The 72,089-nt window shown below is 43.2% G+C and overlaps 1 protein-coding gene across 1 annotated transcript; it reads left to right on the plus strand.

Annotated features, from left to right (window-relative positions):
- The first annotated feature begins 10,558 nt into the window (after nucleotides 1-10,558).
- On the plus strand, nucleotides 10,559-32,096 carry Prlhr (prolactin releasing hormone receptor). Its single transcript, XM_004838841.3, has 2 exons — nucleotides 10,559-24,602; nucleotides 24,861-32,096. Exon 2 carries the CDS (start codon nucleotides 24,867-24,869, stop codon nucleotides 25,977-25,979), a length of 1,113 nt encoding a protein of 370 aa, XP_004838898.2. The 5' UTR covers nucleotides 10,559-24,602; nucleotides 24,861-24,866; the 3' UTR covers nucleotides 25,980-32,096.
- The last annotated feature ends 39,993 nt before the right edge of the window (nucleotides 32,097-72,089 follow it).

Below are 72,089 nucleotides of genomic sequence, written 5' to 3' on the forward strand. Positions count from 1 at the left end.
AAGATATACAGGCTGTGGGAAAATTTCTGGGTGGAAGACAAGATTATTTTACCTGGCATATACATAATTTTGGGGGAATACAATGGCTTTATACAGTAAAATTTTATTTCTTGCTCTTGTCTCAGGCCATGAGAGTCAGTAGTGGTTATCGGAAGGTGGAGGGCTGCGCTTAACTCTATACTATTGTCTTAGAGCCCCAGGGTTTTTTTCCAAGATGTAGGCCTTTTCTCTTCTATAGTCTTGTCCCCTTTATATTATTTCAGCAGGCAGGAAAAGAAAGATCAGGAGTAAGTATTTTAGGACCAGACCTAGAGGTGAGGTTCAACAATTCTGCTCACATTCCATTCCCTAGCACCTGGTACACATCCCACTCCTGCATAAAGGGCTGGGAAATGTAGTCCAGCCTGTGTCCCCGAGAACATGGAAATGGAGTTTGTGAACACAGAACAGTCTCTGCTGCAGCACGTTTTGGATCTTAATTTGATTCTTCATTTCTGATAATCTTGATTAATTTGAGGAATTATAGGACAATAACACTAAGATAGTATACATATTTCCATGTCCTTCAGAGAAACAAGAGCTCAGCACTAAAGATGCCTGGGATGAGATATAAATGCTGACAGAAGTGAAGAACAAATTTAAAGAATAGAAAACAAAATCCAATATGGAGCCCAAGTGGGGGAAATTAGAGGAAGGTTTTATGCAAAACTTGAAGTGCCAATATTCTTTGAAAGTCTTTCCTTTTCATTTTTATCTCTTGATGTGGGGTTTCTCTGTACTTTAGGGCTCTTGGATGTTTCCCTGGGGAGAAATTTGGGTTGCTCCTTGTGGATAAGTGATACTCTAGTGGTGCCCATGGGCAGGGGACTTCTACACCTACACACTTTGAAATCAACACCAGAAAGCTAACTCAGGAATTAAAAACAGGCAAGGAAATGGGAATTTACACACAAGTTCTGTTTGTTTAGCTAGGGGATTAACGGACAGCCCTTCTGAGGATGGTGGAATTCTCTTTTTTTAAATTGGAACAGCTATAGACAGTCCCTTGTAAAATCAAGAGGGTCATTGAATAACATGTCTGGTGCTCACTGTGAGCTCGATGGCGGGGAGCACTGGTGACAGCCGCAGGATGTCATCAGGTCACTCTGGACCTTATCAACAGTCTGGGACTGTAAGGGAGAGCTGGGCCAGAAGCAGGGGCGAGGCTCAATCACACTGTGGTAAGGAAAGTGAGATCGTGTCCTGACTTCCTGTGGAGACGGAAAGCCCATCTTGCTTCTCAGATGGGAGTTAAAGCAGTGGCACCTCAGGGCAGAGAAGGCACACCTGGCGAGATGCTGCATGGTCCAGAAGCCTGTTTGCAACTGGCCTTGTTGAAGTGCATGTGGCTCACATGTGCCTCCACCTTTGGGGATACAGGAGGACCCTGTGGAAGGTCATTAGGTAGGGGTTCCTGGCACCTTCCCCACGGAGAGTTCTGTGCATAGTGCCACTTGGCAGGTAGTATTCCCATGACAGGTTGTTTCTGTTCCTGCTCTGAGGAACATGTGCTTTTAAGCACATTCTTTTTACATCCCGGAAGCCTGTGAGATGCAGCGGAGAAAAGGAACCTGCCTGCTTGTCTGGAGCGCAGTCTGCCGTTCCAGTGCACAGCACAGCACTTAAAAAACCATTGTGACAAACGTCAGGGGTTATGAGCTATGCGAAACAAAGGGACAAAGAAGCAAGTCAAAGCCCTTTTCCCTGCAATGGTGGAAAGCGCAAATAGCAAAAGGAGGGTGTCGCTCTGTAGAAGAGGCTTGGGGTTGGCTATAAAGCATAATGGGGAAATTGCATGAGCAGAGATATAATTTTCTTACTGGTATTATATTTTAGTGCAGAGCAATGTGAGGGAAATGCAGAAATGATAGATGGGAGAAATCATCACATCTGACTCCTTTCTTGATAGATACAAAGTTTAGAATGCCTCTTATCTAAAGTGCTGGAGAGTTGAGCAGAATGATTTATGACAGAGGTGATGTAAGTCTCAGGTTTAGGAGAAGGGAAAATGTATTGAATTTTACCAGCAGATGCAGGCGCTAAATGAGAAAATTCAGGAGAAAAGAGCTGGGATACTTTGTGGGGCAGGAGAGAGAGGACATGGAGGGAGGAGAAGCACAGAGAGGAGGCAGCAGTGGTTGGCATTCTTCTGGTGGCTGAGGACATGGTGGGAATGAGACCAAGTCTGGACCTAATGGGCCCTGGCAAGGCTGCTGCTCTGCCCTGTCCCATTTTCCCACCCAGGCCCTGAGATGAGGATAAACCCAGGCCGGGGAAGTGAGCTGTCACTAGACCCAGGGCCCCTGAGGTGCTGGTGACTCTACATAGGGGAACTGCCCGGGCACAGGAATTCGGGATGGCTTGTGTTGCAGACAGGGATTAGGTTATGAGCCATGTGGATGTCCAGAAAGAGAGAGCCCTTCCTGGGGCCACCGACCTGGGTGGTCCCGTTGGCTCTGACAGAAGCCTTGGAATGCACACTAGGAGTCTGGCTGTACCCCAGACAGTGTGCTGGGAGGAGCCCAGCATTGCAGGAAGTGGGCTGGGCAGAGGTGCCTGGGCCCTGCTCTGGGTGCCCTGGGCAGCATGCAGAACAGTCCAGGCTGCTGCATCCCTTCCCCTTCACCATGTCCCCACTCTCATGCAGAGGTGGGGACTGGGACGAGAAGTGCAGGGAGGTAGGGGAGCTCTTCTGTCATTTCTCCCACCTGTGTGGCCTCTCCGCCATGCTGAGCTTCCTGCTCTCCTGGTGCTTCCATCTTGGGCTTCTAAGATCTTCCAAGTCTTAGCATTTTCTTTATGTCAATCTCATTCATCTTCTGAGACTCCCTCCAAACTTGCCTTGACCCATGCCCTCAGGCTGGAACTGGTCACTTCTTTTGAGCAGACCAGGGATGCGGCTGGGCTTCAGGAAGAGCAGGATGTAGGCATGTCCTGCTTTGCTACCACATGTCCTTTGTTACCCCCTACCAGTCAACTCCATTCTTTCCCTGCAGGTGGGGACTTAGCCCCAGGTGGAAAACAGGCCTGCCAACTCATCCCTGTCTTACTTCCCAGGGCTTCTATCCTAAGGACAGCTTACTGTCTTCCCCAGTTTCAATTTGTAAAGTATTAGGGAAGAATTCTGATTGGCCTTGCTTGGGTCAGCTGACCATCTCTAACTCAATCAACCATGGTCAAAAGGCAAAAGTCATTGCTCCTAATAAAACTGTCTAAATGACAGTTAGCTTCCTTATTAATCACCCTTCACAGTGAGTTCATATTGGACTACAACTTCTCATACCTTTATACCTATTCCACATGACTTACCACCAAGTCAATTCATCGAAAATCAAATTTGCTGAGTGTTCAATTGTCAACTCACCACCTTTCTGTATAAAGTAAAGTAAAAGAACACTGGATGGTTTTCGTTTACTGCTCTCTTTGTCTTCACACAGTTATTTTAAAGAATGTTTAATTTGCTTTCACCCTGGTTTCTGGCTGCCAAAGCCAGAAGCTGAACAATGAAAACAATAATGAGAAGCAGAGAAGAACCCCAGGGGATAGAAGGGGAGACTGAGAACCATGCACATATTCCTAAAAACGCATCCATGAGACTACAGCCTTAGGCTGGTATGATATATTCATTGGACATAATTGGTTCATTCAAAATACATTCGAAAGAACATATATTCATAAAGAATGTTCCTGAATATAAAGCATTCTCTGGGCTATATTCTTCTTATGAATAAATAAGAATATATTTGTAAGAATCTTCATAGTGAATTTAATCTTGTTAATGCATTTTTCTTAGGCCCAAGTCTTTTCCTCCTCTGCCCCTAAGTTACAAACTGCTTTAGGATCATTTCTTATCCTAAACAGCCTCAGTGCCATCGATGTTTCCTCCTACATGCATTTTCTAGGTCTTTCCTCAGCCTGTGCATCTTGTCATTTATGGATTAATCGGCTTGTATCTTTCTCCCAGACTGGGTCCAGGTTAAGCTGGGTCCTGTGTAAATGGGTAGGATAATGAGACAGTCATCTTAAACTCATACCCTGCACTTCTATTAATCCTTATTATAATTATCATTATTCGTGTTGTCTAATTATGTTAATTTTCTTTCCTTCCTCCCCCCCTTCTTTCATTTCTTTCTCCTTCCCCTCCTTCTCCTCCCACCCCCCTCTTTCTTTTTATACTGGAAACTGAACTCAGGGCCTTCACACTGAACTATAGCTTCAGACCTTTTTATTTTTAAAAATTAAGAACAAAATAAAATATAGGTAATGGGAAGTAGGGAGATAGATCTTTCTCAAATGGGAAGGACATCACGAGATGAAGGGGGAAGAGGGAAAGGGGATAAAAGGAATTGGGATGTGCTATGTCCATGTTCCAACTCCACACAAGGAATGTACTAGAAACATGTACTAATAAAAATTATTAAAAAATTGAGACAGGGTCTCATTAAGTCATTGAGTCACCCGGGCCTCAGCCTCCCAGAATGTTGGGAATGCAGCTGGGTGCCACCAGTACTGGCTAGTTTTAATAACTGTGCCACACAGTGGGTCCTTGCTGCGCTTGTAGCCAGACAAAACCCCTCATGCCTTGTCCACATAGATGGGCACTAGCCTGGGAAAAGATTCTCTACCTCAGGCCTGGGACCCTTCAAAATAAAAAGGAGGCTCCATCTAAGTGCAGTAGTACCTTGATTCATGAACTTAATTCTTTCCATGATTCTGGTTGCAAACTGAATTGGATGAGAACTGAATCCAATTCAATGGTTAGGTTCAATGTTAACCTTATGAGGAAACTTGATTTGGTTTTCATCCAATTTGATTTGTGACCAGAATTGTGGAAAGAATTAAGCTTGTGATCTGAGATACCATGTGCTCTAAACCTTCGTGTTTGAGCTGGAAGTGGATTGGTCTGTTTTCTGTTTCTATAGGAAAATACTCCAGGCTGGATAAGGTATAAAGAAAACAGCTTTATTTGGCTCACGTTTTGGAGGCTGAATGTCCAGATAGGTGGCATGGGCTCCAGTGAGGGCTTTTATGGCAGACGGCAACATTGTGGGAGGGTGTGGGAAAGGGAGTGACCTGGTGGCAAGACCGCAAGACACAGAGCTGGGAGGGGCCAGAGCTCTTTTATCAAAGCCCTTTCAGGAACAATCTGGTGCCACAATCCCTTCTAAGGGTTTAAGATGACCCAGTTGCCTTTCACAAGACTCCACCTGTTAAGAATTCCACCCATCTCGCTACATCACTGCACTGAGGCCCAGGCGTCCAACACAGATACTCTTAGGGGCCACACTCAAACCATATCAGGAATCCTCAGGAACAGACACACATACATACACACACACACACACACACACACACACACACACATGAAAGTGAGGACCAAGATCTGCCATAAGTTGAAAATGGCATTTTGTACTCTTGATGTTTTAAAATTATCTCAGAAAGATGATAATTTTCATAGTTTGGTAATAATCCTAATACTGGTAACATGTGCTAGATATCAATTTTATGTAAATCCCAGCAATCTCATATCTCGACAGCTTGGATCTGTGCATGGTACACTGCACTTGGTTAAATTGTGTCGTGGCTGGATCAGAGTTCTTGTTGGCACATTCTGAGGCTTAGCTTTTCATTGGGCCTAGGAAAGGAAAGCACATTACATTTCTGGACAGTGTTTTTGTTCCGGAATCACCAAAAGAAATGTACGGAGACACAGAGGTTGGGTAAAAAAACAAAGCCTTTACTCGTTAGTGAGGGGGACCGCCAGAAACTCATCTGATCAATGTCCGCCCATACTTTGTTTTAACATTTCCTTTTATATCTTCTTTTAGCCATTACCTCATTTCTGGTGGTCTTAGTAAAATTTCTGTTTCTCTTTTACAACTAGTTCCTGTTAATGGTTATAGTCACAGACGTATAACAAACAGATGGAGCCTAAAACACATACATTGTAAACTACCCAAACATTTCTACTTTGCTTTTCTCCAGGCTAAATGTTATCTACAGTTAGGTTACGTGTCAAAGGTTCAGTTAGCCATCACCTTAAACAATAAGAGTTATGGGAAGGTAAATCTTAAAAGAACGGATTACTTATTCTACTTCAGCTATCTACTAACCTATAGTTTAAATTTTCTCTACCATTGTCACCTGAACTTGAAAGCTTTCCCACCAGAACATAGGACTGTTGTGCACTTTCATCAAGCTTTCAACCTCCTTAACACATTGGACTCCTGCTGCTCAAGGCACATGTCAGAATTAGCCTTTAAATGCTGATTTAATCTCTGGCATAATCCGATTGCTCTTTACCCCTGAGGCTTTGAATACTTGATTCTGTGCTAAAAAGTGACAAAGCTTCCAGAAATAAAGAATACATCTATTTCATATTTAGAAAGAAAAGAATCCTGTTGATAGTGGAGGGAACTGAGCCTTGGTTGAGTTAGAGGTTGGAGGCTGGTCATTTGGGCAGTCAACTGACACAGGAACTGAGTGCCTGAGGAGGCTCCAGTGTGCCCAGCTTTGTGGTTCTGGCCATGGGCTGGGCTCCTATGGGAAGATAGAAAAATTCTAAAACCTGAACTCCAAGTCTCTGCCTCCTAAAATTCAGATTCTTTATCTATAAAATGTGAATAATAACAGCTAATAGTTACTGAGCATGTACTCTATTCTGGGTGCTATTTTAAGTCTTTTGCTCATTCAATCTTATCCGCTAGATATAAGAATTTTTATATCCATTTTAGAGATAGAAAAACTGAGGCCATCAGAAGGTTAAGTAATAGCTCAAAACTTCTGGTAAGTGGTGGAGCCTCAATTGAACATCTGGCTCCATAATCCATACTCCTAACCCCAGCTGTGCCTCCTGAGAGCAGCCTGGCCCATTCCATCCTAGGAATGGGTCAAATGAGTGGCTCTATTTGGCCACAGAAAGTGCAGCTTCACCAGCCCAGAAACTTCCTCCAACTGGCCAGGGTCCTGGGGTCTGGGGCCCTCCTGTAGGGGCGTGGAGAAGAGGCAGATGGATTCCAGCACACAGGCAGGGCCTGCGTTCCAGCCAGAGGATCTTCAGGAACTTATCCAGCCTCCCCAAGCCTCAGCTTCTCTGTCAGTATAATGGGCATAATGGGCTCACCTACTTCCTGGGCAGCTATGAGGTGGTGTCCCCTCCTCCCTCTAGTGCCTCCTTGCACTTTTCTCTGAACATTGCAAACTTGTTCCCAAGCTGTGTCTCCTCCATCACGTCATCTTTCTCCAGGCTTGCTAGGTGTCTTCCATCAGACTGTAACTTTCAGAGAAGTTGCTTTTTTCCCAGTACTAGGGACTGAACCAGCACTAGGGCCTTGGCACCGAGCTACATCTCTAGCCCTTTTTGATTTTTTATTTTGAGACAGGAAGTTTGCCCAGGCTGGGCTCAAACTTGCAGTCTTCCTGCTTCAGCTTCTTGTAATGCTCAGATTACATGCACATGCCACCCTATCTGGCAGAGAAGTTGCTTTAGAATGGAATGGGAATGAGAATATATTCCCCACCTTTCCACTTCCCCTCTTCCTGCCTCTGAGTTTGGTCTTGAAATCAGGCCCTGGGGGTAGAAGTTTGGGATGGTGATTCTGAGCCACTGAGAATAGGAGGAGCTGCTCTGGACACCAGACTTCTCTTGTCACAGGGAGATGATTAACCGTGGCAGGCCAGGGTCATGCAGTGGGTTATGTTCATGGAATCTGTTCAGAGGATGTGATGCATTGATGCTACGAGACCACATTTCAAGACTCCAAGATGTGGGGAGGGATCCAGCTGAACACAGTGGGCAAAAAGCCTGCCAGTCACAAGCACACTCACTGCTTTAGGCCCCATTCCCTCCTTTAACATCTCAGGGAAATCAGCACCAGCAGGCTCTTGCTCCAAGTCAGACTCCTTGGCAGTGGTTCACTTCCGCTCCAAGACTATTTTGAGTTGAAAGAGGGAATCAAAGAGAAGTTGTATGAATCATTTCTTTCTCCAATAGAATTAGTCCTCTGCCTTCCAGGAATCAAAGGAAAAAAAAAAGCAAAGGTTGAATAATTTATGCAGCAGACATGATACTATCTCCCTCTTCTTCCAGAGAAAACTTTTCTTCCTGTCTCATCCCAAGTGGCTGGAAGGAACATCATGTGTTATAGGGATGTGCTTGTTCACAGCTGATTTCAACTAATTCTGGAAGTCCCAAGTCTCCTTTATCCGGATCTGATTTCACCACCATGCACAGAATGCTGTGTGGAACAGGAGAAGGATAAATCACCACCCTTGGTTCATCTCACAGTGGCCATTAAGCTGAATAAATAAAGCCCAAGAGGAGAATAAAGCACTAAGATGCAGATGCACGGTGGACCCCAGGATGGGAGAGACAACAGGCTTTGGAAGAGCTAGGAAGAGGGAGAAATTGGTGAGGGTTTAAAATAGGGAGATGTGGTCCATTTTTTCTTAGTGTTATAAAATAAACCAGATTTTAAAAGACAGAAATGATTGAGGGTATCCTCAGCTTGCTGAGGGGTGAGCAGGGCCAGGACAAAGGCACTGAGCTGGGAACAAAGCTGACCTCGGTGCGGAGCTCTCCTCTTGTGTTACTGCTGTGCACAACCAATGTGAGTTTCTAGTGTTTTTTTGTTTTTTGTTTTTGGTACTGGGGATTGAACTCGGGACCTTGCGCTTTTGAGGCAGGCGACGGAACCACTGAGCTAAATCCCCGGCCCTCTAGTTTGAATGAATAGAGAAGAGACATGCCAGAAGGTCTGGGAAGCTAGATGGAGTCCATTTCTAAGGTCATTAGTGTCACAGAGGAAAAGGCACCAGAGTATGAGTCCTGGAGAACCAGGGCATGACCTTGCTTTGCTGCTTAGTCTGGCCACCTTGGTGTGTCATTCAGCCTGGCCTCAGTATACTCTCCTGAAAAAAGGTTTTTTTGCCTTCAAGTTCTGTGCTTGTTTCTCTCCTTGGGCTCCCTGGGAAGCCCTAGCGACTCCACTGCACCATGTGGGTGAGGATGCTTGCTTCCCAACCTTTGAGCCCAAAAACTCAGGCTCTTTATGACACACGGGGTTTCCACCTGGAATGATCAGGTCCCCGAGGACAGCATCTGCTCTCAGTTTATGCTCACTTGGTTTCCAGATGCAGGGATTTTTTGAATCTGGTCCTTCTTCCCTCGGTATCCAGTGACAAACACAATGGGAAAGGTACAAGCCATACCCAAAACGCAGTGGGAGATAAAGGAGAGGTTTGCCTCTTGGGTGTCTTCCTTGAGATACATCTGTTCTTTTCCCCAGACTTCATCCATCTGTCCATCTTCTCCTGTGCTGTCTTCTTATTCCGTATGTAAAGCAACTTCTCTCCCTCCCTCCTTCTTTCTCACCCCATTGAACAAAGAATTCTTTTTAGTGGGGAGCCCTTCTTAAAATGCAGATGGCTTATAAATAACAAATCATTTCCCATCACATAGAAATTAGGCAAGAATGCAGGGTGGAGGTAAAGCAAGAGCAAGGAAACAACACGAAGGCAGGAGTGCTTGCAGGACCCAAAGAGGAGCTGTGAAGCCCTGGGCACACATGTGAATCAGCCACATCTGGGGCCTCTAGTCTCAGTTGCATGGTTCAAAGGCAGTGCACTGCTCATGCCACTAGATATCCCCACCAGTCACTCTCCTCCAGGGAGTGGGATTGTAGTTAGCCAGCTGGCTGCATTCCCGAGCTTCCTTCCCAGCAAGGGAGGCAGAAATGGGTTGCAGGCAGAAATGGTGTCTCTGCTCTGGGTCTTCCCGTGGAAAGAATTGGGAGTGTGCTTCCTTTGTCCGGTAGTCACTTCCTTCTGGCAGGTGGGGGTGGCGGTGGTGAGAAGTAGACCCAGAGTTAGAAACTATGTGTGGAGGACAACAGAACCCTGCCAGCTCCGGACACCTACCTCTGGCTGTTTCATGACAGAAAAGAAACTTTTCTCTTATTGAAGCCACTGTGTGCTTGGGCTGTCTTCTTCATCTTTTTTTAAGACAGGATTTTGTTGTGTTGTCCAGGCTGGCCTTGAACTTGGGGTCCTCCTCCCTTGGCCTCCTAAGAAAATAGGATTATAGGCATGTGCCAGCACACCCAGCTCAGGGGTTTCTTTGAAAAGCAGCTATTGAAATACAACAGCTATTCTGCTACACCAAGAGAGATGCTGTTTATCCAGCTCGTCCTTTCCACACTGATCTGGAGAGTCCCCTTTATCAAGGGCTATACTATCTCCAGGGGAATGCAAAGCACCAGTTTAGAAGCATGAGCCACAAATGCATCTTGCAAAATCGGCTTTAAAAGCATGGTATTAAAAAAAATGATTGTTCAGAACAAGATCTGTGGCACAATAAGGTTTATATAAATTAAAACTCTCTCCAAGCCCATACTTCTTTCTTTCCAGGATATACATGTATATGCAAAGATATATATATATATATATGTATGTATGTATGTGTATATATATATATATATATATATAAAATCATTGGAGCAGGTGTCCAAGGAGGGACATAGACAAGGAAAAAGCAGATATTTACATGTGAGGAGCCTTGTTCAGGCACATGATAACGCTGGGTGTGAACGGAGGAGGCCGCCAACTCCTCAACTGAAATTAGCACATGAACACACATAAGAACACAAAGTGTGCCCTGCATGCACCCCCCCCACCATTGTGGAGAACAAAAATGAGAGGGGCTTTGGGTGAGCAAGATACTGTTCATGATCTGTAACGTGAGCAAGACATTTCCATTGGAAAAACCAGGATGAGGCAAGACAAACTCCAAGTAGATTTGGGCTTTTTAGGACCTAGTTTTGGGCCTGAGCTTTGCAGAGGAGCCCCTTTCCCTCTTCTTCCCTCCCCTTCCCTCCTCTTCCTTTTCCTTTTCCCTTTCTCTTTCCCTTCCTTTCCCTTCCCTTCCCCTCCCCTTCCCTTCCCTTTCCCTTCCTACCTTCCTTCCTTCCTTCCTTCCCTCCTTCCTTCCTTTCTCTCTGTTAGTTTTTATTTCATAATTATAAACTCATCTTGGCAATTTAGCTATATTTGGAGGGGGAGGAAGGACAATATGAGACCCCAAAAATCTTCAGTGAGAGCACAAAAATTTTATGATCTGTAAACAGATGGGGTAAAGGGTGCTCTCCTGACCAATGGAGGGAATGGTCTGGTGATTAAGATAAAACAGAAGTCAGGTGTATTGTAGATGTAGATGCACAATAGTGACCTTATTGGTGGTCTAGGAGCCAAAGTGTCCCATAGCTTACATGACCTTACATGATCTTCCCAAAGACTGCGTGCCTGCCATTCAGCCAGTTAGTCTTGGGAAAGCATTTGTTTTGGGTCCAGCATTTGTTATGCACAAGACACCAGGACCTGCATGCCTCAGGATGAAGTTCCCATCATTATGTTTCTCTCTGTACAAGAGGTGATCAGAAGTTACAGTGAACTGTTTAAATTTAAAAAAAAAAACTACAGAAAAAGGCACATTGCCAACAATGACTAGATAAGTGTGTTTAAAGTGAGGGGGAGTATTTTGAGTATTGTGAGAGGGGATTGATGACAATGTGTCTTATTGTAATAAATTTTTAAATTTAAACATTCACCATATTTTATATGATCACTCCTCATTAATCAACTGCAATTTTTGTGAAATTTTTATTTGACAGTACAGTGTGTTCTTATCCACCATATTCATCATATCTGGCATCCTGAAACTTGGCTTTTCCCCAAAGTAAAAAAAGATCATGAAAGGTAAACATTTTGAATCGATTCAGGACATTGAAGCAGATACAACAACCCAGTTAGACACTTAAGAAAGAACTGCTTCAGGAAGTGGCAAGAATGGGCTAAGTGTATTTGAAGTGAGGAGAAGTATCTTGAGAGGGATTAAGGGCAAGATGTCTTTTACTGTAATAAATCTAAGAAAAAATTTAAACGTTCACTGTATTTTTAAAAATCACACCTTGTAGGTGAACTTGCTTTCAAATGAATTGTGGCATGTAAAGTCACCACCCTGGCACAAATTCCTGGGATAATTTTGTGAAAGGAAGAGCCCTTATAACCAAATTTGTTCTCTCTAGTGCTTAAAGCACAACAATGTTCTGCTGTCTTTAGAATGTGGTCCACAAACAGCTTAAAGGAGAAGCACTACAACAATTTGCCAAGGATGGGGATGTCACAGGGCATGATGAATTGACGACGGCTGGCAGTGGGTGGGTAACATTTGTAGCTGCAAAGTCACATTTCTTAAATGGTACTGGTGTGTCGGCTCTTATGCAGGATGAGGGGATGCAGCTCTGAACCACCAACTGAAGACGAGATAAAGAATCTTCCAATGCAGCTCACCTCAAACAGGGATGTGCCAGTCCCCTGGGGTCTTGTTAAAATTCAGATCCTGATTCAGGAAGTCCAAACTGGAACCCGAGTCTAATTTCTCACCAGGCGCTGCTGCTGGTTTATGGACCAGCTTTTAAGTAACTGGCCCCTGAAACACTTATACCCATTTTAAGTAGAATTTGAAAACAAAAGGAAGAAATGAAAGCAAGAAAGCCTTGAGTCCTGGTATTTTCCCAGACTTGTTAGCAATCTAAATACTAAATTTACGACAGGGCAGTTTCTAGGGAAACACTTTATTGTCTTGTATCCTGTGTATTTCCTTTTTTGTTAACGAAGATACTTGAATTTAAAAAACTTCAGAGAACTCTGTAGCTGTGTTTATTCTTGTGGATTTGATGTAAGAAAACCCCCCACTACATCCATTAATAATGTTCATGGAGTTTATGATAGGGAGGAAAGTAGTTCAGAAAGGAATAGACAACTACTAAAATCAATTATTTTAAATCCTGCAGGCAAAAACATCATTGTAAGTAGCAGAGCATCATCTGGCTAGAAAATGCCTGAGGAGTTAGTAATTGTCTTGATTGAATCTGGTGAATCATAGGAATCGAACAAAGCCAAAGACTGTGAAGGCTGCCAGTCCTCACAGCCTAAAGCTTGGGGGTAAAAACACTGCCAGGAGTACAGGAGTACATGTAGACTAAATTATTCCCCTCAGGGATTCTTCTCTCAGGGAATTGCAAACCCCAGGGCCTCAGATTCCTTCCTAGATGTGTAGGAAGGCCAGGCCCTGGAATGGAAAGCTAAAATGCCACTGCAAAGCATGTCCAAGTACCTCGGAGAGAAAGTGGACCACAGTGTTTAAAGGTGAAACTGGGAACAAGAGATATCACGCAGGTGTGTGCAGACAGCTGATACTGCCCAGGTGTGTGAGTAGTTGACAGGGAGATCTCAGCGCCACAGCCTTTCAATCCTGCACTGTGAGAGCTTATAGAGGCCTCAGGGATTGTCTCATTCTCCTGGCTTGCACTGCACACATGTGCGATGCACTTGAAAAACACCTTAAGGACCACTTCAATGGTTTATTTTGTCAAAAGAAGTAGGACAGGGTCTTCTTGCTGTAGATAATGACACCAGAATGGATTTAGATGTGTCTGGATAATAACTCAGAGGTAAGCACAGTGGACTGTGGTTTATGATGAGGAAGGAGCGATCCCTGTTGGCGATGGCTTGCTCTGGGTGACTCGAGCAGTTATTTTCATTGTGGGGACTGGAACCCAGCTATCCTGGGTTGCAGGTCTAGGAACATGATTGTCTCCCCTTGGGCATCCTCAAGCTCTCTTTCCCCTCATCCCTTATCCCACTCCTACAGGAGCCTGGCTGGTGGTTCCCATCCTGCCTTGTTGAGCCCAGCTGATTCAGAGGCCAGTGACTTAGATTCTACCCTCACATGTTTGTTAGCCATAGAATCATGAGTCTCCCATGGGCACCTAAAGTTAAAATACAGCTCCCTCTGCTGAGCCCAGAATCGAGTGTAAGCAGTACTTAGTGCTTAGGTCCTGCTGGAAGATCTGACATCTCACCCAGGAGAATTTGCCCTTCTAGCAGCCTCCTGGGCCCTGGTTGGCACCTTGTTGGTAAGGACAAAGGCAGCTTGTGCCAGTGGGAGCTCTGTCCAGTGTGGGTGCTCACCAGGGGGAAAGGGAACATGCAGGGAAGAAGTTTGGGAGAACGTGGAGAACTTTTCCAGTGTCCATGAAGAATGCTGGTTCACTTCCTGCTAGCGTCTCTTCCCATGATCACGTGACCATTATAAGAACACATATATAATGAACTCTCAGAATTCATCAGGCAAAAAAGCTAAAGCAAGTACCCTGCAGGGCTGATGAGGGTGAATTGGGTCATATCTTCTGACTCATACATTTCTCTCTGTTGAGTGTCCCATGGAGAAACCCTCTCCAGGGAGGCATCTTGGCACATGTCCACCACAGTGAGAGTTGTAATAACAAAATGCTGCTGACAACCAGCATGTCCATCAGTACTAAAGCTTTTCCATAGGTTCAGACACACGTGTGTAAACACTTCAGTCTATAAGAACAAGTGAAACCTCTGAGGGACAACATGGGATTGAGGGTGGAAGGACAGGGACCTTCAGGCTTATCTGCTTTTTAATGAACAGTGTCCATGTGCTACCATGTCACTAAAAATCTTTTAAAAAACAAAGATAGATGATAGAGAAAGCACGGAGTCTGTTCAGTACAGTCTCTTCCAACAGCAATCATATAAAGAGAAGGGGAAGGTGGAGATCTGCTACTAGACTCTCCAGGCTGGAGGGCAGGCTGACTTTGGCAGCTGCTTTGTGTGCCCTGCCTGGCAGGCAGGCACAAAGGTGGATTCTCCACCTAACGGCAGGCTGCAGGATAGTAGTTCTCACACCTAAGGGGCAGTCAGAATAACCAGCCCTGGTTGTTATAAATTGATCTTCCCAGGCTGCACCTTCAGCGGTTCTGACTCAGTGAATCTGCCTTGAATTTCAGTGATTTGCACTTTTAATATGCACCAGTGTTGAGTCTGATGAAGGTAGTCAGTGGGCCATACAGAGGAAGAGAATATTTTCCTGTCACTTACTCTTCACTGAGACCTTGCCTCCTGATCTCCTTAAGGATGAAAGCTAGGCTGTTTCCCTGGTGACGAAGACAGCCTTGCCAAGATAAAACACAGGGAAGATAGACACACTGTCGTAGACATTCAAACTGCCAAACTGCTAGCCCTGAATGGCGTGGTGTGTGTGTGTGTGTGTGTGTGTATGTGTGTGTGTGTGATGCATTTGAAAAACACCTTGAGGACCACTCCAGTGCTTCACTTTGTGAAAAAAAAAAAAGGCCCTAAGCAGGACAATGTCTTCTCACCCTAGATAATGACATCAGAATGAACTTAGACATGTCTGGATAATAATACAGAGGAAGGCATAATGAGTTGTGTTTTGGGTTCTCCACGGCATTTTGTGGGGAGACATTAATGGAAACGTAAATGAGAGGCTTCTGCAAGGTTGAGGTTTCCATCTAAATGTGACTACAAAGAGCTCTTCACTGCCAAATATTATGATGCACATGTCTGATGATTTTTATCATCCATAAAAGCCATTTCTAGTTGCTAACCATGGAGGGTTGGAGTCTAAACAGGAAAGCAAATTGCCTTCTCCCTGCCATTGGGAAAGAATGTAATAGAAATGGCTTTCAAGTGTTTTGTTTTGATCTCCATGTTTGTTTATGTGATTGTATATTTGTGCATATTTTCCACTGCTAGTGGACTAAGTTGAGATATGCAATCCATGCTGCCAATGTCTGAGTATTGATAAGAGCCTCATCAAAAATTTAAAAATGGAGATGTACTGAGGTTCTGAACTGGGCAGATTGGCCAAGCCTTGCGTCTTGTAGGGGGACAGTCTTTGCACACAAGGTTGCTAGAGAAGGTGGCTTGGGTCTTCAGGGATACAGTGAAGTCCAGGGATGGTTGTAGAAGGCATTGTGTGACCAAAGAACCCAGATTAGCCAAGAACAGGGACTGGAGCTGTGATAACTTTTTTAGGGGCTCTAGCAACTCAGCCCTCCTACATCCCTGGATAATTGGATCAAAAACAGACCCCACTGTCAGCATCATTCTTGAGCCACTTATATTACTGTTAAAGACAGACATTTCAAACTGAAAGGAAATGATCAAGAAAGAGGAGAAAGTGATGAGGCTATGCACTAATTTTACCCTAGTGCTCTGTCCAGGGTCTGAAAGATGCAGGAGTTTGCTGGCAGCCACTCTCCAGGAAGAAATGAAGCTAACCGGGCGGCTGGGGAAAGCAGGAATGGTTTCTTGACAAAGAGCATTGGCCTAAAGAACATGCCACTGACTGCAAAGACACAAGGAAAGCTCCTTTTTTATTCACTTTATGGTATCTGAACAATAACTTACGGAGATTCATGATGGGCCCAAATTGCTGTGTATTTTGTACACACAGAAAGGGAGCACATCTAGGCAACATGTGCCATGTTCATATGGGTGAGTGAAGGGCCGGGGATTTAGCTCAGTGGTGCTATGCTTGCCTGGCAAGTACAAGGTCCTGAGTTTGATCCCTGGTACTGAAAGGAAACAAAAGGTGAGTGAAAAATGTTAGCAACACTGTAGAGATCGACGACTGTGCTCCTAAAGTGATCTCTGTGGGTAAACACAATTCTAATTTACTAAAGCAATTAGTAGAGTTCCCAGGGCTCACTAATCTCTCACTTTCATAGCATTTAGGTTTGTACATCATGGTGATTTGTGTAGGCTTCTTTCTTACTCCCTAGTCTGAAAATTTTAGACAATAAGGTTTTTGTCTGATTCCTCCTACGATACCTAGCCCTAGGCTTTGCATGCCTGGTAAACAATGATTAGATGAAGTAAGTTGAAAAACAGCAAATTCTTCTCACTAGAAGGCTGTCTTGTGGGATAACATTGAGTGAAAGAGTTGGAAACTGCACCCCAGAAGCCTCCCTGACAACGGGCAGTGCCATAGGGCAGGACCAAAGGGTTGCCCAAGAGTAGTCACCATTACAAAGCACCGGCTCTGTCCTTTCATGAACACTGTTACTTGGTCTTCTTGGCTTTGTTACGAATTTTAATTTTGCAGTGCTGAGGATCAAACCCCAGGCATCACACATGATAGGCAAGTGCTCCACTAATGAATGACATCCCTAGTCCTTATTTTTAAATTTTATTTTGAGTCAGGGTCTTGCCAAGTTGTCCAGGCTGGCCTTGAACTTTGGGTTCTCCTGCCTCAACCCCCAGAATAATTGAGGTTACAGTCGTGTACTATCATGCCCCACATGAACATTTTGCATTTTCTAATACTACAGTTCTTCTACTACGAGGATCATTCTCCATGACTCACATTTAATAGTTGTGACACTGTTACTGATGTCCAAGAGTTGGGTACTACAATATTCCTTTTGTTTTTTTTGGTACCAAGACTGAATTTGGGACCTCATGCTTTTGAGGCAGGTGGTGGAACCACTGAGCTAAAACCCTGGCCCTCCTTATTTTGTTTTAGGGCTTTGTGACCATAAGTTCTCTTGAACTTTTCTTATCTTGGGGATAACTCTCTCCTCCTTCTCCTTCTCCTTCTTCCTCTCTCTCTCTCTCTCTCTCTCTCTCTCTCTCTCTCTCTCTCTCTCTCTCTCCTCTCCCTCCCCCCCCCCTCTCTCCTCATCTTTCTGCATTTTCCCTGGTGCAATTTCAGGAAGGAGTTAGAGCCCGGAGATGAAATATTTTCACAACACAGTGCGGTGCTGGGGTCAAGGAGTCTGAAGAGCGCTGGATCTGAAGGCTGTTGGCGTTCATGTTTCCAGACAGACACTCTGTGAATGCAAATTTTGGTATTTGTACAAGGCAGTGGTTCTCACCCAGAAGTTATTTGGGTCCCCTCTCAGGGCACAGTTGGTGGAGACTGCTAGACATGTAGCTGTTACAACTGGGTGTAGAGGGCATTGGGAGGGTAGAGGCTGGGGCTGCTGGTCAACATTCTACCATGCCCAGGAAAGCTCCTCACAATCCAGGGTTACCTACCCCAAATTCAGTAGCACGCAAGGTATAGAACCCTGGTACAAGGTGTTGCTATGCAGCTTATATTTTTGGAAGCTAACTTTACTATTGAGTTTTCTTTCTCATAAGGTAGAGCATATATAATCACATAGAAAAGTGTCAACTAATACAATATGAAATACACACATATACATATAATACTTTTATGTTCTTTTCTTCTGTTTTTCTTTAATTTCATTCAAAATGATGAGGTGGGGTAGCAAATAAAGAGAGCAGATGGGTTTCTTAATGGATTTTGATTTTTAAAATAGATATCTCTACTATGAAAACAGGGTATAGTAGACATTTGTCATAAGTCCATGGGTACTCATCATCCCCTTATATCTGGAGGAAATTCTTCATATCTTCCTAGAGGAAACCAGAACCCAAATTCTCTGTATGCTTTGCTGTTAGAATTCAGGTGTGGAATCTAAGCTCTGTCACTTAGAAGCATACAAGTGAGATTTAGATTCATAAATGAGTGACTTGAGGGAACAGGGGCCCCTTTAGTGGGACCAGGGATTTTGAGAACCATGATGGCTGCAGTGCTGAGTTCCTAGTGTAGAAGTTGCATTGGTGGAGATGACAGTAGCAGTGGCAGCGGTATGAGTGTGAGTGGGTAGAGGTTTCCTTATCATGGGCTAGTTTTGGAACTTGGCTCTGAGTTATGTGGGTGCCTCCCTCTCCCCAGCCAATACCAAGAAGATGAACTCTGTCTGCTGTGACACCAGCTTTGTTAAAAAAGCTTTTCATATTTTATTTTAATTTTACAAACAGATCCTCTTTTCAAACCTTGTGCTGTGTGAAAACATCTTTTGAATTTAGTTCTTTAAGAATTTGAATAGGGCCGGGGATTTAGTTCAGTGCCTTGAAAGCACAAGGTCCCAAGTTTGATCCGTGGTAGGAAAAAAAAAAATTGAATAATAGGATCACAGAGCTGAAGATATGGCTCAGTGGTAGAGCACTTACCTAGCATGTTTGAGGCCATGGGTTTAATTCCCAGCACCAAAAGAAAACAAAACAGAATCATGTTTAGAGATGGGCACATGTACAGTCACGCCAGTGTGCCACTCAGTACAGATGGTGCACTTGTGTGCTTCTCTCTATACTAAACACCCCGAGCACTAACCCAAGGTGTTACTTTATTTGAGTGGGTAGCTCATGTACAAATGATTAAGAAAGAAGAAGAAGAAGAAGAAAAGAAGCTATTGAAAATAACAGCTATAATGAAATGTGTGCGTCTGAGAAGAACTGGAAATCTAGCATCAAGTAGATTGTTAATTTATAAAGCCACAGGGCTTTTTGGTGTTGCAGTTGGGTTTGCTAGATAGAGTAGCAGCTCCCTGGGATTTCTCCCTTGCCACTCCAGCCAGCGGATTCTGTTTCTACCAGATGCTGTGCAAGACATGGAGTCCTTTGAGGGTTGGGATTGTGTCTTCCTTACTCAACTTTCTCTCCCTCAAGGAAACTTGTCCAGAGTTTGTCATATAATAGAAAACAAGTAGCTGCTGAACTGGCAGGTGTCACCCTTCCCTTTTCTGCTGGTTCACGAGAGGATTTTCTACCTCACTCCAGCTCTTCTGTTCCTTTGGGGGTGCTTATAAGTAGACTATATTCAGGAAACCTGAAGGCAGAGAAGAGATGCAGCATGGTCAATCTGTTACACAATTATGGGATTACAGGTAAAATAAAACTATAAAATAAAGATATGCTTGTCTGATACAGGTTTTCTTCTCTGAGGCCATGCTTCTGTCCTATATAAGAGACAAAATCTTGAGCCTTATGAATTCTAGGAAATGATATTTACTAATGGTACCAACTATGTTATGGATAAGTGTCCTCCAAAGTCGTATGTGTTTAAAAAAAGTGTCATTAGCCAATGTGCCATTGGGAGGCGGGGTCACTGGGAGGAAGTTAGGTCATTTGGGATGTGCCCCCAAGGGCATTGTGGGCATTCAGATCTCCCCACTTTCTCGGCTTCCCAGATCTCATGGGCTGGGCAGCTTTCTGCACCAGACACTGCTATATCAGGAGAGGTGCCTTGCCACAGTCCCCAAGACAATAAGACCAGCTGACCACGGACTAAATCCATGAGCCAAAATAAACCTGCTCTCTTTACAATTTTGTCATCACCTGTGTTTTGTTACAAAATAGAAAGCTGCCTAAATAATGGGTAATATGATGTGGAAAACAGAAAACAGGTAATAACAGAAGTGAAGAGTGGAGTTAGGAACCTGGAAAGCTGGATTAAAGGGATCTGAACATTTGATACCAGCTAATATTGATGCTGATACATAGGAGTTAGCCCAAATATATAGTATCTGGGAAAATACTAGAGATCATCTTTAATTGCTACTGGGATTGTTTGAAAGGAATTGTTTGAAATTTGTCTAAGTCCAGGCAGTGAGAGGGGAGAAATGAGTTTAGTCTTCCAAGACTGTTCTGTGTGTTATCCAAGAGGTAGACACCCCATTGGCTGCTCAGGGCAAGCCATGCACTGGCTCCATAAGCTCTGCAACATGGTAGGGGTGACTACCTAGGGCAGAGAACAGCCTGTGGTAGGTAGTGAAAAGCAGGCATTACATCTCATGCAGACATGAAGAAGGCCCTATGTGTTTCCTTAGATGACTTTGTGAAAGTGCTTTTTTGTCACAGACCCCAGACATATTAATTATGGCTCCAGCTCAGTTGAGCACACACTGGTCCTGTGGTAACTCTCCAGCTTAGCTTTGCCCAAGCATAGAGCCCAGCCTTGCCCAACCATAAAGCATAAGCATATTATTCTGACCAGAACTGTCTTTCTTTGGCTGGACTGTTCTTTCTGTCTTGTCAAAAATCAAAAGACACAAGAACCTTGTGTTCCATCACCCAGAGGCATCAATGGTGACGCAAGTCAGGGTGTATGTCTTAATCTGTTTTATTTCAACCTGGGGTCCATATTGAGTCCCAACCTTCAGGCTAGACACCTGGGAAAACTTCAGATTTTCTCCAGCTGAGTGTTTGTGAAAGCTCTTGACTATGTCCCAAACTCTGGCATGATGAGAGGATGCCACATTTTTCAGAAAGAAAACCTACTCTGAGATGGTCTTGTCCACATGTGGGATTCAGAGGATAGAATAGAGCAGTCTTCTTTTTCTCACCTATCAGGCTGTATATATTTCATGCATGGTTTTGGTAGACTCTAGGCAATTGCTAGAGGACATAGGTGAGGTAAAAAGATCTGTTTTAACTTCAATATGATAAGGTTAGAGTTATAACTGAATCTTCTGAGCTTCCCTTAATAAACCACTTAATTTTCTAGAGCTTCCTTCAATAAACTTCTAATTTTTCAGTCTCTTTTGAATTAGCTTATATTTTCAGCCTGTGCAGGTACTTGTATTACTCATTCATAGGCAGTAATGTAGAATAGTTGAATGGTTTGGATCTAGAATTAAGCAGATCTATCAGCACTGCTTACTAGTTGTGCCATTATGGTGAGCTACTTAAAACACTTACCAGACTTAATTTGTAACTTGGCAAATGGTCAATTTTTCTCTGGAGGGTGCCCCAACACATGTGTGAAGTGCCTGGCACAGTACAGAAAACCCTCAATAGTACCTATATTTATTCATTCAATCAAAAGAAACATGTATTAGACACCTTCTGGGTTCATGCATGCTAGGTAGAAAAATGCTTCAAGACATTGGTCTCTGTCCATAAGGGGTTTACAGAGAGTGTTGATAGAGATGGAGAAGCTAAGCACTTTTGTAATTTCAAAGAGAGAAAATAATAAAAGAAAGGAAGTATTCGAGAATAGGGTAATCTTTGGATTGGATCTTGTAGGATGTAAAGAATGTGGACATGCAGAATTGGGTGAGATTAAAGCAACCAACATTCTAGAGAAAAAAAATCCTAAAAGAGTCATTGGATGGGAATGGTGAGGGTATGTCAATATCTAGAATCATTCTGATTTATTATAGGAAATAAAGTGAGCAAAGGAGAGAAACCAGAACCCCCCCCCAAAAAAAATACTGAGAGAGAATCAGAATAGGAATATCTGCGATGTTAAAAGATTTGACCATCAAAGACTTTGGGGGACTACCTTTCCTTCATTTCTCTTCAGAGTTCTTCATTTATGACCTCTCAGCATTATTAATTAGCACAGGAATGTCTGAGAATTATTATAGTTTAATTATGATATACTGGTTGGGAGAGGGGTAGCCTAATGAAGATCAGATGGAATAAATGTCTAATAAAGCTATAGACAAGTACAGACAACATTAAAACCCTTACCAGACTGTCTTAGTTACTTTTCTGTCATTACTGAGACAAAATACCAGACACCCAAAGCTAAAGGGGAATAGGTTTGCTTGGCTTATAGTTTGTAGAGGTTTCAGTCCATAATCAACAGGCTCCAGGGTAAGGTGGCAGAGCGGCAAGAGTTCTTCGCAGTGGAACACAGCAAAAGCAAGAGATTTAAACAGCGTCTTTCTGCTCCTTTTATCTTATTCAGACTACTGGGATTAGGGCAGTGCCAAACCAGGCACTCACGTGTAGTGGTTTAGTAATTACACACCCTTAATCCTAGCATCACACACTCTAGATTCATCCACCTATGACCGCATAAGGCTTGGGGGGGGGGACATCTAGACCCAAACTATAACACAGACTTAATTTGGGACTTGGCAAATTACCAATTCTCTCCTTTGGAGGGTGCCCCAATCTTGAGCCTTCAAAAATCTATATTTATACAGTATTTTGTCTGACCTTTAGTTATTGACAAGATTGTCATCTTATTCCTTTTACTCTATCTCAGTGACACTGACCAGAGTGATGGCTGCCATCATGTGGCCTGACTACATCCCAAATCTTTTCCCACTTATTTTATTACAATTCCCTCTGCTTAAAGTATTTTGAAGTAAAGGAGCCCTTCTGCTCTTGGGAAAATACAACTCTGTTGGTGAAAATGATGAGGAAAATTACCAGGCAAAGGATTAGACAGGCAGTTTGTATTTTGTTTGAAGATTTGTAGTTTTTTTTTAAATAGCTAGATTGATTATAGCTCAATCAGTGTGGGTTTAGGATGGGTACAGGGCATAAATTGATTGGATTGCTTTTGCACCAACATGGACTTTCCTTCCTGTATGAGGGACTCACTTGAATTTGGAGGGTGGAATAATTTGCGGCTTCTTTTCAATCTAACTGGGACTTCTGTAGTCCCAGAGGACAAAGCACATGGACTTAGCAGTGAAGGGACAGTGAAGTTCCACCCTCTGGAAAAAGGAAAGGAGAGGCCTCCAGGAGATGAGGTAGCTTCAAAAGAGCAGGTCACAAAGCCCTCCTCCCTGGCTACCACCCCTAGGGCCTAGGTAAATGTGCATTTCAATTGCTACTTAGTGCTACTAAAGGTTCCAGGGAACATTTAAGCTTTCCAAATGTTCCTTACTTTTGTAATCCCGGCAGACACCCTGCAATTACATATATATATATATATATTTAAAAAAAACTCTAAAATTAGGGCCAGGGATTCAGCTCAGCGGTTCCGCCGCCTGCCTCGCAAGCAAAAGTTCCAGAGTTTGAAGCCAAGTACAAAAAAAAAAAAAAAAATCCCTAAAATGAAGAGAAGAGGCCCGGAAGAGGGTCGAGCATGGGAAGCTCACGAAGGTGCGCAGGGAACGGCGGGCGGGGCCCTGGAGCGGTCCCTGCAGGGCATCGGTGAAAGGCGGCGCTGTGTCCTGTGCGGCGATGCGCGTGCTGGGACGAGTCAGCAACCCCCGTCCTCCGGAGAACCGGCTCATCTGCCGCCGTCCACCCTACACTTCTGCGAGTCCGCGTCCCAGCCCAGGAGGGAGCGGCGAGGCAGCTCCTCGCCAGACGGCTCCAGTCTGCGGGCGACTGGGACCCGCCCGAGAAAGGCTTCCCTAAGGCGGGCGGCTGTCCGCGGTGCTGAACCTTCCTGTGGCGCGGGCCGGCCCGGGTCTTGCAAAGCGCGCCGCAGCCCAGTGAAACTCACACGTCCGAGGGAAGGCGACGGCGCAAAGGTCCGAGATGAGGTCCGCGGCGACTTCCCAGGCGCCACGCTGCAAAGCCCTGCCAGACCCGCTAGCGACTCGGTCCCGGCCGGGCTCTGCAGGAAGCAGAGCTGAGGGACAGGTCGTCCCCCGCGTCCCCGGTGCCTCTCACCCTCAGCAACTCTTCGTCCCGACTCTTCTCCCTGGAGACTACATCAAGGCGTCCCCAGCCGGCCGCCTCACGCCTCTCCTGTCTTTGTCCACAGCACGCTGCCTCTGGATCCAGCTTCTCCAGAGGCGCCGCAGGGTCCCGCAATCCAGACTGCCCCTCGCTTCTCGGGTCTGGGTTGTCAGCCCCCCACCCCCAACTATTCTCTAAACCCGGAGTTGGGCGGCGCGAGCTCCGCCCCCAGTTTCCGTAGAGGCGGCGCTGGAGTAAGGGGCGGGGCGGAGGGGAGGCGCACCCAGCCCCTCTCAAAAGCGGCTACCGCTGGGAGCCCCGGTCGCTCAGCTCCGGGGAGAAGCCAGGAGCTTGAGCCACCGTCGTGGGGAGGATTGGTGAGGGACAGCAGGAATTCTGCCCCTTCCTCCCGGGAGCGCTTCACGCCTGGCAAGCCCCCCGCACAGGTAGGACTTGGCCCTGGGTGTGGGCTGCGTGGCTCGTGAGGGCTCATTGAGCAGGGGCGTTTCAATAACCTGCGCCTGTCTAACCACGCTTAGGTTTATTTTACGGGGGTGGAACGACAGCACTTTTTATTGTTGCTCTGTGTCCAGTTATTCCTGAGGGAGGACTTGGTGATGGCCAGGGTGGGTTGGGAGGGCGTGGTTGGCCTAGGAGTGATAGATGGAGGATGGGAAATGACAGACTTGATTATCTTCGGACAGGTGGTCATGGGCTCCCTGCCCACTCGAAACCCTGGGGACCAGGACTCGCCTTCTGGGCTCCCGCCGGCGGCTACAGTTCCCGCCAACCAAAGCGCAGAGGCCTCGGCGGGCAATGAGTCGACCGCGGGCTCCGGCGCCCAGGCCCTAACGCCCTTCCAGAGCCTGCAGCTGGTGCATCAGCTGAAGGGGCTGATCGTGCTGCTCTACAGCGTCGTGGTGGTCGTGGGGCTGGTGGGCAACTGCCTGCTGGTGCTGGTGATCGCGCGGGTGCGCCGGCTGCACAACGTGACCAACTTCCTCATCGGCAACTTGGCCTTGTCGGACGTGCTCATGTGCGCCGCCTGCGTGCCGCTCACGCTGGCCTACGCCTTCGAGCCGCGCGGCTGGGTGTTCGGCGGCGGCTTGTGCCACCTGGTCTTCTTCTTGCAGCCGGTCACCGTCTACGTGTCCGTGTTCACGCTGACCACCATCGCGGTGGACCGCTACGTCGTACTGGCCCACCCGCTGCGCCGCCGCATCTCGCTGCGCGCCAGCGCTTACGCGGTGCTGGGGATCTGGGCCCTGTCCGCGGTGCTGGCGCTGCCGGCCGCCGTGCACACCTACCACGTCGAGCTCGAGCCCCACGACGTGCGCCTGTGCGAGGAGTTCTGGGGCGCTCAGGAGCGCCAGCGCCAGCTCTACGCCTGGGGGCTGCTGCTCGGCACCTACCTGCTCCCCCTGCTGGTCATCCTCCTGTCTTACGTCCGGGTGTCGGTGAAGCTCCGGAACCGCGTGGTGCCGGGCTGCGTGACCCAGAGTCAGGCCGACTGGGACCGCGCGCGGCGCCGCCGCACCTTCTGCCTGCTGGTGGTTGTCGTGGTGGTGTTCGCCGTCTGCTGGCTGCCGCTGCACGTCTTCAACCTGCTGCGGGACCTCGACCCGGGCGCCATAGACCCCTACGCCTTCGGGCTGGTGCAGCTGCTCTGCCACTGGCTCGCCATGAGCTCGGCCTGCTACAACCCCTTCATTTACGCCTGGCTGCACGACAGCTTCCGCGAGGAGCTGCGCAAGCTGTTGCTCACCTGGCCCCGGAGGATCGCGCCCCACGGGCAGAGCGTGACCGTCAGCGTGGTCATTTGATACTGGGGCGTCAGACCTGGGTTGGGGAGCTTCCGTCCGCTGACCTCTGAGGTCGGACTAGAGTCGGGATTCCTAGCATCAGAGCTAAGACGACACAGGGCAGGCCTTCCAGTGCAGCCCTCTTGTCTGGCTCCTTCTTGTGTCTTTGTAAAATGTTAAGCGGGCTTTGTTGTGGAAGAGGCCAGGGATAGGGAAGAGGAGGATTTATGATTTCTTCTTCATGACCTAGAAAGCCAAACAAAAGCCTTCTTCAGAAGGATTTGGTTCTAGTCCTTGCTATCTTTCCCACTTACTCAGTGGTAATAAAGGAACACTGTGAGTGGGATTTAAAACCATGGTGTTGGCTTGGTAATGATTTTCAGTTTACTTTTTTAAAGGGACCCAACTGAAATATAATACCTGATATTGTCTTGCCAGCTTGAACCCCTGGATCTCTAGGATTTCAGGTAAATATATATTACACATTATTTCTAGGGTTTCAGCACTTCGTGAATAAGACCTTTATGCACCAAAAGTGTTTTATTTTTTATTTTTTTGGTACCAGGGATTGAACTCGGGTCCTTGCGCTTGCGCAGCAGGCAGTGAAACCATTGAGCTAAATCCCAGCCCAAGGGCAAGCTGCCTTTTAAAAGGCCTTGCTTTTGTTTCCCTCTTCTCTCCCCCATCCACCATTTTAATATGATGAGATGAATTAGTGAATGAATAAATAGCTGAAGAGGAAAAAGCCCAGTTCACTTAGGGGGATGTTTAGCTGTGCATAAAGACTGGCATGCTGTGTGCGTGCATGTATATGTGTGTGCATAAAGCCAATATTTGTGACAAGGCAGCCTCACATGTTTGATTTTCTGAATGCTCAATGTAAACTGTGTGCCATAGCATTCACTTGCATCCTCTAATTGCTCAATTGCAGCAGATCAACAGCTGTCATTTGACTGCTCAGCACCTTCTCCTTGGAGACATTCAGAAAATATCAACCCAGAATACAAGGACTGGCAGTTTATTTAAGGACAGCATAGAGAGATACACTGAAACCCACAAGATTATTATTAGGTCCAACATTAATTGCTTTCAGGGTTAAAGGAACTGATGAAGACTCTTGGGCATGACACAAGGCTGATAATAATCACTTTAGCCTGTTGTGAGTTTGGTTCATGAGGACAACAGCTCTAGGACAAGGATCTTCACGATGAATGCTGGAACAGCAACTGGGGCAGCCAGGACAGGGAAAATGGGAAATGATACACAATATCCAGCTGTCAGATCAGCCCTGTGGTATGTGTGGCATGAACAAGGGTCTGCAGCAGCTCAGCACCATCTGTAGGGTTCCACTGCTCCTCTGGCTCACTAAATAGCAAAATCAGTGTCTTTATTCCTCTTATTTCTATTGAATTAGATAGGAGTTCATTCACTCATTAAAGTGCTCTGAAAAGCAAAGAGGGGATAGTACTGGAAGGACGAGGATTAAATCCTGTTCGACCAATGTCAACTATGATGATGGAGCAAGTGTTCTTGACTGGCAGCCATAAGAGTCTTTAGTCATCACAGGGTTAGGGTCTTTGCAGTGTGAAGAAGAGCACAAGGATTGGGAGAAAAGACAAGGCAAATTAAGATGGGAGAGGGAAACAACCTCTGCCAATGATGCTACACTGACTTTGAACTTCACCTATGGATTGGAGAACAGAGAATTTATATTCTAATTATGCAGCCCATCCCCAGAGCATAATGTCACAGCATTAATTTCCTTGTCCTCATATGAGCTCATCTCCTAGGCATCTCAGGGCCTGGGTCCTGTGTTCCCAAGCACCTGTTGATTGGGAAGTTCCAAGCCAGAGCATTCTTGTGATAAGCACTTGTGGAGAGTGTAGGAATAGGGGGAAAGAATTGGATAAGTTAGGGAGAGATTTGATTAATGTTGGTGTCTTTGTTGGGAGGTTTAAATCACTGATTCTCAGTCCTGGTTACTCTTAGAATCACCCGGGGAACTTTACAAAACACTGATATCTAGTCCTATCCCCAGAGAGGCTAATTTACTTCAGATGGGTCCTGGGCATTTGCACTTCCAGTGATTTTAGTGTGCATTCAAAGTTAAGCACCTTAAGAATTATCCTCTTTTTTAATGCATCTGAAGGAAGCTTCAGTTGTACCTGCCAAAGTTGTTAAGATCTTGGACTTGAATTTGACACTGAGTTGCATGTCAAACTTGAGGATATTTCTTCACTCTTCAGACAAAACCAGATCTGTCACATAAAGGGAAATCCTTGGGATCAGAGTATATAGGTATTGATTCAAGTTTCCTCACCTATTTCCTTTGAAAAATACTACTGTATAAATCCAATCAGCTTAGAAGAGATATCGTTCAACTTTAGATTACAGTAAGAAGTTATATGCCATGAATTATTTCAAATCCTCATTATTAGGATGTTGAAAAATTAAAATGTTCCCTGATTGGTTTGATTTAAACCTGTATCAATTGTGAGAAGAAAGTATCCCCATGAATTACTGCTGGAGGTTTCTCTCGTGTCTACGACATAAGGTTTAAACATTTGTGTAAACTTTATGGACAGCCTAAAGAAGGGGAGAGTTATGCTAGGGCTTAGAAACATCTTTACAAATTGTGCAAATTGGCAAATGAAGAGCCACTAATGAATTGTTCCCCACGTAATATCCATTTAGGACTTGTTTGTAAAACAAACTTGACGTGTTAAAAAAAATCCCTCAGTTGAGTTCCAGAGAAATGCACACAGCAGTGTAGGTAAGAAATTGTATTTCATAATTCGTTTTAGTTAATGTCAAGATGTGTACCAAGGCCTATTCCTGCAAGGATTCAGACAGGAGCAAAGCTGGGAATCGAGCCAGTCTGGGACTTGGCAGCAGCCCTTCCCAAGGCTGACAGGAGATTCTGTAATCTTTTTTGTAAGCATTGTCACAGGTCTCACTTTTGGCAGCCAACCAATAGACTTATCTCGCTAAATCAGCAGAGGAGTGTTTCCGTATGTCTTGGCAACAGCAACCTGGGAATAGCAACTGTGAGAGATGCTAAGGTAACAATCTTCAATTGATGCAAACTTTCTGGTTTTTTGTTCTTTTGGGTTTTCAGGCTTCTCTTGTATGTGGGTCACATTTCTATTTTTATTTTCTCAGGTAGGCTAGTCAACCGCTGTGTCCTCTTTGCATTCCTGGACATCTAGTAGTTGAGGAACCTCAGGGGGGACCCAGGCTGGATAGGAACAAACACAGGCCCATCCCTCATGGAGGAGAGGTTGGGAGCACCTGTGTTTCCAAGGCAGGTCCTTGTCTGATTTGCCTCCATGTGTTTGTGTCTTTGCTATGTGTGCAAGCTGCTTATATTGCTGAGCCACTGTGTGATGCTCCTCAGGCTGGGGCTTGAACTGTGTTGAACACATTGTGGGTGCTCAATAAATATTAACTTGGCCAACAGAATTTCCAGTGTGGAATTAATAAGCCAACCCAGTTACACCCGTGGAGTAACTACATATGTCCAGGGTGAAAGCAAGGAGAAAATCATGCTGAGGAAAACATACTACTCAGTCTAGATCTGCCAAGTCTAATTGATGCCGGAGACAAACTGTTCATTTGGGGTCTTCTATGTTCTTTCTGTTCTATCTTGGTAATATCAGCGTTTCGATATATGGCACCAAACTCTCTGGTCCCCATGATTACATGTGTTGAAATCCACAGGTCTATCAAAATGAAAGTGGAGGATTTTATGCTTAATTTCTATACTATCATGAATATGGGTAATCATTTAGGGTTAGCATTTCATCACCCATTTCCCACATATGACTTGGGAAATTTAAAAAACATCCAGTATGTGGGTCTGTAAATACAACGTAGAGGATTCCAAAACATTCATGACAGTCGTAAACAAGATTTTCTGGTAACATCCGGTATGATCAAACTACGTGGTGACTGTTCAAATTTTTAAAAAATTATTGCAGTAAAAGGCACATTGCCATTAACCTCTCTCAGAATACCCTTCTTCTCTTCAAACACACTCATCTTTTACTGTAATAATTTTTTAAAAAATTAAATACCCACTGTAGTTTTTGATCCTATCTAGTATAAAGTATCAATTAAAATGGATTTATGGACATCTTTTCAAGGGAGTCCTTTCACTTGCAATGTGAGATAAACTAATATTTGAATGTTGGAGAATATTTGAACTGGATGGGAGTTACAATCTTGATTTATTAAAAGACCAGACATTCTCAGTCAGAGTTTGGAAGTGGTGAGTTTTATTTTGACAACCAAGTCTGAGTACTTCTATCAGCTTTTAAAATTATTCTCCTCTGCTTAAAGCTCAAGTCTTCTCATTTCTCTCTCCCGCTCTATTCTTCCTTTTCCTCTGCTGTCTTTCTATATTATCTATAAAATCCCTCCTCCCCGAAGCCCCTTCTGCCTCAGTGCAGAGGAGGTGATGGCATTTGAGCATCATCTCCTGGCTGGGCCTCCTTGGCATTGTGAGGAGAGAGCCTGCTCATCTCACTGTGGAGGCCAGGCTGTCTCAGTGTGCTGTGGGCTGCAGCTCGAGGTATTTCTTGCTGACTGTGGGATCTGAGACTCACACTAAAATTAGTTAGTTCATAGTCGAACTCCAGGCCAAGGTAGATAACAGAAGTTCGTCCAGAATCTCCACAGGATCCTTAACTTGATAAATCTCACAAAATTTCTCTTAAGAGGGTCCTCACAATAAAAGGTCAAATGTGTTTCCTTTGGATGTTTGGTGCTGGGTGCTATAATAAAGAAACCTGTGGGCTGGGAATTTAGCTCAGTGGTGCTGCCACCTGCCTTGCAAGCGCAAGGTCCTCAGTTTGACCCCTGGTACAAAAAAACAACAACAAAAAACCTCCATTTTTAAAGTTTCCCTCCCTCCCTCCTCTCTCACAAAATTCTCTTCTTGACTTGCCTATCACAGAACCCGTCTCCTTCTGGAGTGAAATCTAATGAGGAATGGAGAGCTGGGAGGTGTGCTCAAAATATGTGGTGAATGATTAATTAAAAGGTTACAGTAAAAAATACATTGTCATTAATCTCTTTTAAATACTTCTACTTCAAACACATTCATCTCACTTTTGAAACCAGTTCTAGAAGTCCTCTTTTGTTTCTTCATGAGACATGATAAAAAATATGGTGAATGCTGCTGCTGAGTGCCATCCAATGGGAAGGCAGAGTCGTAAAAATATTACGGAGTAGCCTTATCCACCTTATTCACCAGATATGGCACTGTGTAACTTGTGGCTCTTCCCAAAGTTGAAACAACCCTGAAAAGTAAACATTCTGAATGGGTTCAGGACATCAAGGCAGCCACGATAGTGCAACTAAAAGATACTCCAGAACTGCCTCAGGAGGTTGTAAGAATGATGGGTTAAGTGTGATCAAAGAGAGGGGGAATAGCTTGAGGTGGATTAATGGCAATGTGTCTCTTCTGGTAATACATTTATATAAACATTTACTATATTTTATGATCACACCTTGTATGTAGCTACCACTCCCCTGGCCTCTCAGTTATTCTCAGGCAATAAAAACAAATCCTTTTGAGCTGGAAAAACAACAGAAAGATTTCAGGTTTGAGCTCAGTGCAGCCTGGTGTCTGGGTTTGTGCATGCCATCCGTGCTTGGGCTCTTTATGAGTTCCTCTTGTCTGGCAGCTGCTGAGGGGCTGCCTGCCTCTGTGGCTGACCTCCTTGTGGACTGAAGAGCTGGACTTATGATAAGGCATGCCCAGGTGGATGTCGCAGTCACTGTCCTGGGGCCCTGGGAAGAGTCTGTCCATCCCCTTAGGGCCTCTCTGAGTGCTATCCAGCCTGGCCACTGCGTGTCCCCCAGGGCCTTCTATTGCTGGCCACAATGATGGGCAGTGTCTGCTGCATCTGTTCCCATCTTTCCCTGGCTCTGGTGGCTGGAAGGGAGCCCCATCCCCAGCCTCTCTCAGTGTCCTGCAGCTGCTTTGCCTGGAGCCCTGGACACCAGCGTCACTCGGGCCACTGTGGGTCTTGCCTCTGCTCTCTATACTCTGCCTCTGGCCTCGCTCTTTTACTTGCCAAACCTAAGGAGGCCAGAGGCCAGGCCAGGTATCCTGGCCCCCTCGCTCTTCCTCTGGTCCCACTCCACAGCTCAGGATGTCCTGCAAGGGGTGGGGCAGGGGCCCTGATGGAGGGCAGGGTGTTGGGTATTACAGGATGTTCACGAAGGCCTTCTTCCCAGTAGGTTCCGTTGCCTCAAGGGATCTGCGCTGATCTCTCCTGGTGTCCCTCTGTCACTGGGAAATTGAGGACTTGACTTTCAAGGAGAAATTTAGAGCTCCAGATAGTGGGGCCCTTGCTTACTCAGGAATAAGCAGGAGCCAGCAGCCTTGAGAGTGGGTGAGTCTGTGAGCACGGGGCCACTTAGCTGGGGCTAGGCTTTCTGTTTGGGGCAAGATTGTGTCATCGTTGTGCCTGTGTCCCCACTGATTTTGTTCATGCAGCAGGGACTTCCAGTGTCTGCGTCCTTTTAACTCCCTGCTAGTGGAAATGGTTAGGACTGGGGGCAAAGAGGAAAGGAAACTGTTTTGTAGGCTGAGAGGAGAGGATGGCTCTCACATGGGCTCTTCCAACGGTTTCCCGGCCTGGAACAGCTGGCTTGCTTTCCATGGGTGTGCAAATCCTTAGTAACCTGACTGGCATAGGATGCTGAGAGCCTAGGTTCCTGCAATCCTGTTAACACACACTTTACATTTTGGGGGAAGAGGTGGGGTCAGCTGCAGGAACATATATAGCCCAGAGGGAATCTATACCCCAGGAATATATTTGAACAGATATGCATAGTTTGTATTTTACCCAAATGACGTTAAGTTGCACATGGCTATTCTGTAACTGATTTCCTTCTCCCTCCCCTTAAAATTACATCAAGGACAGCATTCCTTGGTGGGTCACAGTTATTCTGGCTGAAGAGGAGTCCATGGTCTGTACCACTGTTTTATCACTTTGCAGCCAGTGAGTAACGTTGGCGGAAAGAGACAAACTGCAGGCTTAGGAAGTTTCCTAGAGCCTAGTGGGAAATGCAAGCTGTTTGAGTCTATTGTAATCACAAATGCTACAAACTTGCCCTTCTTTCCAAAAGAAGATGAAATCCTTTTTGGAGCCCCCCTGAAGGCTGGTACAGTTGGGATGGGGTGGGGTGGGGCTCCACCAGCCATGTCAGATCCTGCACACCCGCACCACAAAATGGTGCAGCTCCCAGCTCTTCCCAGCAGTACCTGGTATCTACATTGAGTCACTGACAACCCTGGGTAGGATTTTCTCAGGAGGTGGGAAGCATGGGCAGCATATTGGTTAGGTTCTCCAGAGCAACAGAATCAATAGCAAATATGTGATTAATTATACAAGGGGATTTACTAAGAAGGATTATAGGATCCAGTGTGGGAGAGTTCACAATGGGCATCTGCACAATGGAGAGCCAGAGGACCCAGCAGCTATTCAGCCCAAGAAGGTAGAAATCACGAAACAAGAGGGATCAAGAATGCAACACCAGTCCATGGTTGAAAGTCTGAAAGCTGACTATAGGATTGCTGGTGTGAGCCTGTATTGGAAGGGTGAAGAAACTGGAGTCTGATGTCCACAGGCAATGGCAGCATAAGACGCACCTGCTCAAGCAGAATGGAGTATGTCAAACATGCACCAATTAATTTCTCCTTTCCCTTTCATTCCTTCTAGGCTACAGTGGTTGATGCCACTGACAACCCTGGTGGATCTTCCCCGCTTCAATTTGCTGGCCTGTTTGCCAATAATAGACACACCATGAACTGAGCTTTTTTTTTTGGTCCCGGGGATTGAACTCAGGACATTGCGCTTTCGAGGCAGGCGGCAGAACCACTGAGCTAAACCCCGGCCCTGAACTGTACTTTATTAATCCAGGCATTTCTGATCCAGTCAAATTAACATATCACAGTTAACAGTCACAGGAGGGATTTCTTTTTCTGGCCATAAATCCACAAGGTCACAGGTCCTTGGAGAGTAAAGCACTTTGCCTTATCTGACAACAGGTGAGTGTTTCTGCCAGCATCCCAACACAGTTGAGGAGGGCTCATTAATAAAGAGATGCTACAGTGAAGGGGAGGCATAGGGAAATACAGGATGGTGTAGGACCTGTAGCTAGCGGAAGTGGAGGGCACCACTAGTACCACCCCTCTGTCTGGGGCAGAGGGGCAGAGAGAGGTGCTGAACCTCCAGAAGGCAGGGTCCTTTGGAGAAGACCACCTCCAAGGGAGCAGTGGCCTTGTGGGGAGGGGTAGAGTGAGTCCAAGGTGGTCTATGGAGAAGGAGTCAGTGGAAAAGGTAAGCTCACAAGAAATAAGGACACTCCTCTGTGTGTGAGTACTAGCGAAGTGATACATGAGTGCCATGCTAATTCAGTGGGGGGGGCTGTGCACACATGGCCTTGGTGAGCCAAGAGTTTTCATGGGCGAGGTGACATTTGGTCCAGACTTTGAAGGATGCCTGGGACTTTAATGACAAGAATGCTGACAAGAGAGCATATTATGGTCAAGGTAAGGATATTAGTAAAGACAAGAAAGAGCAATGCCTACTGGTTGTGTTTGCCGGAGAAATGAGTCAGGCTGGCTGAGGGGGGACCCAGGAAAATGAATAACACTAGTTAAATTAGTTGAATTCTTACTGTGTGCTAGGTACAGTGCCAAGTACCTTACATTACATGGTTTATTTCTCAACACATTAGGAACTAGGCATTCTCATTTTTCTCATTTTACAGACAGGACACCAACATTTAGGGAAGTCAAGTAATTTGCCTAATTTGGTAAGGTGTCACAGTTGGTAGGTAGTGGAGCTGAGATTTGGAATCCAAAGTATATATCTCTAGCCACTGTAATATCCTACCTTGAATCTCAGCCTAAGGAGTCTGGGTCTTTTTAAGAGATAGTAGAATGAGTGTTAGAAGTTTCAGACTGAGTGATAGCTAAGGGGATGACTTCTTCAGGAATAGACTCTAGGGCCCAACTCCAGCCATAGGGGAAGAGTGGGATAGAGAGACAGAAACAGGAAGATGAGACAGAGAATCATTGCCACAGTCCAGGAGAAGGGGAACAAGGACCACGACTGGGGGAGTTATACTGCATCAATCAGGAATGCTTTCTCTGAGAAGTTACAGCATGCCAAACCATAAGGAAGAAGTCCCAAGAACCTTTATTTTTGGCTTAAAAGCCTGGAAATGGGTAGTTTTCATGTTGATCCAGTAGCTCAATAATGTCACTGGGGATTCAGAATCATCTTGTCTTTTGCCTCCATCCATTGACTGGTTTACCTTTATCCTCATGCTTTACCCAGTGTCTTCAAAATGGCGGCTGAGATTCCAGAAACTCATTCACATCTCGATGGCTTGTGTCGAGATGTCCCCCCAAAGCCTCATGCACTCATAGGTGGGACTTTTGGGAGGTGGCCGGATCTAGAGTGTGTGAGCTGGATTAGGGCTTGTGATACTGGGATTAAGGGTGGATATGCATAATGGATGCCCTGCCTTGGTGTGGGTGACACCAATTAGGCTTGTAGCCTGGATGGACTATAAAGGGACAGGAAGAAGGCAGGCTTGCTGCTGCCTTCTGCCTGCCCTGCCCTGCCATGGACTGTTTCTCCTCTGCCACCCCACCCTGCCTTGGAGCCAGCCAAGTATGAACTGAAACCCCTACAAACTGTGAGCCAAATAAACCTTTCCTCCTTTTAGTTTGAGTGTTAGTATTTTGTTTCAGGAATGAGGAAAGTAGCTAAGACAACATCTGAGGCAAGGCAGGGGAAGGAGAAGCACTAGTAATTCTCCCGCAATTCTGGAAAGCAGAAGCCTTCTCAGATACTTTTATATCTCTTTGGCCAGAATGGGTGACATATCCCTAACTGCAAGGGAGGCTGAGAAAGAAATTCCTGTACTCTTATGAATCAGAAGGCTCACAATGGCCATTAGGTTATTTAGCCCCTGGTGACATATATAGCCCATAGTCCAGGGACAGTATCTCCTTCAGGTCTTGCTCATATTCAGGGAAGAATTGAAGTGAAATAAATTCATGTGTTGCCTTCTGGAATTGCAGCTGGGGCCCTTGGGCTGAGTGTCTACAGGTTACTCAGTCAGGGCTTCTACCCCTGACTGCTGTGTGGACTCACATTTCGTGAGTCATAGCTGTGTCTCAGCAGATGGCTGCCAGAAAGTTGAAGTTAATTTCTTTTAGAAAAATGTCATGAGATATTCATAAAGACAGAGACCTGGAGCCCATGGATATGGATGAAAAATAACATAAAGGTATGCCATGTTAACTGTCCTAATTGCTCTAAGAATTTTTTCCTTTTCCTTTTTTTAAAAGAATGTTAATTCTTTCAGATAAGGTCGAGAGGGAGAGTCAAAGTTATGGGCTTTGTTTCTAAACTCCCACATACAGAACACTGGCCATTTTAAGGTGGCTTTGCAAGTGGGGACGCTCTGCTCCACTCCGTGGGGTTTCCCTGTGGCTGCTGGCTTTTACTACTGCACATTTGGCCTTACTTCTCTGGGTGCATGCCTGCTGGATGCTTTGCATCTGAAGCTGTCAGAGCCTGGAGATTTCTGAGGAGAACCCTCCAGAGCCCACCTGCACCCCTTCGGAGGCTTAGTTTCCTGGGGCCAGTTAATTTTATTTATTTTATTTTTTTTCCTGGGGCCAGTTTAAATGTCACCAACTCAGAGAAGTCTTCCCTGACTGCCCCACTTAAAGTGGCCTGGCACTTGTCACATTGTGCCATGATGCAGATGTCTGCCCTTTACATGGTGTGAGCCGCAGGAGGGCAGAGCCTGTATCCACCTTATTCCCCAAGGTGGCCCAGGGCCTGCATGGTGGCTGGCACTGTGCAGATGCTTGTGTGGAATCAATGTAAGTAGCTGAGCCTCACTACAATGCCAGTGTCACCCCTATGCTGGGGTGGAGTGGGACAGAGGAAGTGACTTGAGCCAGTTGCAGTGCCAGCGGTGGGGCGACTGGCATTTCCATCCAGGTCTCTGGCTTCAAGGCAGGCCTGTTCCCCACACTGCACTGCTGTGTGTGTTGGAAGGCCCGGGAGGGTCCTGCTCACTGCAGCATTCTCTGTGGCCAGCCAGGCCCCACCCGGGGGGGGGGGCGCAGTAACATCCGACCTTAGTGCTTCTTTGTACTGGTCTGTGTTTTTGCCAGGGAAATTCCCATCAAGGGAAAGGTTAGGGAAAGGGAAAGGAAAGGTTAGGGGCTTGCTCCAAACTACTCAGTTTATAAGTCAGGGGCAACACTTGGAATCACTCAGCTAGGCTGCTCCAAAGCAGGTTCGCTTCTGACTGCACTGTGCAACTAACTGCTCAAGAAGCATGTTGTCCCCTGACCCAGAGGTGGCTGTCCAGAACTGTGAATGCACTCTCTGTCCCCGTCACTGTGTTTGCCATTGTCCTGAGATGCCTAGACAGCTGGTCTCCTGCACATGCTGCTCAAGGCTGGCTTTGAGATCGAGGCAAACACAGCGTCTCCCAAGCAAATCCATGCCCTCTGTGGACGCTGGCCTGCTGCTAGATGGAATTGTCCCTCGCTCTCGCTCTCTTCTCCTCCCTTCCTCCCTCCTCTCCTTTCCTTTCTTCTTTGCCCCTACCCTCCCTTCCTTCCCTCCCTCCTTCCTTCCCTCCCTCCCTCCCTCCTTCCCTCTTTCCTTCTCTCTTCCCTGCAAATATTTATGACACACATCTTTCTATTTTTTTCTATAGGCTATTTTTCACTTGAATGGAAGGGGAGAGGGTGCTTTGGCTGCATGAATGAATGCCCTACAAAACACACAAGTGCCTGAACAATTTATCAAGCCGTTATTACTCAGGTGCTCATTTTGATCAGCAGCAGGTAATGACATTTTGGGGCTGCAGCTGAAGGCTGAATAGAAATCAGGCTGCCTGGAGAAAGAAAAGACTGTGGTAAGACTGTATTCACATGCCAATTTCTCGTGCTCATTGACAAGGTGGTCACGATGTGTCCTAATGAATCAATTTGTTAAGGGCGACTGGGCTTTGAGTCCATTTATCACCCTTCTCTGTGGTCAGCACACCTGCTCCAGGATCACTGCTACTTTGGGCTGCAGCTGTGCTGGCTGGGATTTGGCGATTCAGGGCTTGCTGGCAGCTGGTTGAGCTGCAAACTACAACACCCTCGTCCAGTGGGTGAGAGACTGAAGCTCACACAGAGTCCGAGATTCTCAGAAGGACCGGAGGGGGCATTTGCTCCAATCCCCTGTGTGATGGATGAGGTGACTGAGGCCCTGATAGAGTGTGGGGCGTATCCCCCCCGCCCCCGCCCGCACAGCCTGTGTTAGCGGTACAGCAGGCACGCACAACAGTGATTTTGTTTCAATTCTGTTGTATCATTTTCCTGACTTTATAAGTCAGTAATCTGACGTTAAAACAATGCAGAAAAATATAAAGAAGACTTGGAAAAGTACAAGTGACTTGTTAAGCTCTATAGCATGTTGCTGTGCTTTTCTGCAGCAGCAGGCTCATTTCAAATGCCATTAAGGATAAAACAGGAGATGAAACTAGAACAACTGGAAGATAACTGAAAAGCAAATACTCACGGATTGATGGATGGATTTTCCTCCAAAAGGCTTTATTGAACACACATGGCTTTAGCCTCTCTCTCTCCCTCTCTCCCTCTCTCCTTCTCTCCTCTCTCTCTCCCCCTTCCCCTCTCTCTCTCCCCCTCCCCCTCTCTCCCTCTCCCTCTCTCTCTCTCCCTCTTTGTGCTGGGGATCCAGCATTCCTCTTTGCACATGGTAGGCAAGTATTCTACCACCAAGCTACATCCCTGGTCTTTCCCACACAACTTTTACAGTGATAGAACGGCAGAGAGATTCAGTGCCAGGTGAAGCTTATTTAAGGCAAGGCGTGAGGAGAACAGGGAGAGGACTCATTTATGTCGAGCCTCCTCTTTACAAGACCTCCTGTTTGGGGTTTGCTATTATTTTTCTTTCTTTTTCTCTATAACCTTTAAGAGAAGGCTGTGAGAGGATGTATTCCATATGGAGGAACTTAGGTGCCAAGAAGTAGGTTTGATTTGCTGGAGAAGTCCAGCAATGAGCTTGAAGTAGGAATGGACTGGTGGGGCTTTGTGGGAAGGGCAAATGCTGCCTTGTCCTTCTCTGGATTCCTCAGATCAAGTTTAAAGTGATAGGCCTGGGCTTCTGATGGGGCCAGCTTTGTTACTCCCTTGGCCAGTTTCTTATGCATCTCAAAGGAGGCTGATTTCTGTTGAGGTCTGGTCGAGCTGGTCCTTGGGGCCTGTATTCCATTCCCTGTTGTCTGGTCAGGGTTTCTAGGCTTGTCCTGTGCTCCAGGGTGACTGTAAGTTCTCTGCAGTGAGGAGATCATCCTGGGGACATTTGTATTGGAGGTGGCCCAGTCTCCAAAACTGCAATTAGTTTCCCCATCCAGATATCAGAGCCAGCTTGGCAGTTGTAACGGAAGCTGCTACACACGTGGTGGTTTGTAACAGTCCAGTGCCATCTTCAGTACCCAACTAGTTTTCGAAAGGCCCAGGCAGATGAATAAAATGGAGCTAATGAATAATCACTACCTCTGCATCCTTTTGGTCTTTAAGGGTGGTGTAATTTGTACTGTTGCCCTGGGAAACAGTATTGTATTTGATTTGCTGTTTTGGCCTGAGAGGCTGTTTTACAGTTTTCTAAATGGCCTTTCTCATGCTGATAGCTCTAACCCACAGGCCGTTACACCAGTGTTGAGGTTACTACCCATACCATCAAGTGTGTTTATTCTCATTATTTTGGGGACCACAAAAATGAATATCAGGTGAGTCCATGGACCCCGTGAGTTTACTGTGAGTTAAATCTGGCCGGGATTTCATGGATTTCCTGGTTCCCATAGTCCTCTGACTATAAGAGGGGACAATGATGAAGCTTTATGTGCCCAGGCATCAATGCCAACTTGGATCCTGTGCCCAATAGTCCCTGAGCTGTTCAGCTATTCCTTTTTCCTAGTGTGGAGTTGTTTAAAAGGCTGTAGGATTCTTTAGGGAAAGAGAATCATTGCCCTGTGCACTTGTTCTGGTGTTGCTTTCCTCCTGAAACCGGGTCTCTGCTTTAGTCAGTGGATTTTGGGACTTAACACTGGCTTGAATACAAACACTGCATTGTGATTTTTTTTTTTTATTGGGATGACTGTTCTCAACTTCAGGATCAAAATGTGGGGTACATTAGCCCAGATGTCCCTGTTCCACATGTCAAGATCCTATTCTTTTCCAAGGAGGCCTTAACCCTGACATAGGAGACAGGCTTACCTTAAGTATTGCTTACTTTTACAAATAAGTCCTGGGATTGGTCCTCAACCTTTGCTGCTCTTTGGAAGGAGATCAGAGACTTATATGCTCCCAGGAAGACTCTCTTGCTCTATGTATGGCTTTAAGTTGCCCACTAACCACTCCCAGGCATTTGTCATTTTTAAAAAAGTGACAGTCAAGGTTAGCAACAGCTGACAGCATTCCAGTGTCTCTTAGTTACTATTTCCTTCATATTTCTGGAATACAGTGGACCTTTGACTTACAAACTTGATTGGTTCCCGAGGGCTGTTGTAACTCAAGTTGGTTTAAGTCAATACAGCTGAGATCTGGATGTTTACCTGGGTACACGCTATAGATAACAAGAAGCAGATGAATCTTCCATTAACCTAATTAACCCAGGTTGTTCCTATGTCAAGTTGTTTGATGTCTTTAGCTCTCTGGGGAAGACACCAAGAAGGAGGTAGCTGGGTCATGTGGAATTTCTAATTTCAGTTCTTTGAGAAATCTCCTTGATTTCCATAATGGTTGTACAGTTTACATTCCCACAACAATGTAACTTGAGAGCTCACCGTACCTTATACATTGTCCCATCCTGCGCATGCTCTTCCTCTACTTTACCATTCCTGTAACACAAGTGAAAGCTTAGAGAGTGGCACTATTACCTGTGCCAGGAGCAATCTGAGCATCATCTACTGCTAGTGAGGGGTCCACACACCAGTCATGATTCTGTGCCAGGAAGCAGTGTGGAGATCAGTCTACAGGAAGTTTGACAGAAAGTGCTCCTGGGATCAGTCCTCATGGAGGGGTAAGGAAGGAGGGGAGGTGACTTGCTATCCGTTAACAGAGGCCCCCCTCCCACTAACCCTACAGGTTACTCTGAAGCTGAGATGACCCCTCAGACTTGTCCTGGGCTTGATACCAATTAGTTAACCAATGCAGACTGTTCCTAAAAGAGACATAGCCTTGGGGGAGGTAGTTTTCTTTCCCCTGAGGCAATCCTGAAGGAGGACGCTGACAGCTGAGGGCTGTCTTCTGCCAGCACTCCTGCAGCTGGGGAAATCATTCTTGCTCTGAAGGCAGATCTGGGCAGCACAGCCCAGTGCTCAGCAGGCTGCGTGCTCCATGGAGTGAAGAGGCTCTGCTTGCCTTCAGGCTCCTCTTCTATTGTCACAGGAAAAATCAGGAGAAACATTGACATTTTGGGGCTTCTTTCCCCAACTCAATTCTTCTTCATGTCACTATAAGTGAAAGGGAACAAACAGGATAGAGATTTATTTTCTTTCTTTTTAAAAATCAGGACATGTTTGCAGTACATGCAATTTACAATCATCTTGGGGAGTGAGTACATGTACATAATAGCATATCTTTATTCTATATATTGCCCCTTCCCTGCCCCTTTTCCCTTCACCCTTGGTCTCCTGGATCCCTTCCTATTTGCAAGAGATCTATACCCTTGTCTCTTATTTATCCTTTATTGTGCTCTTCATTTGTACATTGCCTTACTCAGATGAGAGACGCTATGTAATATGTAACCTTGTGTGTCTGATTTATTTCACTCAACATTATATTTTCTAGGTGGATCCATTTTCCTGCAATTTTTTTGCATTTGTCCTTCATTATAGCTAAGTAGTATTCCTTTATGTATAGATACCACATTTAAAAAAAATTAATTTTATTGGTACATTTTAGGTATACAATATAATGACATTCATCATTGGAAATTTGCACCTTTACATAATCTCTCCTGGTTCTTATTTTTTTCCCCATTCCCCCACCCTCCCTTCAGCCCCTCCATCCCTCCCTATTTACAAAGACTTTGTTTCCATTTTTTCATTTTCTCACATTAATTCCATTCCCTTCTTTCCTTTCCCCTACCCCTCCCACTTCCTCTTCCCCTTTGCCCCTTTTCTTCCTATTTCCTATTATCTATTATACCTTTTAGTCCTTATTTACACTTTCAGTTTCTCACACTAGAGAAACTGGTATTTACACATGTGTGTCCTGTTTATTTCACTTAGGAGCATCGCCTCAATGTGCATCCATTTAGCTATAAGTGTCTCTAATTTCTCATTTTTTATGGCTGAGTAGTACTCCATTTTATTAAAAAAGCCCCACATTTTCTTTATCCAGTCTCCAGTAGATGGGGATTTGGGCTGCTTCCAAGCTTTAGCTATCACAAATTGTGCTGCTATGAACATGGGTGCACAAATATCACTGTGGTATGATTCTTTTAATTCTTTGGGGAAGATACCCAGCAGGGGAATAGCTGGATCAAATGGGACTTCCAGTCCTAGTTCTTTGAGGTATCTCCATACTGATTTCCACAGTGGTTACACCAGTCTACACTCCCACCAGCAGTGGAGCAGGGTTCCTTTTTCCCCCGCATCCTTGCCAGCATTTGTTATTGGTTGATTTCATGATAGCAGCCATTCTTTCTGGGGAGAGGTGGAATCTCAGCATTGTTTTCATTTGCATCTCTCGAATGACCAGTGATGTTGAAGATTTTTTCATATGTTTATTTGCTATTTCCACTTCTTTGTCTGAGAAATATCTGCTCATTTCAGATGCCCATGTTTGGATTGGGTCTTTAAATTTGGGAGGTCTGATTTTTAAAAGTTTTTTATAGATTCTAGATAGTAGACCTTTGTCTGAGGAACAGCAGGTGAAAAATTTTTCCCCCATTGTGGGTTGTCTCTTCACACTGCTGGTGGTTTCTCTTGCAGTGCAGAAGCTTTTTAATAAGAAGAGATCCCACTTGTTGATTGTTTGTGCTAGTTCACAGGCAACTGAGGTTTTGTTCATAAAATCCTACACCAATGTCTTCAAGAGTTCTACTTAACCTCTGTTCCAGCCAGTTCAGCATTTCTGTTTTAATATTTAGATCTTTCATCCATTTTGATTTTAGTTTAGTGCATGGTGAGACATATAGGTCTAGTTTTAATCTTTGGCAAATTGAAACCAAAATTTTCCAGCACCATTTATTAAAGAGGCTATCTTTCCTCCAGTGAGGGTGTTTGGCTCCTTTGTTCAAAGATGAGGTGGCTGAGTGTGTCTGGAGTTGTATCTGGATCTTCTAATCTGATCCACTGGTCCTCAGGTCTGTTTCTTTGCCAGTACCATGCTGTTTTTATCACAGTAGCTTTGTAGTATAGTTTCAAGTTGGGGGATGTGATACCCCCTGCCGGGTCTCTGCTGCCTAGAATTTCTTTTGCTATTCTAGGTCTGTTCTTGTTCCAAGTGAATGTTTGGGTTATTTTCTCAAGGTCTGTGAAGTATGCTGCTGGAATTTCAGTTGGATTGCTTTGAAATAGATACCACATTTTCTTTATCTAATCATCTGTTGATGAGTATACAGACTACTTCTAGGATTTAGGTATTTTGAATTCTGCTGCTATAAACATTGCAATGCATGTATCACTGTAATATGATGTCTTTAGTTCTTTGGGGAAGATACCAAGAAGGGGGTAGCTGGGTCATATGGAATTTCTAATTTTACTTCTTTGAGAAATCTCCATACTGATTTCCATAATGGTTTTACTAGTTTACATTCCAACCAACAATGTAGAAGGATTCCCTTTTTATTGCAGCTATGCCAACTTTTTCTTTTTTTCTTTTTAATTACTTCTTGACGATTACCATTCTTTGCAGTGTGAGATGGAATTTTAGTGTTGTTAATTTGCATTTCTCTAATGGCCAGAGATGTTGAACACTTTTTCACATATTTGTTGGCCATTTGTACTTCTTTCACTTGCCTGATTCTTGATTGGGTCTTTTATTTTAAGTGATCTAATTTTAAAAAATTCTTTATATATTCTAGATATTAGTCCTCTGCTTGAGGAATAGCTGGCAAGATTTTGTTCCCATTCTGTAGGTTGTCTCTTTACTAATTGATTCCTTTGCTGTGGAGAAGCTTTTAAATTTGATATAATCCCATTTGCTGATTCTTGCTGTTATTTCTTGTGCAATTGTGGTTCTGTTTAGGAAATCCTTTCCTGCACATATGACTTCAAGAGTTTTGCCTATTTTATCTTCCAGTAGGTGTGATGCTTCTGTTTTAATGTTTAGATCTTTGATTTTAGTTTAGTAAGAGATAAGAGTTCAGTTTCAATCTGCAGACAGATGTCCACTCTACCCAGTACCATTTGTTGAATAGGTTATCTTTCCTCCACTGTACACTTTTGGTCCCTTGGTCAAAAATCAAACAGTTGAAGGTATCTGGGGTTGTTTCTCTATTCTCTATTCTGTTCCATTGGCCCACATATCTGTATTTGTTCCAGTACCATGCCATTTCTATCACTGTTGCTTTGTGATATAGTTTGAAATCAAGTATTGTGATGCTTCCTGCTTTGCTCTTGTTGCTCAAGATTGCTTTTGGTATTCTGGGTCTCCTCTGGTTCCATATAAATTTTAAGATTCTTTTCTTTAGTTCTGGAAAGTGTGCTGAGGGTATTTTGATTGAGAGTACATTGAATTTCTGTAACAGTTTTGGGAATATGACCATTTTAACAATATTGGTTCTCCCTAACCAGGAGCGGGGGACATCTTTCCATTTTCTGATGTCTTCTTTCACGCTCCTTTTTCAGAGCACTGTAGTTTTCTTTGCAGAGGTCTTTCACTTTCTTGGTTAGGTTAATTCCTAGCTACCATGAATGGTATTGTTTTTATAATTTCCTTCTCAATGAGTTCATGATTGGTTACACAAATGGTATTGATTTTTGTGTGTTGATTTTGTATCCTGCTACATTGATGAAGTTGGTTATTAATTTTCTTTGGGTCTTCTATGTAAAATATCATGTCATCTGCAAACAATGATAATTTGAGTTCTTCCTTTTCTATATGTATGTCTGTTATTTCTTTCTTTTGCTTGATTACCCTGCCTACTATTTCAAGTACTATGTTAAATAGAAGTGGTGATAGTGGGCATATTTATCTTATTCCTGATACTAGAGGGAGTGCTTTTAGTTTTTCCTCATTGAATATGATGTTGGCCAATGCTTTGTCATAAATAGCTTTCATTAAATTCAGGTATGGTCCTTTTACACCTATTTTGTTCAGGTATCTTATCATGAAGGGTTTACAGAGTTTGTTGAAAGACTTTTTTGAATTTATTGGTGTGATCATGTGGTCTTTGACCTTGCTTCTGTTTGTCTGATGTATTACATATATTGATTTGCATATGCTGAATCATCCTTGCATCTCTGGGATGAAATCTACTTGGTCATGATGTATGATCTTTTTGATAATGTGCTGCATTTTATTTGCTATTATCTTGTTGAAGAGTTTTAATCTATGCTCAATAGGAGATTAGCCTGTAGTTTTCTCTTTTAGTTGGGTTTTTAATCTGTTTTTGGAATCCGAGTGATGCTGGCTTCCATAAATGAATTGGAAGCACTACATTCCTTTCAATTTCTTGGAAGAACTTGAGGAGTATAGGCGATATAACATCATTAAAGCTTTTGTAGAATTAAGCAGTGAATCCATTAGGTCCTGGGATTTTTTAGTTGATAGATTCTTTATTATTGTCTCAATTTCATTGCTTCTTATTGGGTTGTTCAGCATTTTTGTGTCTTCTTGGTTTAGTTCTGATAAATTGTATGAGTCTAGGAATCTGTCCATTTCTTCAAAATTTTCTGGTTTTTTGGAATACAATTTTTCATAGTAGCTACTATCTTCTGGGTTTTGACAGTGTCTGTTGTGATTTCATCTTTTTCATTTCTGATTGCATTGATATGAGTCTCTTCTCTCTTTCTCTTGGTAAGTTTGGCTAAGGATTTATCTGTCTTGTTTATTCTTTCAAAGAACCAGCTCTTCAGCTCATTGATTCTTCGCATTGTTTTTTTTAGTCTCTATTTCATTGATTTCTGTTCTAATTTTTTATGATTTTCCTCCTTAATTTCAGCTTGAGCCTGGACTGTTGTGGTTTCTAAAGTATGTTAAGGTTCCTAATAAGGTTATTTATTTGAGTTTGCTCTGTTTTCCTAATGTGAGCATTGATTGGAATGAACTCCCCTCTTAGGACTGCTTTGATGGTATCCTAGAGTTTCTGGTGAGTAATACAGGCATTGTCATTAACTTCCAGAAATATTTAAGTTTCTTCCTTGATTTCTTCTGTGACCCATTGGTTATTTAGAAATGTGTTATTAATGTTCCAGGTACTTCTACATTTTCTGTGATTTCTGCTATTGCTGATTTCTATTTTCATTGCACAGTGGTCTGATAGTATACATGGGGTGATTTAAATTCTTCTATATATTTTTAAGCAGGATTTGTAGACTGGTATGTGATCTATTTTGGAGAAAAAAGCATGTGCTACAGAAAAAAGTGTGTGCTCTTGTTGTAGTGTGATGGAATACTCTAGAGATATCTATGTTCAAGGATGTGGTTCAGCTCTGATTTTTCTTGATTTTTTTTGTTTAGTTGATCTATCTCTTTGCAAAAGTAGGGTGCTAATATCCCCCACTTAGTATTTATTTGATCTTTTATATTTGGCAGAATTTGTCTTATGAAGATAGATGTACCAATATTCAGTTTATAAATATTTATGTGTGATTTTTTTATTGGATTGTTCCTCTAACTAGTATGTAGTAACTTTCTTTGTCCCTTCTAATCAGTTTTAGTTGAAGTTTACCATATCTGAGATAAAAATTGCTACCCCTCCTTGTTTTCAGGCTTCTGGTGCGTGAAATACTATTTTCTTTTGGTTTTTTGGTCTATAGGTATCTTTTTGGATTAGATGAGTTTCTTGAAAGCAATAGGCTGTTTGATTCTGTTTTTTTCATCCAGTCTGCCAATCTGTGTCTTTTCATTGGAGAGTTGAGGCCATTAATGTTGAGAGATATTACTGAGACGTGTTGATTATTTACTCTCATTGCACTATCTCTCTCTCTTGGTTACTCCTATGTTTTTCTAATCCTGTTTTTTTTGTTGTTGTTGTTTATCCATTGACCTTGCTTGGTATTTTAATTTCATCTGGATTTTAGCTTTATTGGTTTTGTCATTTCTTTCTAGGATATTGTTATGGCTTGTATCTAAATAGTCCCACATAGCCTTATGTGCTCAGAGGTGGGGCTTTTCAGAGGTGGCTGCATCTAGGGAATGTGATACTGAGATTAAGGGTGTGTGGTATGACATTAGGCCACTAATTGGTTTACTATAGTTCTGGGTGTGGCTAATGGGAAGGCCCACCCTAGGTGTAGGTGATACCACCCAAAAGGACTGGATGGGATAAAAGGGAGAGGGAGGCTACTGCCTCCTTTGCTCTAGTTTCTCCTCTTCCATGCCCCTCTGCCATGCTGCCTTGCCTTGGAGCCAGCTAACTATGGACTGAAACCTCTACAACAGTGAACCAAAATAAACCTTTCCCCCTTTAACTTTTGGTGCCAGTTATTTTGTCTCAGCAGCAAGAAAAGTAACTAAGACAGGTATTTTTTAGTATTTTCTGGAGTGCTGGTTTCACATTCATATATCTCTTGATTAGTGTTTGTATGATGTATTTTTCTATCCTTTTACTTTTAACCTGCCTATATTGTTATGGTTTGAAGAGACTTTTGTGTAGACAGCGTATAGTTGCTTGTCATGGTCTGACTGTTTATGTCCTCTCCCAAATTAATATGTGAAAACTTTAATTTTCACTGTGATGGAGGCCTTTGGGAGATAACTGTGTTTAAAGTCTTGAGGATGGACTCCCATGTGACTGTTACCCTGATATGTCAACTTCATTGCACAAAGAAAGTCCTAGCAAATTAACCCAGCACATTAATGGTGTGTGTTTGGGTGGGTCATGGAAGCATGGCCTTAGGTACTATACATGGGCCTTCACCCGTTTCTCTCCAGTGGTGATCCCTTCTCTGCTCCCTGACCACCATGAACTATGCAGTTTTTCTTTGCCACATCCTTTTGCCATGATGTTTCTTCCTTGGAGCCAGCTGACTAGGGACTAAATTCTCCCAAACTGTGAGCTAAATTAAACCTTTCCTCTTAAGTGAGTGTCGGGTGTTGTTCCAGCAATGGGAAGACTGACTAGTACACCCCGTGATGAGATTAGTGCTCTCCTACAAAGGAAGAGCCTTCAGAGCTTTCTCTCTCTGTCATGTGAGGACATCTGCAAGCCAGGAAGAGGATCCTGACTAGAACCTGTCAGGCTGGCCTCCTAATCTTGGACTTCCAGTCTCTGAGAAATAAATTTCTGTTGTTCAAGTTATTTCATCTATGGTATTTTCTTTCTTTCTTTTTTTATTTTTGGCACCAGGGATCAAACTCGGGACCTTGGGCTTGCGAGGCAGGGGGCGGCACCACTGAGCTAAATCCCCGGCCCTCTTTTTTTTTTCTCCCTATGGTATTTTCTTATGGGAGCTTGTGCGGAGACATTGGGTCATGTGTTTTAATCTCTTTTATTCTATATTAGACCAAATACATTAATGTAGTACATATAAGGTCGGGCTGATTCCAGCCTGTTCTGGATTCCTGCGTAGCTTCTCTGATACCACCCCAGTGGTACCTCACTAGGGTGGAAATCCAGCCCCCCCAGCCCATAGCTTTTCCTAGTGCGGCTGTGGCCACAGTCTTTCTGTGGTTTTTTGCTGGATCAGAGCTGTTATTGTGTGAGAATTTTGTCTTGCTAAGTTTCTTCTTTCTTGTGCTTGGATAAAGACAGTGGGCTTTTTGGGGAGGCCTTTAAACCTGTGTCAAATTGTGTGTGTGTGTGTGTGTGTGTGTGTGTGTGGGTGGGTGTTTCCAGTCTTTTCAGCCAAAATCTGGGACATGGGAAGCAAAAAAGGAAACTTGGGAGCACACCATTGCATGGTTTCCCAGGTTCTGAACTCCCTGTATGGTCTGTCTTCCTTCTACTTCCAGAGTCTTCTTATGTGTTCTTTATGTATAATAGAAAGGATTTTTAGTTGTGCTTAGTAGGAAGAATAAGAAAAAGTACTTCTTACTATCTAGAATCTATAAAGAGCTAAAAAAATCAGACCCTCAAATTTAAAGACCCAATCCAAAAATGGGCATCTGAAATGGATTCATGCTTCTCAGACAAAGAAGTAGAAATGGCACATAAATGTATGAAAAATGTTCAATGTATGAGAGATGCAAATGAAAACAATGCTGAGATTTCATCTCACTTCAGAAAGAATGGCTATTATCAAGAAATAAACCAATAACAAATGCTGGTGGGGCTGAGGGGAAAAAGAAAACCTTCTCCACTGTTGGTAGGAGTGTAGACTGGTGCAACCACTGTGGAAATACAAAAACTAAAACTAAAACTAGAGTTTCCACTTGACCCAGACATTCCCCTTCTTGGTATCTTCCCAAAAGAATTACAAGCATCATTCCACAATGATATATGAATACCCATGTTTATAGCAGCACAGTTTGTAATAGCTAAACCTTGGAAGCAGCCCAAATGCTCATCAACTGATGAATGGATAAAGAAGATGTGGTTTTTTTTTTTTTTTTTTTTTTAATGCAATGGAGTACTATTCTGCCCCCATAAAGAAGGATGAACTTCAGACATTTATAGCTAAATAGATGGACCTTGAGACCATACTCTTAAGTGAAATAAATTGGACACACATGTTTAAATGCCACATTGTTTCTCTGGTGTGAGAAACCAAAAGTGGAAATAAGGACTAAAATGTATAATAGATATTGGGAAATAGGAAGAAAATGTTCAAATGGGAAGGGGAACAAGGGAGGAGAGAGGGAGAAAGCAAGGAAGGGGCAAGAAAGAAAAGTGAAAATAGAAGGAAAAAATGGAAACAAAGCTTTTGTACATAGGGAGGGGAGGCAGCTTGTGGGGAGGGGAGTGGGAAAAAAGAGGCAAGATGTATCATGTACAGGTGCAAATGCCCTATGATGAGTGTTATTATGTATGGCTAAAATGTACCAACAAATGTTTTGCTATTAAAGAAAAAAATACTTCTACTTTATATTTTTGGAAGCTTTAATTCCAAGATAATGTTTTTAAATGCAAGAAATAAAGCACACAGTTCCACAAAGAAAATCAATCATATTACAGTTATCAGAATATAAAAAGCCTACCTTTGGAATATATTAATCTATGTGTTTATTTATTAATACATTAAATACAACAGCTAATAGCAGGTCTGATGGTCACTGTAATAATGATTTGTGTAAGTAGATTTTTGAGAATCTGCCACAGTTATAGTGTCCTGTCCAAATGATCTATGACTATTACAGGTGACAGAGCCATAGGTTTCTAATGACTTTTTATTTTTTTGCCTGTACTCATAATTGAAGGAAAATTTTAGTTAGAAATGAGTCAAAAGTAAAGGTCAAGTATTTCTGGTCCTAGCTCACAGACCCACTGAATTCTTTATCCTGGTTAAGAACCCCTGCTTTTAAAGATGAAGTTGAATGTCTCACTAACTTCAAGCCCAGATAGGCAACTGCAAATCCTATAGTCAGAGATTTCTGGTGGACATTAAAAAAATCATTTGAGACCCAAAGCCCCCTGTGATCGATAACTCAGATGATGAGGCAAGGTTAAGAGCAGAGCTAGGTCTGATTAGGGAAAGACAGGCGGCCAAGTCTTTTTCCAGACACTGGGTCTCAGGGATTCCTGTTATGCAGGACCATGGATGCCACGTTGCCCGAGTGGGAGGGCTCGGGAAAGCAGGGCCTTAGCTAGTCACCCTGAAGTGACTCACCTAAGAAGATGGGTCTTTGGCAACTTAACTGGACAGAGTTTAGGAAGAAGAGCCCCCTGAACCTCTTCCAATAGTCAGCCAAGTACTCACTTATGTCTGCTCCTGCTGCACAAAAATGATTTTCCTTTGAGAACACCATGTTTGGATGCCAGCAGCCAGTGCCTGACTCCTGAACAATTGACTCCCGCAGCCCAGTTGGATTGGCAAACACACCACGGCTCCATCAAAGGCAAGATGTGTGGTGAGGCTCTGGCAGGGCTCAGAAGCCACATCTTCAGGAAAGTGAAATAAAGTGCTGATTTACAAGTTGCCGATCTGGTCCTAGCTGGCAGGCCTGATGCAATTTGAAGAGCAGTTAGAAGTTTCTTTTGCCTCATTCCTTGCTTTTCTCTCTTTTTCATTAAAGTTATAAATAACCACCTCACATTTTAATGAAAGGGAACAGTGTGAAAGACCAGAGGCTTCAAAGGGAACCTGGAATAATAATGCAGTTGCTAAGGAACGGGGCTGGACAAGTTAATTTTGTTGGCATAACATCTCCTCGTTATTTAATCTCATAGTGTATTCATTTCATCCATCTGTCACCACACTACTGAAGCCAGGAGAAGCTGCTAATTGGAACACTAAGGTTGAGAAAAGACCTGTCCAAACCTTGTGTAAATTCCAACTGTCAGAGTTGGGGGCCTCAAGCTTTGACTTTACTGTTGGAGAGGTCATTCCCTCCTATTTTGAGAAGGAAGATGGCAAGGCTCCACCACTGTTTCCACTGACCCAGCTCTGGTGCACTCAGGAGTGGTTCTGTATCCTGGCTGAACATTCATCACTTGGGGAGCTTTTTGAAAAAGCTCAACATCTAGACTTCACCCTCCAGGACTGTGGTTTAATTGGTCTGGAGATAGGGCCCAGGGATGGGAATTTCAGAAAAAGACCCCCGCCAAGTGATTCTAGTGGGGTGTCCAGACTGAGAACCATTGATGTATAGAATTGCCACCTTTCCACTCCTGGGTCCTATTTTCAAAGTATCAGAGTCCCTTAGGAAATTTTTTGTATAATCTATCATTTCCTCCCTATCTCACAGGAAGTGACAACTTTTGATGAACATTTAATGAGAGCATATTGGGCACTGGGCAAGTTCATGATTCCATAGTCCTTAGAATAATCGTGTACAGTGGGCATTTTGATTTAACCAATTTTACAGACAAGGAAACTAATGCTCAGAGAGGATAAGGCCCAGCTGGTAAATGATACGTCCTGGATTTGGATTTGAGTTTAACTCCGAAATTTAACTCCTCACACCAGTGCCTCCTGTCTCCCACAGAATTCACTGGCCCATGGATGCAACCCCACTTTCTCCCATGCCTAGCACCAACTCGGGTTCTGGCTGGGCATTGAGAGCCCGGGACAGCAGCTGTCTGTCACGTTTCATTCAGTCTGAGGAGGAGGCTCACGCGTGCTCATCTCAACCTCCTGGGTTCAAGTCCACCCTTCTCCTTACCAGCAATTGACCAAATATCTTAGCCTTCTTCAGAACCAGTTTCCTCACTTGTTGGTGGCACTGACAAACACACTTGTGCACTGGCTGGTTGTTTGGATGAAATAAAGCAATGCATGTAAAGTGCTTAGTACAGGGTCAGGCACACACTGTGCACAATTATCTCCCCCACCACTGTTCCCACAGAACTGGAGCTTGGAGGGTGCCTTACTGCCCCAGGATCCTAAGCCCAGCGATGGCCAGTACCTGGTACATGTCTGGATCCCAGACTCCGGACAGCTCTGAGGCTGTTTCTGGGCTCCTTGAAGCTGCTTCTTGGTTTCCCGGCTCATATGCAAGCACTTGGCCCCAGAGTCCAAACACCTGCCCCGCTACTTTTGGTTTATAAAACTATGCCAGGTGAATAAGGACTTATCTCCAGATGTATTAATAGAAGCTCTTTAAGACTGAGAGAGAGAAACTCAACTCAAACTGGCTTTAAGCTGAGAGGAAATTTATTGGCTGATACTGGCTACATCCAGGGGCTCCAAAGAGGTCCCAAGCATCCATCTTTTTCTTTCCACTCCTTGCTCTCCATGGCTTTGTGTTATCTTTGTGCACAGGGCACTCTGTGGCAGCTCACGCATGCAGCTTTGTCATGAGCAAGTCCCACTGTAAGGGGCTTTCTTGACACCAATAACCCAACAGAAGTTGTGGAATAAGCTAGGATCCGACACATGAGATCAAGGTTAGCGAGGCGGCAGTGTCTAACCTGGCCCACAGGCTGGCTCAGAATGGGGGAGAATGCTTTCTGGGGGTCTGGAATCAAAGATGATCCCAATCTCATATCATCCCAGCCGTCTGACATTTGACTCAGCCAGGGGCCTGGGATGCCTCTCAGAAGCCCATCCTACAGCTGGTTCACGGAGACAATGTGTGATTTGAAGAAAAACTAGACTGAGATCGTGAGAGGAGCTGCACCGGATACTAAGAAAGACAAAAAGCAAAACAAATCAGGCTCAAACTCTCCTAGGGCTTGGACGCTTAGGGACCACCTTCAGCTGCAGCCTTGATCGCCACCTTGTGACAAAGAGTGGTATTTTCTCAGGGAAGGAAGTCTCCAGATACTGGGGCACTCACTACCTAGTCTCCTTCAACTGTGGCAGGAACACTGCAAGAAAGACTCATGAATTAGACAGTAAGTAGCACTGAGCAGTGCTGGGCTCTATGCCAGGACACAGAAATGACACTATCCCCCCTGGAAGGAGCCCCGACTCAGGTGACAAAACATGATGCAGTGAATGCTGGTTTGAAATATGGGAAGCGTCCTGTGGAGGCCCCTGAGAGGGAGGCAGCATCTCCTCCTTGCCACTTAGAGCTCACACCAGGCACAACCCAAATGCCTGATGAATCACTGGTGTATGGTTACTTCCCGATTCCTTTTTATCTGCTCTATTTTTTCCTATGATCTTATTCCTGGGGCTAAAATTAGTCTCTGGCATATTCTCTATTCTCTCAATATAGACATTTCTCGCCTCATTTCTGGCCTACAATTTGTCTTCCAAAGATTTAGAATCAGTGATTCCCCTTGCCAAAAACAACAAGTCTTTGCCTGCCCTCAGTTCAGTCAGCTCCGGAAACTTCCTCTGGCCCCATCTGCCCACTTCCTTGGAAAATCCTGTTGAGAGAACCCTGCTGAGTCAGTTCATCCTGTAGCTCCTCCTCCGTATCTGATCACACTCCATATCTGATGGGGTTCTTCCTCCTGCACCCAGAGCACCCTGGCCTGTCTTCAACAAGAATCCTGCTGGGTCAGTGTAGCCAGAACCCTCTGGCCCTTGAGGTTTCCTCTTAGTCCATCTATACCACTTCTTGACTACAGTCTCCACTTCCCTGGGCTGTGTTTGGAATTGAGCCCGGTTCTACACGGAGGTCCTTTCTCCCTATTACAATAATCTTGAATACAATCAGTTTTTACCTCTTGGCTGCCCAGTTCTGGTTTTGCCTTGGGACTCACTGCCCCCATCAATGCATAATCCATTGCAGCCACAGGACTCTGGAGAGCACGAAGTCCAAGGACATGGCTGTGAATGGGACCCTGGAACCTGTGTATCGTCTCTTGCACACGTGAGCTGGGAGAGCAGTTTGACTGGGCAGAGGTGGGTTCTCTGGATCCTGGAAGGCCCACAGAGAGCTACGTGGTGATTTTGTGTCTTTTTGAACAGTTTTGCCATGGAAGGGGGCAGCACTCTGGGCTCTCTATGGGCCCAGGCCTGTCCGTAACAAGCTCTGCCCCACTCTTGTTTAATTGGAAGAAGCTTGACTGACTTAAGGGTCCCCTTGCCTTCTCCCTGGCTTGGGCAGAAATGTGCCTGTCCTCAGCCCCACTTGCTGTGAGGCACTCCTCTTTGGGATGGGAGAGTCTCTGAGTGTCGCACTTTGCCAGCTGTTTTATTGGTTTAAAGTGCAACAGAAAACAGTGGGAGTCATCATAAAAAGTAATTATTTATGTAAGGGTCGGGGATTTAGCTCAGTGGTGCCTCCACCTGCCTCACAAGTGCAAGGTCCTGAGTTCGATCCCCGGTACCAAAAAAAAAAATTATTTATGTGAACAGCTATTCATCAGCTGGTGCCAGATGCTATTCCAGGTCCTGGGGTAGAGTAATGAGCTGGATGGAAATGCTCCTTCCCCCATGGAGAGAGAGAATATTCTAGTAAGGAACTAGGGTTTCATTTCCATTGCACTGGGCCACCATTGAGAGTTTTACTCTGGGACTGATCTGATTTCCTTTAGAAAGGGTCTCTTGGGCCACTGCCAAGAGGGGCAAGAGAGGAGGGGGAGGAGAAGGAGTCGGAGGGTTTTGTTTGGGTTCCTGGTAGAGGATGACGAAGGCTGGGAATGTGGTGGGGGCAGAGTTTGTAGTGAGGGGCAAACTTGGGACAGGTTCTGTGGGAGCTCCCAGGACTTGTGGATGGGCTGGATGTGGAAGCTGGGGAGGGAAAAGGAGGCCAGGAGGCTGCCCCTGTGTCTGGATGCTGAATGTTGCTCTCTGGTGAGAGGAAAGCCGCTCACAGGGTTTTGTAAAAACCACCTGTTAATGGGGACAGGTCTGCCACCCCTGCTGGGAGAGATGAGTCACAATCTCTGAAATTAGCCGGAAGGAGCAATCTCCCCCAGGGGTGGTGTGGCTAAAACACAGAGTCCCAGGCTCCCCCCTAGAGAAGGGAACTGAAATTGGGCCCACAGAGGGTGCATCTGCCTGGTGCCCGACGTCTGCCCTGAGGTGGGCTTGGGAAACTGTCAGGATCAGGTACCCTGCTGTCAACTCAGAACGCAGGTCCTGGCTGTAACTCGGCTGAGTGCTTGAACTGCCAGGCTCAGTGTCCCCATGATGACTCCGTGCTCACGTGACTCACTGAGGTGAGGTGCCGGTCTTCAGACAGCCCTGGGCTGCATCAGCCTCTCCCATTTTCCAGCTGGGGACCTGGAGGGATGATGAGGCTTATCTTGCAGGTCTTGTTCCCCATGGGAAGAAGGTGTCGCCTACTTCCTTTCCGGGCTGCATTAGCTTGGGTGGGCTGATGTAGGTTAAGGGCCTGGCCCAGGACATGGTGGCTGTCACTGGTCCAAGGGAAAGTCCTTGACTCCTGGAAACTTCCAGGCTGACTCTGGGCCCCTTTCTTTCAGTGCGAGGAAGACTGTCTGCCCAGGAGCCTGCCTGCCCTTGCTGTCGCTGCACCAAGGGTGCCATTTCACAGCTCTCCACCAGGTGTCAGGCCGAGGCTTCGAAATGGGAGCAAGTCCTGGGCTCTGCCAGGAGGCAGCTCCACCAGCTTGGGTGCTGATCTCCCCCAGGGCTCTGAGTTGGAGACCTGGAGAAGAGACCTTAAGGAGTCAGGGCATCCAGGTCAGGGCTGGGTTCTTGCAGTTCTGGACTCAAGGCACCTTTCTGCAACCCAGAGCAGGGAGCCCCAGAAGCTCAGAACACACAGCAGCAGGGAGAAACATAGATGCCCCTGGCTGAGTTGTCGCCTTTGTTTTTTGATGGTGGGTGGCAGTGGGATGTGTGCGAAGCCCATTTTTCCTGTTGATTCATTGTAAGGCACAGTGGCCACATTTCGTGTGCTCCCTTTCCCCTTTTGGGGGAAACTCTCGGGGACAGGGCCTCTTGTGTTCACCTACCCTGCACCCAGCAGGACAGTTTCCAGGCCATGCCAAAGGACTCTGGCTTGTCTGGACTCCTTACCTTGAGGGTAAGCAGAAAGGCTGACAGAACGCTGAGATTCTGCCCTAAAGAAGATGGCAGAAGCTCTGGTCCAGTCTTCTGATGACACTGATACTGCTGGCTAAATCTGAACTTGTGTGTCCTTCCTGCACGCCCCTCATCACAATTGCTTTTATATCTCCTCTCCACACTGCTTGACTTCTGTTTGTCCCACCAGCCTGCAAATAGCAGGAAGGCAGGAACCGTATCCGCCATGCTCACCAGGGTGTCTCCAGCCTTATCCTGGTTGTTTGTGGAGTAACTGAAGGCATGCATGCATTTTGGGAGGTCAGATATGGCACAATGCTCTGGTGTTGGTGTCTCGTTTCATAAACTGCTTAGCTTGTGGTTCTTGGCAAGTTGTTAAGACTCTCGGGGCCTCTGTGTCTTCAGCTATTAGACGGGAAAGAGAAGGGTGTCCGCTGTGTAGGGCTGTGGGGGTGAGTGCCAGAGACAGTGCATGTGCAGACAAGGCACTTTGCTTGGCACACAGCCTTGTATTAATATTAGCTACTTGTTCTTGTCACCTCCTGCTTTGTAACAAACCTCCCCAAATCAAGTGGCCTATGACAACAATTTTATTATGCTCACAGGCTTTGTGGAGCAGAAATGGAGGCGGGAACAGAGCAGGTGCGCTTCTGTTTTATAGTATCAGTAAGGGACTGCCATAGGGACGACCTGAGTGGTGTGAAGAGGTTGTGATATGAATAGGCAGAGGTGGGAACAGCCAGGGCTGGAGGATCCACTTCCAGAAAGGTGTCTATACTCAGCTGGTACTGGGGCCGGGGAGTTGGAAGACAGTGAGCTTAGCTAGGCTGTTGATTTCTAGAATCCTCCATGTGGGCGTGGCAAGTTCTCCAGGGAACAAGGTGGAGGCGTCATGGTCTTTAATGGCCTGGTGTTGAAGTCAAGTGAAGTCTATTCCACTGCAATGTAAGGTGGAAGACGATACAAGCCCACCCACAGTTAGAGAGGAGACAAAGACCACGCGATGGGTAGAATTCAGTACACAATGTTTTATCTTCTTTTATTTTTTTGTATATCCTTTTATTGGTACATTTTAGGTGTACAACATAATGACATTCATCATTGGAAATTTGCACCTTTACATACTCTCTTGGTTCTTATTTTTCCCCCTTCCCCTACCCTCCCTTCAGACCCTCCATCCCTCCCTATTTACAAAGACTTTGTTTCCAGTTTTTCGTTTTCTCATATTAATTCCATTCCCTTCCTTCCTTTCCCCTATCCCTCCCAATTGCCTTTCCCCTTTGCCCCTTTTCTTCCTATTTCACAGTATCTATTATACCTTTTAGTCCTTATTTACACTTTCAGTTTCTCACACTAGAGAAACTATTCGATATTTACACATGTGTGTCCTGTTTATTTCACTTGAGTATTGCCTCAATGTGCATTCACTTAGCAATAAATGTCTCTAATTTCTCATTTTTGATGGCTGAGTAGTACTCCATTTTATTAAAAAACCGCATTTTCTTGATCCAGTCTCCAGTTGATGGGCATTTGGGCTGTTTCCAAGTTTTAGCTGTTACAAACTGTGCTGCTATGAACATGGATGCACATACATCACTGTGGTATGATTCTTTTAATTCTTTGGGGGAAGATACCCAGCAGAGGAATACCTGGATCAAACGAGACTTCCACTCCTAGTTCTTTGAGGTATCTCCATACTGATTTCCATAGTGCTTGCACCAGTCTACACTCCCACCAGCAGTGGAGCAGGGTTCCTCTTTCCCAACAGCCCCGCCAGCATTTGTTGTTGGTTGATTTCATGATAGCAGCCATTCTTTCTGGGGTGAGGTGGAATCTCAGCATTGTTTTCATTTGCATCTCTCAAATGACTAGTGATGTTGAACATTTTTTCATGTGTTTATTTGCCATGTCTACTTCTTAGTACACAATGCTTTAAAGCTGCCACACTGTCTGTCTGTCATCTACCTAGCATCTTTTTATTTTTTGTTTCCGTTTTCATTTTTCCTCTTTTTATTTTAAGCTTTTAATTTTAACATAATTACAGGCTTTCAGAAAAAGTATAAGAACAGTTCAAAGAAGTACTGTATATCCCTTACCGAACACCAAATTTTAACCTTGACCTTTTGCTTTATTTCTTTCTGTATTTCTACATTGCTTATTTTTCTGAACTGTCAAAAGTAAGTTACAGACATAGTAACTCTTTATTCCTAATACTTTTGTGTGTGTTTCCAAAACCAATGACATTCTCTTCCATGGAGTCACAGTGAAATACACAAAATTAGAAAGTTAGCAACATGACAGTTTTTAATATCAGATCATATTCAGATCTAACTGCCTATAAATGACAATCATAGACACACTATAAGTGTCTTTGTAGCAGAAGAAATCCCCGCATCACTGTTTGCATTCAGTGGTTAAGACTCTAGTTTTCTTTAAACTGTGACAGTTCCTGAAACTTGTTTTGTATTTCATGAATTTATGCTTTTGAAGGCTCTGGAGAAGTTCATTTTTACAACAACGCTCCTTTGAGTTTGTCTCATGTTTCCTTATGATCTGATTCAGCAGTGATTTTGTGTTCTTTCAGTGTAGCGTATCACATGCTAGGGATTTGACTGTTAGTGACGCTATTAACCTTGCCCACTTGGTGAAGGTGATACCTGCTAGATTTCGGTACCATGAAGTTTCTGGTTTACCGTTTACAATGAATAAGTATCTTATGGAGAGATACTTTATGACTATGTAAATATTCACATTTAAAGATAAAAATTTCACCCACTAGTTTTACTAATTACGTCCATTGATTATTCTTGCCTTACTCAGTTGTTATGATGTTGATTTTCTAATTGCATAATTTCTTCTGCACTTTTTCATTAATTTTCCTCTATAAAGAAGATCCTTTTATCATCATCATCATCATTCATTTATGCATGTATGCATGCATTTACATCACCGTGGACTTAGGGATTCTTATTTTATTCAGCAGGTTACAATCCACTGCTCTCATGATATATTTTTCACATTCATGTTTTCCTAGATTTTATTATGAGATCCCGTTTATGCTGGCTCTTGAGTCTTTTTGACATGTCTCCATCATTTTTGAGCACTTCTTTTTGTCATGACAGGTTCCAGACTCATCTTGTATTTTTCTCTCTAATTGGCAATTCTTTCAAGGCAGTCTGTTTAATTTCACTGGATAACAGTATTCAGAAACCAATATCTGGATGCTAGTAGCTTACTGCTTCTGAGATGTAACTGTTTTTAGGTCGTCACAGCAAGCAGAGGTTAGATATAGGTGTAGGTGTGTGTCCATGTGCGTGCACGTGGCATTAAGCAAATATCTTCCTATTCTTAGTTTGTCAAGAGTTTCTAACCAGAAATGATTGTAAATGTCATCATTCTGGCATTGACAGAGGTGATGATTTAGGTTTTGTTTATCTAAAATAATTTTCTTTGGTACTGGGGATTGAACCTAGGGCCTTCACACTGAGCTATATCTTCAGCTCTTTTTCCTTTTTTGTTTTGAGTCATGGTCTTGGTAATCACTAAGTTGCCCAGGCTGGGATCAAACTTGTGATCTTCCTGCCTCAGCCTCCCAGAGTGCTGAAATTACTGGTGTGTGTTGTCTCTCCTGGCTAGCAAGCCTATTTTTATGGCTTGCTATATGCCAAGTATGAGTGTAAAGACCTTCACACATGTTAATTTGCTAGATTCTTACACTATCCCCAGAAAGTAGATAGTATATCTCCAAGTCAGTGACTTAGTAAGATCCAAAAAATAAAAAAGGGCTGAGGACATTAGTCAACAGAAGGCCCTGAGTTCAGTCTCCAGTACCACCCCCCCACACACTTTTTTATTGTTTTCCCAATACACTCAATTTTACAATAATATAATTGAGGCACAGAGAGGTTAGATTGCTTGATAAAAGCCATGGTATAAGTTCCTACGTGGTGTGATGTAGCCAGGTTTCTAATCGAAGGGCATTCGGTTCAAAATCTGACTCTGCACCTCTAACTGCTCTCTCCCTCCTGTGTTTTGCCTTTGATCTACTGATGTGATAGGTTATGTTAATATATTTCCTGGTATTAAACCACTCATATTTCAAATCACAGTTGATTATGTTATTATGTGAAAATATTGTTTTATTTTATTTGAGATTTTAATTTGTATCCATATTCATAGTTTTTTTTTTTATGGTGCCATATCAAGATTATAATAAATTTAATGACCTGAATTGAGAAACACTATCTTTTACGTACTTAAGGAACTACTTATATAAAATGGAAATGATAGCTTCTTGCAAGTCCAATGAAAGAAGCAGTCTTTAAAATCATTTGGGCCCAGGGCTTTTCTAACCTTACTGACTCAATTCTTGGCCTTTTAATTGACTCCCTCAGGGTTACTAGTCTTCCCAGATTTTCCACTTATTTCTTAACAATTTTTCTTATAACATTATCTATTTCATCAAACTTTTCAAATTTATTAGCACAGAATTAAATACATTGTTTTCCCATGTCTTAAAATATCTTCAGTATCTTTGTTTATATCCCTTTACATTCTTAATTCTCAGTATCTGTTTTATCTTTTTTTCTTAACTACACTATCTGGAAATTTATTTATTTCAAGTGTTCTCTCTTGTTTTCTGATTAAACAATGTTTCTCTTTATATTATTAATGCTACTTTCCTGCATTTCTTAATTTTGTTGTGCCGTAAAGAACATTTACCCCTTGTGTTGAGATTGAAATCAGAAAACCCATCTTATTTTTTCCTAGAAAATTTTATGTTGTTTTATTAAGAAGATTATCAACACACAGTGGCAAAGGCTTCCATGATCCTCTATTAATCCATGTACACATTCAGTGAAAGAAATTTATCTTTTATTTTATTTTTTATTTTTTAATTTTTAATTTTTTGTATTAAATTCTTTTATTGGTACATTGTAGGTATACAACACAATTACATTTCTCATTGGGAGCTGTACCTTTACATAATGCATCTTGGTTCTTATTTAGAAATTTATCTTTTATAAAGTATATGTCACTGAATGGCCATATTACACGTCTTTAGAGATATTTGGGTTATTACTGATCAGTTGATAATTCACACCAAGCATAGCCGTTTCAATTTCATATCACTGTCGGAACTGTCAATTTCCATGTGCATGCATTCATGGGGACCTATCTCCATTTATCTTCCATTTGCAATTAAAAGCCCTGGTTAGCCTAATGCTTCTTAATATGACCCTATGTCCCTTGTGCTATTTCAGAATAATAATAGCTCAAGATTTACAGCTGTGGAGGCTTAGTTTTACATGAAAATATTTTTAGTGGAGAAAATTACAAGTGAAGTGGAAAATATTTATCTAGAAACCAATCTAGAAGCTAAGTGAGTTAGAAGCTAAGTGAGTTAGGAAAAGGGGAAAAACTTTCTTGACCCTGAGAAACACATAATTCTGTCCACTATCCACTAGAAAATGTGCATCCTGCTTTTTGCATGCTTTATGATTATCCTTACAACAAAAAGCAAGGTGAATGTTACTGTCTCCACTTTGCACATGAGGAGTCTTGCTTGAGAGAAGTTAAATCCCTCATTCACACCTAGTGAACAGTAGGTTTGGTATTCAAACTGCGATCTCCTTTAATCCCAAACCTATACTTTTTCTTGATTGATTTTCAAACTTCAGGAGTCTCAGAGAATATGATCAGTTTTCTATCTCTATGTGCATTAATCTGGTTTCTTTCTACTGACTTGGCTTACCCTGGACTGACTCTTCTTCCACTTGTTTTATGTATTAGGCTTCACATAGATTTCATTCAAAGAAAGCATCTTGTGGATATGTTATCATTCACTAGTAAAAATTGTTCCAGGAAGATTTCCAGTTCCAAAGTAGCTTGTACTGGGTTAACTCTTCCAATTGTAGTAGTTATAAATGCTAGCGGAAAAATCTCACACGTTATAAATATAGATATATAGCTATGTGTATATGAAGGCACTGGAGAGCAGTTAAAGCAGCAGGAAATGGAGGGAACACAGTCCTTAGAGGAGAGGAATTGCAGAACAGGAATCCCATCCTTAATTCTTAGCTAGCTTTCCCCTGAGGGTACTTTCTAGTTCCATAAAGCACTTAGTAGAAGTCAAGCAGAATGCTGGACTCTTACTGGACTGAGGAGTCAGTCGATGGAGTTTGAGTTTGCCAGAGTAAGTCAGAAATTGAAGGACAAAATTCTGTAAAGGAGTTGGCCACAGTGAGGGGAGCTGTAAGATTCTTGACAAGTCATTAGCTGCCTCCTGAGACTCCCACAGAGGGCACTTAAAGGGCCCAGCAGAAAGCAGCAGTTGGGAGGGAGCAGTTTCTGAGTGAAGAGCTGAAGCTTACCATTGCTGAGGGGAGATGTATTGGAATTAAAAATACCTTAAATTGGGAAAAGCTTGATAAAGGACTCCAGTTTTCTGTTACAACATCAGAAGGACTATACTCTGAGAGAGAAGGCAAAACTAAACAGAACATTTCTAAGAAAGTCTCAAAACTAACCCTCATAGAATAAGGTGATCTGCGAACTTGTCAAATACAAAAACAATGAGAAAACAACCATTTTTGGAGGGTGATAACATCATCCAGAGGTGTGTTTCTTTTCTGTGTTTTTTTTTTTGGGGGGATCCATTTACAATGCCCATTTTTCAACAAAATATGAGAAATGCTGACGAACAGAATGTTTAATTAGAAATCAAGAGACACAATGTCTATAAAAAATCACAGGTGATTCAGAAAATGAAATTATTTTAAAAAGACTTTGAAGTAATGATTAATAAGTTCAAGTAATTAGAATAAAAAATGTAGAATTTAAGGAGCAACCTGAATTTCATAAAAAAGAGTAATGGAAATTCCTAGAATTAAATAATACAATGCCTGAAATTAGGAATTCAATAGTGAATTGAACGTGGCAGAACACAATGAAGTGGAATAGAGTCAGTAGGAAGTGTCTAGATCTCTCTCTCTCTCTCTCTCTCTCTCTCTCATACACACACTATGTAAAATGGAGAAAAGAGAATAAGACAGTGAGGAAAATTGCAAAAAGTGTTTAACATATATTTACATACAAAAATCCTACTTAAGAATTTCCAAAACCTGATGAGAAACATCCAATCATAAGTTCAAGAATATGAACCTCAAACATCATAAGTGAAAAGAAAAATGACATTTAGGCATACTTAGATTTCTGAAATCTAAAAATAGAGAAAAACATAAAAGAAGTTAGAGGGAAAAGGCACATTTTCCTTTAGGGGAACAACAATCAGAATGATACCTTACTCTTCAACAAAAACTATGGGAGTCAGAAATAAATGAAGGACATCTTTGAGGAGTTGAAATAGATATCACCTTAGAATTATATGCCCAGCAAAAACACCTTTAAAAGTGGTGATGAAGTAAATATGCTTTTAGGCAAATAGAAGCTGAGGGAATTTGAAGCTAACAGATTTGCATTACTGGTGAGATGAAAAGAAGGTCTAAAGAACAACGAACCTGGCAGGAAGCACAGACATGCAAAAAGGAATGAAGAATACCTGGGTGAGTGAATATGTGGGTAAATATAAATTAATATTGACTATTTAAAACAACAACAATAATTATAAGTGATACAACTTAAAATATATGGAGAAGTAAAATATATGATATCAATAGCATGAATGATAGAAGGCTAAATAGGTGATAATTATTGTTATATTCTTATATTTTTTGAAATGGCAAGAATACCAAGTTAAGGTATGTTCTAGTAAGTCCAATATGCATATTTTAGTTGAATGTCTAGTTAAAAAGTTAAAAATGGAGAAAAATATAAGATAATTGAAAGGAAGAAAAAAGTGGAGCACAAACTAAGAGCAACATGAGAGACTTAAGCCCAACAAATAATTAATTGCATTAAATATAAATGGATTAGATTATTAGGCTGAAGTGTGACAGCCAGTAGGCACATGTAGCTAAATTTAAATAAATTAGTCTTAAATAAGATTAAAAATTTTAATTTCTCAGTTGGACTAACTCCATTTTAAGTGCTTGGGAATGAGTCACATGTAGCTTGTGGCTACTAAATTTGCACAAATATAGAGCATTGTTATCATCACAGAAAATTCTATTGGACAATATTGCAATAAAAAACTACAATTCAAATAAAAATATATCAGAACAAATTACAGTTGACCCTTGAACAACATGGGCTTGAAGTACATAGATCCATATAGATGTGAAAAAAATTTTTTTTAGATTTTTGACAGTTTGAAAAAACTTGCAGAAAACTACATAGTTTTAGAACATTAAAAAAAGTAAGAAAAAAGCCTTGAGTTCATAAAATAAATGAAATTAATAGTCTATTTTATCATTTACTACCATGAAATACGCACAAATTTATTATAAAAAGTTAAAATGTATTAAAATTTATACATACAATGAAGACCATATAAGGTGCCATTTGCAGTTGAGATAAATAAACAAATGTAAAGGTGCAATGTGAAATTATAACTTCATAAAATGAATTGTGTTTTATACTGTGCTAGTATAATATCACAGCTACTTCTTGCTATTGTGGTGAGCTCAAGTGTTGCACATACCTATTTAATATATCATGTGACACTAATCATGTCTGTGTGACAACTTTGTTTCTCCAGTAAATTTATACATTTCAGCAAAAAGTGGTCTCTGGCTGTTCTCACATATTTTCACTGTATACGATATATATCACACACAAAATACAAAATATTTGACAATAGGCTGTGAGTGTCATCAGTAAGGCTTCCTGTTAACAGCAGGCTATTAGTAGTTAAATTTTGGGGAAGTCAAATTAACATATGGATTTTTGACTGTGTAGGGGTCACTACCCTTGTGCCCGGTGTTGTTCAAGGGTCATCTGTACATACGTTAATATATCTTTCAGCTTTATTTACAATAAAGGTGTAAATGACAACTAAAAATTGTATATTTGTGGGCGGGACCTCCTGGAATAACTGAGGAGAGTCTGAGCCTGGTTCATTGAGCTGGGTCTCTTATAGGTGGAGTTAAGGGGCTCAGTGGGATGGGCTTAGGTGTTGTGATGTGAAGCCGAGGCATGAGATGGGGGAGTGAATACGTGGCTCTAGCAACGGACAGACGCTGTGACCTAGAAGGCGAGGTGGGTGTGCACTGTTCTAGCTGAGTAGGCATTTTTTCCGGGCTCAGGAAGCTGGGAATCAGCGATTCCAAGAACTAGGGTGGCTGCGGGGTGGGGGTGGGGCAGACCTATCATGCTCCAGGTGTACAATGTGCTGCTTTGGTATGCACGGTCATTGTGAAATATTGCCATAATCAAGCTACTTAGTGTGTTACCTCATGGTTACCTTTCCGTGTGTGCGCGCGTGTGTGTGTGTATATACGTGCACGGGAGAATACTTAAGATCTACTCTCTTAGCAAATTTAAACTATTTAATACATTACTATGAACTACAGTCACCATGCCATATATTAAGTCTCTAGAACTTTAACTCTGGCCGGGCATTGAGCTCAGTGGTTCCACCGCTTTCCTCTCAAGCACAACGTTTCAAGTTTGATCCCCGGTACCAAAAAAACCAACAAAAACCCCCTTACTCTAACTTTAGCTTTGTACACATTGACCAACACGTCCCCATTTCACTCACTAACATGGTACTCACTCTTCTGCTTTCTCTTTCTATGAGTTCAACTTTAAAACATTCCACATATAACTGAAATCACGCAGTATCTGTCTGAACAAATACAGAGGTATATTTAAAGTAAAGGCACAGAAAAAGATGTATCACACAAATGATATCCAAGAGAAAGTTGATGTGGCTATATTATTAGCAATTGAAGTAAATGTCAACACAAAAAGTTATTACTAGAGATAAAGAGGAAAATTTACAATGATAAAAAAGAAACAAGAAAGCAGATTTTTGGAGATGGAGAAAGGGGCCAGGGGGAGAGGAGACATAAGGAAGGAGGGAAAAAAGGATAAAGTATGATAAAGATATGTTCTCTGCATGTACTAACCCCCCGCAGACGCCATTCTTCTGTATTGCAGACAGACACTAAGGAAAATGGATTCAGAAGAGAAAAAAATAATTCAACAGGAAAATATACTGGCCTTAGGTATATGTGTTCCAATAATATGGCTTCAAAATATATCAAAGTCGATACAAAAGAAGACATGCAAGTCACAATTATGGCTGAAGATTTTAACATCTCTCAGTAAATGAGTGAGCAGACAAAATATTCCTTAAGATAGAGTCTCAACACAATTAGCTTGACTTAATTGACATTTATAGAGCCAACACACAATGGAAGATTACACATTCCTTTCAACATTCACTATTGTAGATCATATGCTTGATGATAAAGCAGGTATCAACATATTTTAAATGAGAGGCCCAGAATTTAGCTCGGTGGTTGCACTGCCTGCCTCGCGAGAGCAAGGTCCCAATTTCGATCCCCGGTACCAAAAAAAAAAAAGATGCCATATTTTAAATGATTAAAATCACACAGAATATATTTTCTGACCACAGTAGGATTGAGAAATTGATAAAAAGATAACTTTAAAATTTCTAAGTACCTGAAAAGTAAACAATATACTCTTAAATTAATTCATGGGTCAAAGAAGAAATACCAAATTAGAAAATATTTTGGGTAGATTGCTAATGTCATATCAAAGTCTACGAGATGCAGCTTAAATAGTACTCAGGGGGAAAACTATAGATTTAAGTGCACACATATATTAAAAAAGAAAATACATTGAAAATGAAAGACCTAAGCTTTCATCTTAAGGTACTATTTTAAAAGCTCAGCCAATCAAACCTAAAGAAAGGAGAAGCAAAGAAACAATAAAGAAAACTCATAAACTAATGAGGTGAAAAGTAAATATATAATAAGGAACATAAAAAAGCCCAAGGTAGAATTTTTAAGTCCATCAATAAACTTGGTAAAACACAAGCCAGACTTAGGAAGAATAAAAAAAGGGAAAAATATTATTATTAACCAAAACAAAGACAGAGAAAGGAAGAGAGAACAGCTTTCTATATCCTATAGATTAATATCGTAATAAGGGGATATTATAAAGTGTGATTACACTGAACAGACAATTTGCATGAAATGGATCCTTTCTTTGTATAACTTATTCAAACTGACATACGTAAGAAGCACCCCACCTAAATCTAAAAGCTTCTATGCTTGGTAAGAAAATTGAATTCATAGTTAAAAATCTTTCCTCAAAGAAAATTCATGTCCCAGATGATTTTACTGATGAAATTATTGAATATTTAAGAAAGAAATAATATTATTTTACAGAAACTTTCCAGAAAATAAAAAAGAGGGGATATTTTCTAACTTGTTTTATAAAGCTAGTATTACTCTTACAACATAATGGAAATATTATAAACAAAAATCTGTCATGAACCTAAACTCAAAAAGCCTCAGGAAAATTTTTGCAAGGTGAATCCAAGTATGTATGTGAAACTTTTGCCAATACATTTTAAAAATCATTTTTACTAAAAAAAACCCCAAAACCTGGAATTTTATGTGGATATAAAAAGAGCCCAGAGTCACCATGAAAAACCTGAGGAAGAACAAAACTGGAGAATTTATTTCATGAGACTTTAAGATTTACTATAAAACTATGATAATGAAGATAAGCTTCATATCGGTACAAACATAGACAAAGAGATTGGGAAACAGAAAAGAATCCAGAAAAAACCCAACCTCATACATGGTTGCATAATTTATGATAATGATGCCACTCTAGAGTAAGGGAAAAAGTACTGTCTTTTCAATAAATTGTGCTCAATGAACTGGATATCCTTTTGAGGAAAAAAGCGCACCTCAATGTCTACCTCATGCCATGTACAAAATCATGCAAGAAGCAGTATAAATCTAAATATAAAAGGACAAGAAGCACTAATGCTTCTTAAAAAGAAACCCCAGCATATTATCCTCATGACTTTGGGTAGAGAACAAAAACATTCCAAAGAGATTAAAAAAATCAATAAAATCAACAGCTTTCTGTTCACAAAAATACATCATTAAGAGAGTGAAAATAGCAAATCACAGACCAGAAAAATATATTTGCAATACATATGTCTGATAAAGAACTGGGGTCTAGAATATATAAAGAATTTTGACAAATCAATAAAGAAAAAATAGACATGCAAATTTAAAAAAATCCAAAAGACTTAAACAGGCATTTGATGAAGGGGAATATCTAAATGGCCAATATGTATATGAAAAGGTGCTTAACATTAGTTACTAAATCAGTGCCATGAAAATTTCAATGGGATACCACAATATATCCACTCCACCCACACACACCACTAAAATTAAAAAGCCTGACACTTTCAAATGCTGCCAAAGACATGGAGCAACTAGAATGCTCCTACATTGCAGGTGGGAGTGTAAGTGGGTGTACCTGGTTTGGAAAATTATTTGTCAGCATCTACTAGAGCTAAGTATGGGCCTACCCTGCAATCCAGCAATTCCACACTGAGGTATACGTTTGAGAGAAACGGCTTCATATATCTCCTAAGAGACATGCTTAAGAATGTTCATAGAATCTTTGTTCATAGTATTAATGAAGTGGAAACAACCCAAATAACCATCCATAGTAGAGTGACTAAATGGTGGCATATTTATACAATACATCATTGTACAGCCATGGGAAAGAGCAACTGTAACATATAAAAACACGGCTAAATCTTACAGATGTAATGTTGAGTGAAAGGAGTTGATATGTAAGAATATACATTGGCTGATTTAACTTATACAGAGCTGAAGAATAGGCAAACTTTATTAAAGTGCTAGAAATATTAAAGTGCTTATCTACTCGGTAGGGGTAGTGACTGGTGAGGGGCATGACGGCCCTTCCTCAAGGGCTCAAAGTGTTCCATATCTTGGTTTTGGTGGTGGTTACTCATGTATACACGAATGTAAAATTCATCAAACTACACACTGATTTGGACACATTATTCTCTGTGTTTATATCCTATAAAATGGTTTCACAGCAGTGTCACAGCAACCCACTTGAGGCAGGTCCTTTTGGAGAACCCTATGTGAGGTATAGGCCAAGGCAAGCAAGCAAATATCAAACGTTTGGCATCATTTCTATCATAAACCTGGTCGGTGACCCCAGTCCTGACCTGGTACTGTCCCTCCTACTCATTTTCAACTGCAGTGTAGAGAAAAGTAGAGGAAGGACGGAGAAAATGATATGCAGAGAAAAAGCTGGGTTGGGCAGGTATGGTGAAGCAGATTATGCTTGTTCATGAATTGGGAAGCAAAATTAGAGCTGCCAAGGAAAGAACCAAAGCCAACTCTGCCTCACATGGCCACAAGGTCACCTTGGAGGACAGTTAATGGCAGTGGATCTTAGCTCTGGGCACATGTCCACAGAATTGGTACATCCTATGTGAACTGGCTGGGAGTGAGAAATTCTTCCCTTTCTCTCTGCTGGGGACAGAAGCAGAGGAAAGGAAACACGTGCAGCAGTGTGTTCTGCCAACCGGGAGACTCAATCTTAGGGATGTCAGAAGCTTCAAGAAATTTTTTTGAAATTTGGAAACTGCCTATTTCTCAGACTTCTATTGTTCTCAATGACTGTCCTACCCAAAGAACTGCACATCAGGGGCATTTCTGGTAGGTGTTCAGACACTACTAGTAAAGGTTACATCCTTCCTTCACCCTTGGGATCTGTGGATATCCACCAAAATGTCTAGGGACACTTGTTTTATTAGTGGGGTGAGGAAGATTTTATGTGGGAGGAGAGGATCATGGGATAAATGAGGAGCAAAAGGGGGTGATACACAGCTGGTCTCTTGGACTGGGACTGAGCTGCTGTTGCTGGAGGGATGAGCGAGTTGGAACTGACAGAACTATTCAAGAGAGAGCTTATTAGATTCTAGACAAAGTCATTACCAATTTGGAGCTCAGGTGACAAAGGAAGACAGTAGCATCTAGAAGGGCTGTGCCATCATTAGATCAGAAGACGGGGAGCGTTAGGCCTGGATGATGTTCAGAGGCCACTGACAGCCTGGGAGCAGTGAAGCTTTGGAGAGCAGCTTTCCAGGTGTCATGGTGCCAGGACAATCACTTCGCTTTGTTTCATTCGAGATGATGGGAAACAGCGGGGGAACACACTCAGACTTCCAGAGGCTTCTACTTGATCTACCCGCAATCTACTTCTCCATTTATAATTACATGTATTAACAAGTTCATGGTGGTGATACATGAAGAAGCATATTATGTAATCAGATTGTCTTTGATGGTATAGTTAATGCTAATGTGATGATTATGTGTGAACATTTAAATATATGACACTCATTATCAAAAATTGATTCGAGGACTAGACACTAGGATCCCCCCCCCAAATTCTTTTATACTCTTTGTCTCTGAGTTCTTACTAATTCAGTAGGACGGCATGTGTCTTAACTCTTTAATGAAAAGAACTGGCTGGCAATCTGGTAGCTGTGAATGCCAGTCGTCCTGAATTCTTCTCTGGAATTTTTGGGACAAAATCTGGCCCTGACTTCTCCTCCAGGGTAGACCCTGCTCCTCCCATGGGATTGGAATAAGAAATTGAAAGTCATGGAAAACATAGAGCAGGAGAAAGCCTGCATGGTTGTGAAGAGGTGTGTCTGGGGGCTAGTTCTAAATATCTTCATTACCTGGCCCAGACCAGTTAACCTCTCTGGGATTCAAAGTTTTCATTAATAAAGTTGGGGTAATAAAGTGCTGTCTGATAGAAGACTGGTTAAATAAATTATGGTGCATGACACAAGATGCTGCACAACTCTTAGAAACATTGAGGGAGGCAGATAAATCTCTTTGACAGATCCAAGACTGCTGTTAGAAAAAATTCAAATAGAGAATGATCTTGTTTTCAAAAAACAATTAAAATATGCATATGAACAAAAATATTTGGAGGAATATGCACCAAACCATTACTGGTATTTCACTCTTACAGGTGCAGTAAGTTTTGCTTCTTAAAGCAACTATTTCTGTAACATTTTGAGTATCTTATAATATGCAAATACATTTATTTTGCAAACAGAAGGAAAAGATAAATAATGAGAAAACTTGATGCTCTGCATGCATCCTTCGTACTCTACACTATACTTTTCTAAGGCCATTGTCCTTCCTGCAGCTCTATGCTACCAGGAATTTGGGACAAACTTGTCTTTGAATATACTGAGAAATACTAATTTCAGTAGTCAAAATCAGGGCTGGAGCAATAGGAATTCAGTGCCCATGTGCGGGTTGAATAAATACACATGGAGCACAGCAGCTCCTTGGGGCCATGGGGCAGAGCAGCTCACTGAGGTGTTCAGGGATGAGCTGTTTTTTTGCTGCATCTTCCTCCCTTGTTCTG

This window comes from Heterocephalus glaber, unplaced genomic scaffold (assembly GCF_053883595.1).
Source record: "Heterocephalus glaber isolate CG9 unplaced genomic scaffold, H.glaber_assembly_v1.0 deba00001497, whole genome shotgun sequence".
NCBI classification, from domain to species: Eukaryota; Metazoa; Chordata; class Mammalia; order Rodentia; family Bathyergidae; genus Heterocephalus; species Heterocephalus glaber.

Excerpts from the sequence above, each read along its gene's own strand:
- Prlhr (XM_004838841.3), top strand. The coding sequence starts at position 24,867 with ATGGGCTCCCTGCCCACTCGAAACCCTGGGGACCAGGACTCGCCTTCT.